Raw genomic sequence first — 72,089 nt, forward strand, 5'->3', positions numbered from 1 at the left:
GGCGTCGTCAGGCATGGAGGCGTCGTCGGGCATGGAGGCTCTGTCGGGCATGGAGGCGTCGTCGGGCATGGAGGCGTCGTCGGGCATGGAGGCGTCCTCGGGCTTGGAGTCGTCGGGCTTGGAGTCGTCGGGCTTGGAGTCGTCGGGCTTGGAGTCGTCGGGCTTGAAGTCGTCGGGCCAGCAGTCAGGCTCCGGCGGGTCGGGCCAGCAGTCAGGCTCCGGCGGGTCGGGCCAGCAGTCAGGCTCCGGCGGGTCGGGCCAGCAGTCGGGCTCCGGCGGGTCGGGCCAGCAGTCGGGCTCCGGCGGGTCGGGCCAGCAGTCAGGCTCCGGCGGGTCGGGCCAGCAGTCGGCCGGCGGGTCAGGCGTGGAGCCGAGCTCTGGCGGGTCAGGCGTGGAGCCGAGCTCTGGCGGGTCAGGCGTGCCAGTGGGAGCAGGAACGGGTCGGGGCGCAGGCGGCACCCCCCTGGGAGCCGGGAGGGGTCGGGGGACGTCCGGGACCACCACTGGACGAGATTGTGGTGCGTCCGGGACCACCACTGGACGAAGTTGTGGTGCGTCCGGGACCACCACTGGACGAAGTTGTGGTGCGTCCGGGACCACCACTGGACGAAGTTGTGGTGCGTCCGGGACCACCACTGGACGTGGACGGGGACGGTGGCGGCGACGACGACCCCCCCTCAGGGCAAGCCGGCTCCCAGTAAAGTCCAGGGAGCTCCCACTCCAGGCATATGAGGGAAACTGGGCCTGGTCAAACACCCAAAAAGACCTCGTATGCTCGGCTTCATGGTAGTAGGCCTCCAGAAGCCGCATGTCCCGCTCTGCTGGGTCCAAAAAATTTGGCTGGTCCATTCTGTCATGTGCGGGAGGCTCGAGAGCCGGTAGGACCCAGGCGCAGAGACGGGAGGCAAACGGGTTCAAGGGCAAGGGGTTTAATTATAACAAAAAGCGCTGCAGAGCAGGATGACAAAACAAAAACTCACTGTGGCGGGGCATGAAACATGGCATGAACGGACGAAGACACATGAAGACGTTAAACACACGACCAGAAGTTAGTGGACCAGCACAGGAGGAAGGCAGAGACAGAACTTATAAACAGACAGGGCAGACAAGACACAGGTGAACATAATCAGGGCAGATGGGGACCAAAGGAAGTAAAACTCAAGAAACAAGACAAGACAGGAAACCTTTCAAAATAAAACAGGAAACAGAACTTAACCATGACAGAACAAGACAGAAAGCAAAAACCAATACAAAAGAAAACTCAAACCATGACAGTACCCCCACCCTCAAGAAACCGCTCCGAGGTTCCCAAAGTCAACTGAGGGGGGGGGCCTCGGAGGTCAAACCTCGACGGGCATAAGAGTCCAAGGAGTCTGGAGGACGGCCGGGGGTCCGCGCCGTCCGTCGAGGCAGGTCCGGCGGACAGCTGGGGGGCCGAGCGGTCCGGCGAGGCAGGTCCGGCTTGGAGGCGTCGTCAGGCATGGAGGAGTCAGGCATGGAGGAGTCAGGCTTGGAGGAGTCTGGCGGGTCGGGCCAGCAGTCAGGCTCTGGCGGGTCGGGCCAGCAGTCAGGCTCTGGCGGGTCGGGCCAGCAGTCAGGCTCTGGCGGGTCGGGCCAGCAGTCAGGCTCTGGCGGGTCGGGCCAGCAGTCAGGCTTTGGCGGGTCGGGCGTGGAGCCGAGCTCAGGCGGGTCGGGCGTGGAGCCGAGCTCAGGCGGGACAGGCGTGGAGCCGAGCTCAGGCGGGTCAGGCGTGGAGCCGAGCTCAGGCGGGTCAGGCTTGCCAGTGGAAGCGGGGACTGGTTGGGGTTCAGGCGGCACCCCGCTGGGAGCTGGAACGGGTCGGGGCGCAGGCGGAACCCCCCTGGGAGCTGGAACGGGTTGGGGCGCAGGCGGCAACCCCCTGGGAGCCGTGACGGGTCGGGGTGCAGGCGGCAACCCCCTGGGAGCCGGGACGGGTCGGGGTGCAGGCGGCAACCCCCTGGGAGCCGGGACGGGTCGGGGTGCGTCCGGGACTACCACTGGACATGGCTGTGGTGCGTCCGGGACCACCACTGGGTGAGGTTGTGGTGCAACCGGGACCACCACTGAACGTGGCTGTGGTGCATCCCGGACCACCACTGAACGTGACTGTGGGGGACGGCGGCGACAACGACCCCCCCCTCAGGGCAAGCCGGCTCCCAGCAAAGTCCTGGTGGCTCCCACTCCAGGGATATGAGGCAAACTGGGCCTGGTCAAACACCCAGAATGTCCTGGTCTGCTCTGCTTCCAGGCAGTAGGCCTCTAAAAGCCGCATGTCCCGCTCTGCTGGGTCCAGGAAATAAGGCTGGTCCATTCTGTCAGGGTGCAGGGGTGGCTCGAGAGCCGGTAGGACCCAGACGCAGAGGCGGGAGGCAAACGGGTTCAGGGCTAGAGGGTTTAATTATAACAAAAGGCGCTGCAGAGCAGGATGACAACAACAAAACAAAAACTCACTGTGGCGTGGCGTGGCGAGGCATGAAACATGGAAACATGAGTGTGGCAAAAACATGGAGACATGAACACCATGACAAAAGGTAATGGACCAGCACAGATGGAAGGCAAAGACAAGACTTAAATACAGACAGGGCAGACAAGACACAGGTGGACACGATCAGGGCTGATGGGGACCAAAGGAAGTAAAACTCAAGAAACAAGACAAGACAAGACCTTTCAAAATAAAACAGGAAACAGAACCAAACCATGACAGAACAAGACAGAAAGCAAAAACCAATACAAAAGAAACTCAAACCATGACAGTACCCCCCCCTCAAGGAACCGCTCCGAGGTTCCCAAAGTCAACTGAGGGGGGGGCCCCGGAGGTCAAACCTCGACGGGCATAAGAGTCCAAGGAGTCTGGAGGACGGCCGGGGGTCCGCGCCGTCCGGCGAGGCAGGTCCGGCGGACGGCCGGGGGCCGAGCGGTCCGGCGAGGCAGGTCCGGCGGACGGCCGGGGGGCCGTGCCGTCCGGCGAGGCAGGTCCGGCGGACGGCCGGGGGGCCGTGCCGTCCGGCGAGGCAGGTCCGGCGGACGGCCGGGGGGCCGTGCCGTCCGGCGAGGCAGGTCGGGCGTGGAGGCGTCGTCGGGCGTGGAGCCGAGCTCAGAGGGCTTGGAGGCGTCGTCAGGCATGGAGGCGTCGTCAGGCATGGAGGCGTCGTCAGGCATGGAGGCGTCGTCGGGCATGGAGGCTCTGTCGGGCATGGAGGCGTCGTCGGGCATGGAGGCGTCGTCGGGCATGGAGGCGTCCTCGGGCTTGGAGTCGTCGGGCTTGGAGTCGTCGGGCTTGGAGTCGTCGGGCTTGGAGTCGTCGGGCTTGGAGTCGTCGGGCTTGAAGTCGTCGGGCCAGCAGTCAGGCTTTGGCGGGTCGGGCCAGCAGTCAGGCTTTGGCGGGTCGGGCCAGCAGTCAGGCTCCGGCGGGTCGGGCCAGCAGTCAGGCTCCGGCGGGTCGGGCCAGCAGTCAGGCTCCGGCGGGTCGGGCCAGCAGTCAGGCTCCGGCGGGTCGGGCCAGCAGTCAGGCTCCGGCGGGTCGGGCCAGCAGTCGGCCGGCGGGTCAGGCGTGGAGCCGAGCTCTGGCGGGTCAGGCGTGGAGCCGAGCTCTGGCGGGTCAGGCGTGCCAGTGGGAGCAGGAACGGGTCGGGGCGCAGGCGGCACCCCCCTGGGAGCCGGGAGGGGTCGGGGGACGTCCGGGACCACCACTGGACGAGATTGTGGTGCGTCCGGGACCACCACTGGACGAAGTTGTGGTGCGTCCGGGACCACCACTGGACGAAGTTGTGGTGCATCCGGGACCACCACTGGACGAAGTTGTGGTGCGTCCGGGACCACCACTGGACGTGGACGGGGACTGTGGCGGCGACGACGACCCCCCCTCAGGGCAAGCCGGCTCCCAGTAAAGTCCAGGGAGCTCCCACTCCAGGCATATGAGGGAAACTGGGCCTGGTCAAACACCCAAAAAGACCTCGTATGCTCGGCTTCATGGTAGTAGGCCTCCAGAAGCCGCATGTCCCGCTCTGCTGGGTCCAAAAAATTTGGCTGGTCCATTCTGTCATGTGCGGGAGGCTCGAGAGCCGGTAGGACCCAGGCGCAGAGACGGGAGGCAAACGGGTTCAAGGGCAAGGGGTTTAATTATAACAAAAAGCGCTGCAGAGCAGGATGACAAAACAAAAACTCACTGTGGCGGGGCATGAAACATGGCATGAACGGACGAAGACACATGAAGACGTTAAACACACGACCAGAAGTTAGTGGACCAGCACAGGAGGAAGGCAGAGACAGAACTTATAAACAGACAGGGCAGACAAGACACAGGTGAACATAATCAGGGCAGATGGGGACCAAAGGAAGTAAAACTCAAGAAACAAGACAAGACAGGAAACCTTTCAAAATAAAACAGGAAACAGAAACTCAAACCATGACAAAATCTTTATTAAACCTTCTAAAAGAGAATGATCCATTAGACTCATCAGGATCTGACACCATAATAATAAATAAGAGGCAAGTGTTGGAAGATGGCGAAATCACAGCCCTGCATCCATCACCTGATGGGGGACATGCAACAGGCCACAGCTCTAATTGGTAGGCTTGTTATAATGATTAACTGACCAGCGCCTGAGAGTTTAAAACTTTTGATCATTAATCAGACTTGGCAAAGTTAAAATAAAATAAAAAAATTAACAGCAGTTGGATGGCTTGTTATCCAATCAATGATCATAGTTACTTCAATTAGTAGTAATTATACAAATACAATTTTTAGTTTTACTTGTATTTTGCTAACATGTTTTGTGCCTGAAAAATCCTACATGTGTATGCTCTTAGATTTTGGGATTAAAAGTTCTAAACTCAATTAAAAATTTTACAAATTAAAGTGTCACAACACACTGTGAGCTTGTAGATCCTAAATTTCCATTATTTAAATATTTTCTGTGTTTCTTTATTTTTTGTTTTGGTCATGGTACAATTGTTTTCATTGTTATTACTGGCCATACATAAAAACAGTAGAAGTTGGTTTGGCCACTGTGGTTTATTCTAATTAGTTGGTTAGTATGTTGTTTTTTTCAGTCGATTCAGTAAGTCTTTAGTGGTTTTAATATCTATTTTGGCTAATTCTGGCTAACTGAACCCTAAATGTAATTTAGGCTTTGATGTATTTTATGACGGGTCCAACTGAGGTGCAACCACTGGTCCATAGCCCTACGGAGACCATACCCATCACCGAAAGGCCTTGGCACCTATTGTTCATCTTCCCATGGAGTCCATACACTCATCCCCTCAAAGTATGGCTTTAACACCTCCAGTCCACCCCCCTATGGAGGCTATACACCCAGTCCATCATCGTATGGGCTCAACACTTCTGGTCCACCCCCCTATGGAGACCATACACCTAGTCTATCACTTTATAGCAACACCTCTGGTCAATCTTCCTACGGAGACCATACACCCAGTCCACCATTAAATGGCCATGACACCCTAGGTCTGTCATGCTATGGCGGCCAAATACCCAGCCCATCACTAATTGACCTCAGCATGTCTGACTCTTCACCTGGTGGAGGTAATGCATCTGGTTCGCCAGCTGTTGGAGTCAATCCACCTGACAGTGGAATAGCAGCTAGCCTCCCACAGGTCAGGAGAGATGCAGGCAACTCATCTGACCAGGGCAACATCCTTTCTGGACAGCAAGCACAAAATGCATGGTCACCATGTGATGGATGTAAGGAGGAAGTTGAAAGAGAATAGGCAAGTCATTTATCCTAATTCACTGTTATTGTTTTCCTTACTTATGTAAGCAATTGGACCTTAAATACTACATTATGTATTATTTGAATTATCTTTTAAAAAATGCAGAAAGAGGGATATGGTATAACCCCACCTTACACCAGACGTGTAAGCGGCACATAACATACTAGACGTGTTTTATTCGCACCACTTTGAACCTTGTTAAGAGCCAACCATGCAAGAAGTGACTTTAGACCATTTCTTAAACTTTTGATTGGGGCACTTTCTGAACATTTCTTCACCGTTGAATGTCAAAGTGCTGTCCCTTTTGGTCACCCTGGAAATAATCCCTTTGTAAAGGAAAGAAAGCAGGTTCTTGACCGTAAAAAAGTTGATGCAATCTTAGTACGTTTCTCTCAAATTTAGGCTTTTTATGAAAGAATTCTGGGAATAATGAGCATGTACAATCAGCCCACAGTATAGCAATGATTACCATCAGAATATAAATTTAACACTGGAAATGAAGTTTTGTCCAGTATCATCTAACCTCTTTACGGGGCTCATTACGTCGATCGCGATCGACCGGTCGATCTTCAAGGACATTAGAGTAGATCGCAGGCCAGAAAGAGAAATAACCAAAAAAATAAAACTGACTAAGGAAGCAGTGTTTTCCGTGGCACGCGCTTCCCACTCTGCCAGCAGCCTTTTAGAGATGCAGCTCTCCCCCAAATACACGGTTTACAGCAGAGCATGAATTGTAGCTGCTCTGTTATTCTAATAAAACTGTTAATACTAAAAGTATCAAATAAGAATGTTATGCATTAATATTTCCTAATAGTACATTTATTAAACAGTATTTTAGTCTCAAAATACTAATGAATATATATATATATATACGTGTGTGTGTGTGTGTGTATATGTATGTGTGTGTATTCTAATTGTATTGTATTGACATCACTGCTGCAACATGAAGTTTTGTGATCTGTTGTGACCAATGATCTTCATGACACAATGAAACTATTAACTATTAAGATTGTTACAAGAAGTTCAATAGATTCTGCTCACTTTGGGAAATATGTTCTGTTAACTTTAAAAGTCATACATGGGCTTCTATTTACCATGAAGCCTTTATTTTGCCCAAACGTGGGCATAAATGGTCCTGAGAAAAACTAGATTCAATGTTGTTGTCAGGCTGTTGGTGACTTTTAGCTCGACGTTTCTTAAGCAAACTCAAATTTTTTAAATGTCTTTCATTCTGCAGTACACAAAACGATTTGCTTCTAAAGCACTAAAAGATTTTCCCAATTGGCAAGTGCCAACTAAATGTAGGCTGTCATTTACGCTTTTATTAGCTGACCATTTCCTCACACTGAAAACAAAATCATGCCTAACATGGAGTGCTTTAAAAATAGTGTTTTATGAGGGAGCTGTCATAAATGATCCCTATGGCAGTGCAGCAGTTTGGCATTATTTTCAGGAGGAGGAACATTCCTCCAAACATGAGTGCCTATTTTTTGATGGTGTAAGATGACGATGGTCCAACAAAGAAGTCTTTGTCAAAGCTGTTAGGAAAGCAGGACATGATGTGTAAGTACAACAAATGATAGGCAAATGACAAAAGTAGGGCTGTCAAATGGTTAAAATTTCTTATCAAATTAATCAGAATTTTCAGTGGATTAATCAGGATTGATCACTATTTGCAATTACACCTGAATTCTAACCATTTTTTTTCCGAAATGCATACCAAAAGATAAAAAACAGGACACGGATACATAATTTTTATACCATGTCCGTTTATTAACACAGCCAAATAATGGTGGTTTAAATCAAGATGAAACAAACTACACGCCATAATATTTGTTTTTATATGTCCCATCGCTTCCTCTTTGGCATTCCTGGCATTCCAGGATGTACAATTTACAGTATACATTGATCAGAAAGCAGTGGCCTACCACATTTTTGCACAATTTGAGTCATCTGTCGCATTTTTATGTAAAAAAAAAAAAAGTTCAATAAAACTTTTAAATCAGACCAAAGAACAATCCTTTACCTTTTCCTCAATTCTTTAATCCAGTTGCTCAAAAATCCAGTTCCTAACTACTATAACATGTTGCACTGAAACTGGTCTTTCAAATCTACTGAGCTTTATCATCTTTCAGCCAGTTGCTGAGGGAAACTAACTTTTTCACATTTTCTGAAAATAAAGCTGACCTTTTCTTGTTCACAATGTGACCTGCAACTGCAGGGAACAGTGGTTGCAGGAGTGGCTAGATATTTGTGAGCTAGTGAGGCCAGCTTCTCATGGGCTCCTGAATGAGGTGTCCACCAAGGGGCAGTCCTCCAATTTAACGGTGGGCTCTGCTCTGTACCTCTGTATGGCAGGTTGGATCTCTTCATCTTTTGATTCTGAATCTGAACCCATTTACAGAAGGCTGATTTTCTTGACATTTATTTTTAAGTATAACATGTCTGTTTCGAAAACGATTTGTCTTTGTTTTAAAAACGACTCTTCCTTGTCTTGAATACGACATTTCCCCTTTTAACTCACTGTCAAAAATAAGTCACAGGGCCACAAGCTTATATATCCAGTCAGGAAACAGAATGTTCAAATGGCACATGCTACTGAGGTTTCTTTATTAAACTAAAAGAAATTTGATCTCATAATGGAGACATTTTCTTGTTACCATAACTCTGTTGAAAAATTAAATAAGAAAGATGATAAAACTTTGATCTCTGACCGCATTTTGTTGGTGCGAGCTGATTGTGTAAACAACGCATCAGCCGATAGTTTTAGACCCAGAAGTGGTAAAAAAAACTGCCTGAAAGTGGCAGCAGGCATGGCACTCTGTTCATTAGGTGCAAAGAAAGTTGCATGTATGTCAAAATTGGTTGATATCAGGAGGATACCATAACAAAAACAGCTAACCTAACTCAGAGCTAAAGTAGGCTAACTGGCGGCTGACCTTTGCTGCAGTAAAAAAAGATTAAATTAAAACGGTCAGCCTACTTTAGCTCATGCTCTGCTGTCAGTTGACCACAAATAACCCACCAGAGAGGAAGGAACAAGACAAATCCTTTATTGATGAATGAATTTAGCGTATACAGCATTTAATGTGTAATCAAAACTTATGTGATCATGATATGGGTGCACAAGAAAGTGACGCCCTTTTTTTTTACTAAATGAAAGCTTTTCATTTATATCATTAAAGTAGTAAGTCAGTTCATTTCTGTATACGTTTCATTAACTTGCATTGAATTTTCAACAGTGTAGAAAAGGTTCAGGTTTATGAAGTCAGATCAGTAAAATAACAAATGCAACCTTAAGTGAATGGGTCCATAAGTGGTGTTTTCTGTTGAAAATGAGAAGTTTTCTGTGGTTTTCTTCAACCATGGCAGAACGTTGCCATAATCAATGACCAGTCTGTTTACAGCTGGAGGTTTCGGTCAGCTAGTGTCAAAGATTTAGAGCACAGTGACTGTTAGAATTTAGAAAAGTAGACAGACATCCTACGGGCACGCAGGGCATCTGCATACCCCATGTGTGCAGCATTTACCTTCGGTCAGAAAGGGAACAGTACATGCACCTTACTGACGACTAGAGTGTGGCGTAAGGACACCGTACAACATCCCCCAACTGTTATAAGCCTAACATTACATTACATTAGCCTCACAAATATTTCATGATACACTGTCCACACGCATGGCAACCGTACCTTTTATATATGGCTACAGAATAAATGAAAGGCAGAGTGAAAAAAGCTGCTGACTGTGACATTAGTTGTCTCTTGAAAATAAAGTTTAACTTGTGAAATGTACCTGTCATTTATTGATCAATGGTTTACTGTTATATATAAAATTATATCACAATATAAAATATTACACCCTGGTTCCACTAAGATTGTGTATGTAATAACTGTTAGTATTTCAGCTCAGTTCACACACATATCTCAAGGAGTGTATAGTGTCAGGTCGGTTAAACGTGGAAAGCTAAACCCCATGCTAGACAACTAACCATGGTCCCACCTGCGCATTGCAAAGGCATTGGAATGCAACAGTCATACGGCATAACAAATATAGAGAAAAAACATTTAAAAAAACTAACGAAAAACACTATGATTTATTGTTCCTCAAAATACAAATGCACCTTTAATTTTCCAACATCCATAACTTCTGGGCAAAATGCTTCACAGTCGCTTCTAAACTAAAATGAAAAAACGAAAGGCTCCCTCAGTTACATGACTGTCTCGTCATCTTCACTCATGAGGGAACCGTTCTGGAGCTCCTTCAGAATTTCTTTGTGTTCTCTTTCATCCATCTTCAGAACATCAGGCAGGGAATATCTTCCTTGAAAAGACTGTAATTTGCACCATTTGGCTGCCTGAATGGTGTCATGCAGTAAAGCCTCTTCTTCCTGCACAGAAAAAAGGTAATTCATAAAGTAGATACTGGAGATGGCACAAAACAGTTAGCCAAGAAGGCTACATACATTCCTTCATGTCCCACTGCTAGTCGTCATGTCACCTTCCCCTACAAAGGGAATAGAATGAAAATGAAAATATACAAATTGCACTAAAAATAGATCCTAGACATCCCCACCTCTTAAACATTTATAATAAATACAATATTATATTATATTTACCGTAAATTCCGGACTACAGCACGCACCAGATTTAAAGCCGCATATTCAAATTTAAGAGCAAAAATCAATTTTTTAATTATACGAGCCGCGCCATATTATAAGCCGCTGGCCTAACATGCAGGCACACACGCACATACACCTGCAGAAGCGCGCCGGACCAATGCGGCGCGCACGCACATACACCTGCAGAAGTGCGCCGGACCAATGCGGCGCGCACGCACATACACCTGCAGAAGCGCGCCGGACCAATGCGGCGCGCACGCACATACACCTGCAGAAGCGCGCCGGACCAATGCGGCGCGCACGCACATACACCTGCAGAAGCGCGCCGGACCAATGCGGCGCGCACGCACATACACCTGCAGAAGCGCGCCGGACCAATGCGGCGCGCACGCACATACACCTGCAGAAGCGCGCCGGACCAATGCGGCGCGCACGCACATACACCTGCAGAAGCGCGCCGGACCAATGCGGCGCGCGCGCACATACACCTGCAGAAGCGCACCGGACCACACACACACACACAAAAAGATATTAAAAGTGAAGATTTTTTTAAAAAGTTTTTATTTAATCATCTTATTTTAAACAAATAAACAAATACCTAATGCAGCTACTCTAAAATACAACATACGTTTGTATCGGAACACACAACTACTTGTACACTATGGGTTGCTGAAGCTTTTTTTACTTAACAGTGCAAGAACAGTATTCAAGTTTCTTCTAATAACGTATAATTTAATAACTTATAACTTAACCAATACCACTGAATCCTACCAGAAAACATCACTGATCACTCTCCTGCGCGCTAAAACCATCAAAGTCCTCTAACTCAGTGTCCGAATTAAACAGCCTCAGGATCTCATCACTCACAAGGCCCACAGTCTCCTCGTTTTCGGTGTCACTTGAGTGCGCGCCGTATTCATCGCGCAGCAGCCCAGCCTTTCGAAACCCGTTGGTGATGGTTGATGTTTTGACACGGCTCCACGCACTTAAGATCCACTCGCAGACTTGAGTTAAAGATGCTCTTCGCATTCGTCCTGTTTTGGTAAAGGATTTCTCGCCAGCTGTCATCCAGGGCTCCCACTCTTCGCGCAGGGCCACCTTAAATGCTCGGTTCACGCTGATATCCAGTGGCTGTAGATACTTTGTGGTACCCCCAGGAATCACAGCTGGAATTGAGTTTGTACTCTTTATGGCAGTTTTCACAGAATCTGTTATGTGGGCCCTCATGCTGTCCATAACGAGCAATGTTTTTTTTCTGCGAAAAAATCCCCCTGTTCGCTTTGAATAGCACTCTGTGAGCCAGTCCTTCATCAGGCTCTCGGACATCCAACCTTTCGGATTCACTTTTATCACAATTCCCTTTGGGAATTTTTCCTTTGGCATTGTCAGTCGTTTAAAAATAATCATCGGTGGGAGCTTTAGGCCCGATGCTGCGCAGCTCAGAACGCAGGTGAAATGTGTTCTCTCGTGACTGCTTGTTTTCAGTATGACGGAGGAGTCACCTTTTTTATTTACAGTTCGAGTGAGAGGCAGGTCAAACGTCAGAGGGACTTCGTCCATGTTTATTATTTCATCCGGGCCGATAGAATTCTCCGCTATCTTTGTCTGCGTTTTCATAACAACTGACACAAGGATGGTACACACAAGTTTGCACTGGGGTAAAAAGAATGCAAATAGTCAGGTTTTTAAAATGTTTAAAAAAAAATATTTTAAAGTACAAAAATCTAAATAAATGTATAAAAAATCTATATAAGTAAATGGGCCATACCTTGAATTAACAACTTTAAATCAACAACATTTCAGAGACCAAACTTGATGGAACCAACGAGTTGACGAGTGCCAAAAGCAATGTCTCTGACAAATGTCGATTACACTGGCAGCCTCTTAACTTGCTCAAGAACCAATGGGCTGACAATTTTAAACAAGTGCCTTAGTTTTCTTTTTTTTCTCTATCAACTACTCTTATTCCCCAGTCAGAACATTTTTTTTTTAATCAAATGTCAAATATCATCACTCTTGCACATGTGATTACATCTCAGCTCAACAGGAGATTTTTCAGAGATTGTAGTTTTGGTGGCAGTTTGTTCTGTCCCAAACAGAACAAACTTTTGAAAGTGTTGATCATGCCTTTTGGATACTTCAAATTTAAAGCATAAGACAGACCAAACAAGATGCAAATTGCCTGAGGCAGATTATGCAGATTATCCAGTACTATACCTCCCTCCACAATGACTGCAGTAGACACTCGGTCAAGGTACAGTTTATTCGGAATGAGAGGATCTTCTTCATCAATAACAGTCAGCACCCCAACGGACACTTGTGGCCAGCCATCAACATCACATGCCTGAATAAGACCAAACAATACAAATATTACAACAGGGAAACGTGAAAATCCACAGTTTTACATCATATCTATCTATCTATCTATCTATCTATCTATCTATCTATCTATCTATCTATCTATCTATCTATCTATCTATCTATCTATCTATCTATCTATCTATCTATCTATCTATCTATCTATCTATCTATCTATCTATCTATCTATCTATCTATCTATCTATCTATCTATCTATCTATCTATCTATCTATCTATCTATCTATCTATCTATCTATCTATCCATCCATCCATCGCTGTCTGTCTATATTGTTATTTATTTAAGTTTATTATAAAGTTGATGATAATTACTTTGCAATTTCCTATAATTTGTCCTTTTGTCATCATTTTATTTGATCATTTGTGCTGCAATGCTGCATGAATGCTAATTTGTCCTTCTATTTAACAGTCTTTAAACTAATTGCTGGAGGTTTGTCAATTTGTAAATGCTTTAACACCATAGACCAAGACCCACTGTGTTCTACTACTGGTCACAATTGTTACCAGACAAAAGATCAATTGTTTCATGGACTTTTCAATATTTTATTATTTTTTCTTAATTGACGTTGATTGTTTAATATCCTTACAAATACAATACACATTTAGTAACACTTACAGGTTCATTAGTTAACATTCATTAACTGCATTAGTTAACATGAACTAAAAATGAATTGCACTTATAAAGCTGCACTTTATCTTGTATGTTAAATGATAATTTCAACATTTACAAATACTTCATTAAAATCTTGTTAACATTAGTTAATGCAGTTAATGAACTTACTTTTGTATTGTATAAATGCAATGAAAATAAAGGTAAACTTTTCCTGATTTATTTTCTCTGATCACCATTCTAGCTTACACTGAATTGCCACATTTTGGAGCCTTCGTCTTTTTACTGCACTCATAGGATGTAATCAAGATTAATCTTAAGTGTTGTCTCAATAAAAGGGCAGCAAACACTACCGGTCAAAAGTTAGGAAAAAGGTAGTTTTATCAATTTTTAAACAAATGTTGTATTATTTTAATACTTTAAAAAAATTATGAAAAAGTTTTTTGGTAACTAGTAGAGTTTTTGGTCAAACAACTTTCGGAGCACAGAAGTGCAATTGATGACAATTCTTATTTTTTGGAAGAAGTAACCCTTTTAAAAAATTTTTACAATGAGAACTTACATTGCAGGTGTTGTAGAAGTTAATGGCATCAACACCAAGCAGGATAGGTAAGCCCCGGAGCACAAGAGTGCGCATTGCTGTCACGTCTGCTTCTTTCTAGAAGTAGATAAAAAAAAAGAGATCAAGTTCAAGATCATGAAACTTTAAAGCTACAGTAAAAATAAATTAGCTTACTTCACCCAAAGATTTAAATTCTGTCATTGATTATATTAATTATGTCACAGAATAATAAACAAAATTAAGGCTGCAGTAAACTCACCCATGTATTCATTTGCTGCATAAGCTCATCCAATGTCTCTCCAACGGTCCCTTTCTTTGACTTGAAGATTGTGACAAAGCGTGGCGTGTAGCGATCCACAGCACCATAAACGTTACTCTGCAGATCTGTGGTGACTAACCTGTTAAACTCTGCAAACACATACACATGCAACAAAAAAAAGAAAAAAACTGAGTGTTGGGACAGTGTGGACATTTGTTAATGTTTGGTCCAATTCTAAAGACAAACCTAAACAGAATTCAGTTTCTCATGGTCGAAAGAGTAATATGAATAAGTACTTACTTGTCTCTGGTATTGGCCGTTGCCGAGTGAAGCCTCCATGTTTTAAACGATAATGTTTTAACAAAAGTCCTCTTTTGTTTTCAGAAAAAACACAGTGCTTACAGTTCCACTGCATCTGCTAGAGATTATTTGAAGTGGACATATATTTTAAGTTGGTTTAGTCAACAAAATATTAACAAAATATAAAGTCCTCACCAGTGTATCAAGACCTGTTTGTGGAAGACCAATCAGGAGGCAGCTGCCAGAAGGACTTCCTCTAAAAAAATAACAAAATTTAATTAACAGGTTCTGCTTTGCAAAATTAAAGACACATTCCTTGATATGTGCATATTCTAAAAGCATTACAGAAAATATACCTTTAAATACGCTGTTCTATAAATATGCATGTGTGACTTCAGTACAGACCATTTTAAAACAGCGTTTCCTCTGATAACTTTCAGTAATGCTGTGCCAGTACAAAAAAAATGTTGGAAAAGAAAATTTTCATGTGATATTAAGATTTCTTAGTTTAACGTCACTTTTAACATTACTATGTATGTGTTTCGTATTTATGGCTCAGTATATCAGCAGTGATATAAAACAGTTGAGTTTGAGTAAAGAAACATTTTACAGTGCTTGTATTATATATTCTTAATTTACTGAATTTAAAAATAATAGTATAATGTTAATGTGAAATCACAAAACATATCAAAAATAACCACAAACGTCATCTCTGCATAAACTGTTACATATAACAGTAAATGTCGCCATTTCAACAGCTTTGTAACGTTAATCATTTATAAACCAAAGCCAACAGATGGGAATGCATCAGGGAAAATGGTAAAATAGAAAACCATAATTGTATTTGGAACGATTAAAACAAAATTTTAGTCAATCCAGGAACCGTTGTGGTACCTGATAGTTTTATATGTAAAAAAAAAAAAAAACAGGCCAAATCATCTTCTTCAAGATCTGAATAAATCAAAATTATATGCTAACTGTTACACATTAAGGAGCTCAGCAACAATTAGCAACAGACAGTTAAAAAAACCATTCACTCAAATGTTGCATGCTTGATTACTTACCTTATTATTATTCTTTTTCTTTCAAAAAAGTAACGAAGCTCCGGATAAAAACGTAGGTGGCCTCTCAACGTCTTTCCACATCTGGAGAATTGGCGCCAAGATACGTACAAATTACGCATGCTCTTGCAGTGCCGCTTCTTTTTCTTCGTTTTTTTCTGCACATTAGGTACGCTTTATTGCACTGCTGCCTCTCACTGGTGTAATAACGTCATTGCATCCTTTGTTGCTACTTGCTTGTTTCAAGTAAGTGTCACTCAAACAATTAAGTAAATTGTTATTTTCAACCTGCAATTGACTGTAACTCAACAAAACCTAGTAAGAAGTATGTATTTTATATTACTGAGTAAAGTTAACTAAGTATATGTGAGTCAGGAAAGCTATTACAATTTACAGTGTATAACACCACGACGGCCCACCTTTAAAATTTTCTATTTTCATCTCGGAGGCGATCGCTTTAGCCTTCAGCCTTATTTGTACAGTGGAGACACCGCGGCCACCTGCTCTTTGAACGTTCACCCAGTCCTCCAGGAAGTTTTCAAGCTCAGGCCATCTGCTATGGTTACCTCTGAAAGCTTTGGTTGTCTTTTTGCACTGGCTCAGTTTTTCTTGCTGGAGCCTCCATCTTCTCACCATGGATTCGTTTATGCCAAGATTACGGGCGGCAGCTCGATTTCCTTCTTTCACTGCCACAGCGATCGCTTTTAACTTAAAAGCTGCATCATACGCTTTTCTTCTCGTATTCTCCATGTTGATGAGGGTTAGTAACGACTGAATGTAATATTATGGAAGTGATTACCGTAATCATACAATTTCATTGGACCCCTTTGAACAACTCATTCATTATTGGTCGACTGTTACTGGGGAACATATTTTTCCCGCCGCGAAAAATTAGAACGGAAGTTGTGATTAATCATACAATTTCATTGGACCTCTGAACTACTCATTCATTTTATTGGTCGATGTTTTTCCCGCCACTGAAAAAATAAATAAAAAAGCCGCCCCATATTACAAGCCGCCGTGTTAAAAGTGTAGAAAAAAAGTAGCGGCTTGTAATCCGGAATTTACGGTATTTTAAGTGAAGGGAATATTGAATGAACTTGGTCATTTCTAATCATTGGTTTGGTTTTGAACAGCCATGGTCTTACTATTATGAAAAACACACCCCAGTTGTTTGAGCACCCTTGCTTTGCCAGACCCTGGGGGTGTGGAAAAAAAGTTTTGATTAAAGGATGGCAAGCAAATGGAAAACTTAAGCTGATGCAATGAAAAATCAAACCGGATCATCATTTCTGCCAAGTGTCAAGTGCAATGTGTACACAGTGTAACATAAAGGAAAAACAAGTGCAGCATCTCTATATATACACACAAGAACTACAATTGAAGCTAACTCAGGAAAAGGTGGGAACTTGAGTAATTTATTCAAACGGGCTCAAACAGAACAGCCCAACTCAAACGGGATCTATGGTTCTGCTTCCATTGGTTCAATGAGTAAAATGAACAGTAGGGCTACACGATATGAGGAAAACTCTCAATGCGCAATATTAGTGATGAATATTGCGAATGGCGATATAACTTGCGATACATAAACAAGACAACCAAAAAAATAATTTACATTTTACTGAAACAGTTTAAATAAGACTCAAAACAGCTTAAATTATACTCCAAATGAACCTCGTCTACATAGGAGGCATCTAACATAAAAGGACTCCATCCGATTGGTCAATGATGTAAAGAGGTCCATCCAATTGTTCAAATGCATAAATGGATTTATTTGATTTATTAAATACTTCAAGCTGTCATAGGACACAGCGATATGCGTATTACAAATCTTGTTTTCGAAATAACAATATCAATCAATTAACACAAAACCATTGATCTTAATTAAAAATAAAAAGGCAAGTTGTTTAAAACTGAACTACCACCGTCCAGATCAGACATTGCCCGGCGCTCTAGAAACCTGATTAGATGTGTTCTAATCTCATCTCTCCAACCGCTGCCACTTAGCGGATATAGATAGAAAATCTCCCTGGCCTGTGGCCTCAGCAGCTTTTAAATGTTAAAAGTATAGCAATTTCTTTGTTGTTGTTTGTTTGGATCAACAAGAAAATAAATTATGAATGTGCTTACACAGAGTGTCGGGGAACAAAAGCAGAGATGATGATCCACTGCAGACTGGCTGCATTGTCCTGTAAAAAAACAACAATAGCAAAACATGGTTTAAAAATCCTACTCAGTATTGGCTTACAAAAACATGAGTAAGTGGCAAATTACCGGAAGGTGCTCCATCGGGTTTGCTGATAATGGTGGGAACCAAGTGGGAGTGACATGGCTGTTGCAGCAAAAACATGCTCCACTCTCTGTGACGGACAAAGAGTGATTTTCATCCTCACAGCTACAATTGATGATAATTTAAATTCGTGAAAGAGCTGAATTACCCTCTCAGTTACCTTAAGACAACTGTTGAGGATCTAGCAGAGTACATAACACAAGGGTTGTAATTTAAAATAAGGGTGTTAGAAAAAAAATCGATTCAGCAATATATCGCGATAGTTCATTTGGCGATACTTGCATCGATTCAAAATTCTGTCAGGACGATATTTATTTAAATATTTCTGAGTGTCCTTCAGTGTCTGACTGTTGTTTTCCACTTCACCCTCCGACCACTAGTTGGCAGCAGAGCACACTGAGCCTCTTTAAGCAGCTCTACTCTGCACAAAACAACAGGAAGACCTCCGCCAGAGGCAGCTTTTTTTCGTTGTTATGAGATATCAAATACTTAGTTTTACTTGGGATGATACCGAACCAAATCTCTGCGCCATGTTGCTGCCAGTAACATATAAAAACGTGGATTGCTGTGTTTTTTAGTGGCTCAGATAAGAAGGAGTGAACCACTGCAGCTACACAGAGGCTAATGGTAATACACTTCTATATTTTAAGTTACCAAAATAAAAGCACTACAGGTTTGCCTGGGTAAAAGCAACTTATGTATGAGATACAATTGCAGTGCTTAACATTGTGATCATTAAATAAAGTGAATTTGACAATTTTATTCCAGGGAAAGATGTATTGAACTTCAGGTAGAGTTTTTTCGAAGTCATTTTTTCAAAAAAGAGAAAAAAAATGTGTTCCAGAACAATATACGGGATTCGTAGCGTATCGTGGGGCGCGTATCGGAATATGTATCATATTGCCAGACTCCTGCCAATACACACCCCTAATGTAAAACACTATAATATTCTTTATGAATAATTATCACAGCACATCCTCTATGCCTACCATCCCATCAACATCCTGTTCTAAACCCAGACTCCAAAAGTCAGGACAAGTCAAAATAGTGTTGTCCACCATTTCAATGTGGTCTCCTGGACTCTTGCTCTCATCCAGGACCTGGGTCAACTAGTAGAAGAAAAAAAAAAACTATTTAAAAGCCATAACCTGTGTAAGTTATAATTAGAATTGAATTTTGAAGCACTAAAAATTTCTAATTTATCACAGAATTTTAAGAAAATTTGCAAAGGCTCATATTATTTTAAAGAAAAGATAACAAATTAGAAAAGTGAAGTCCGTAAAACACTCAGGAGGGCTTTACGATAGAAAGCCTCTATTAGTCCGTGGCTATTTGTTGAAAGCTTGCAAACGTGTTTTGAGGCGTGTGTGGATGTTAACCACACTTTACCATTTGTTCCTGTTCCTCAACAAGTTTTCTGACCCCAGTATGCAATGGGAGGTAACAATCCATTGATACTAGTGACATCCGTCTGCTTGTTCATGGTGTATACTAAAAAAAAGAATGAAATGGAAATTAGTTATAAAATGTCAACTTTCTCTGTAAAATATGTAAATAGCAATGACTCAAACTCCTGAGGCTCTTGTGGTTCTTTTTCTTGGTCACTGGCAGAGGTTCCCTTTTGCGTCCCAGCGCGGGCAGGAGCTACAGATTTTTTTTTTTTTTAATTTGCATAAATTGAGATGAGGAAAAAAAAAATACATGAACATTTAATAAAATATCATACCTAAGACAACCCTCACATGGATGTCAGTTTGCATCTTCACAGTCGAAGGAACAATGTGGCTGTACTGAACCATAGCCTTTTGTTTTTTGCCATATTATAGTGGTGGAGTGTTTCTTTGAAAAAATATGTGGGTTGATGCGATGGTCATATTTAAAAAAGTAATTATTTTTCCTTTTCCTGAGAACAGCTCCACACATTGGCTGTTGACAGGTCAAGCAAGCTCAGGCACAAGCTCAAGCTTTTTTTAGAGCGTCTGTTCTGTCTTTTCTGTTGCCTTGATGTTATACATCATTTAAGGCAAAATGCTTTAAGGATCCAGTGAGTGGAGGGTGTCCGTCCTTGTCAGCTGGCATCTTTGAACTTCTCAGCCACGGCATGTTTAAAACAACCTTGCCCTCTGAGACCTGCTGGATGTTCTGTGGTGTTGGATCCTGTAACTTTCCATGAAAAGGTCCAAAGATTCCTGGCTGCCTGCAGTTAGCGTGTAATGCCAGTCCCCGCGCATTGTTGTGCACTATCACATTAGGGAAGTGCTTCTATGTCAGCAAAATATCAACAAAGTCACGTGGACTCTCCGCTCAAAGGTTGAACTTTACTGAGTACAGAACTCCACATGGACAAGTGATTTCAGCCCACCCACCTGTAAGACAACAGACCAAAAATATAATGTCTACATCAGTGGTCCAAATGAATTTCTTTAGTAGGTAAAAAAAAACCCATTCCGATTATGTACAAAAACATATTACCATCACATCGAAAGTAGTAACGGAAATTCATTTTCAAATGAGCTTTTCTTCAACGTACCAGAGGCACCCCAAACCTTCTCAAACACCTTGTTATAGTTGGACCTATTTGACATCTTCTCTCAGAGTCTAAGGACAAAATTTTGGAGCCTAAGCTGTCCACACCACACTTTTTGCAAAGTGCCCTTACTTCCTGAACCTGTGTTGATAAGAGTAATTATTGTTAAGAATGTCACGTGCGGGGTTGGCTCGAGAGCCGGTAGGACCCAGATGCAGAGGCGGAGGCACGAGGATCAGGGACTAGTGGTTTTAATAAACAAAACCGAACACAAAGCGCTGCAGAGCAGGTTTTCAGAACAAAACAAAACTTACTTGATGTGGCGAGGAACATGAAATGAGAGCGTGGCGAGGACCAAGGAACTAGACAGCATGACATGAACACCAAGACAGAGTTAATGGACCAGCACAGGAGGAAGGCAGAGACAAGACTTAAATACAGACAGGGCAGAACAGACACAGGTGAACACGATCAGGGCAGATGGGGACCAAAGGAAGTAAAACTCAATAAACAAGGATAAATAAAACAGGAAACAGAACCAAACAAGACAGAACAAGAACTAAAACGAAAAACAAGACATAACAAACTCAAACCATGACAAAGAATCTGGTAAATACATCATAATCCTTGGTGACCAGTGATGATAGCTTGGGCGCACAACAAAAGGGTTCTTCCTACAAACTTTGGGATCAAATGGGATGAGTATTAGTAGTCATTGATCCATTTGTAGCCCCAAAAATGCAGAAAACATTACACTTTGTTGTGTTTTTAAACATGGCTTACCTGGGATCAAACTGAGACTTAGCACAGCATCCCAAAAGTCCATTATGTCTACATGACCACCATAGTCATCTGGGGGGCTTTGGATTTCAGTCACTATTAAAGCAACAGTTATGTTATATATAAATTAAAAATGTAATAAGTAATAAGGACAATTAAGTCATTGACCAAAAAAAGATCACTAAATGTGTTGGTTTTGTCAGGGCCCTTAAAGTGAAGCTATGCCTGTGGTATCTTCTCCTTCTGTGGTCTAGATCAGTGTTTTTCAACCTTTTTTGAGCCACGGCACAATCAAACTTGACAAAAATCCCGCGGCACACCAGCATCCAAAAATTAAAAAAGGAGAAACTCATAGTCTGTATTGATCTACAGTCCCTCCGCAATCTCACATACATTTTTGTGATAATTGTGGCAGAAAAAGCTGGACGTTACAGCTGTTTTTTCTAAAAGATGTAATAAAAGTTAAGTTAGAACATTTAAAAATTGTTTGATGTGTTCGTTGTGGTTTCAAGACGTTTAACAACGAAGACTCATTGTGCGCTGAGATGCTGTCACTTTAACCCAATGCATCATGGGAGATATAGAGCAAACACCCGCCGAACGCAGACAGACTCGCTTCTCTGAGCTTCATGGTTTTGTTCACTTGTTCCATGGTCTGATACCGGATCCCGCAGAAAGCTACACCGCTAAAGACGAGCTTTAGCTGGTATTTTTGTTGGAACATAGCGACTTTATGAGCAGAATCGGAACAATGGAAGTGAAGACTTTAACCACTTCTGATTGGTCAGACTGATGACGTGTGATTAAGCCTCCAAGAATGATTGGTGGAGACAGTAAAAGGGGCCGGACTTTTCCGAAAACAGCTGAAGCTACGGCTAAATCGCGGTACCATCATTCTTATCAAAGTGTCTTTAATAGAATCAAATAAACACAAAGAAAAAAGTCTTTTATTCATTCATTCATTCATTTTCTGCCGTTTATCCCTTTCGGGGTCACGGGGCTGCCAGAGCCCATCTACTTGTGGGCGAAGGCAGGGGACACCCTGGACAGGTTGCCAGTCTGTCGCAGGACCACAATCACACACCCATTCACAGTCACACTCACACCTATGGACAATTTAGATTAAACAATTAACCTATGAAGCATGTTTTTGGACAGTGGGAGGAAGCCGGAGACCCCGGAGAAAAACCACGCATACATGGGGAGAACATGCAAACTCCACACAGAAAGGTCCCCCATTGATGTTGTTTTTCATGTCCCCCAGCCAGGACTTGAACCAGGGGCCTTCTTGCTGTGAGGCAAGAGCGCTAACCTCTGCGCCAAAAAAAAGTATTTTATGATCTTTCATATTCATAACTACTCAGTGTTTTATAAGGCCCTGTTTGGATGAACACAGAGCTGATATCCTTGAGATGTTAAATGTTTTTAGGTCAGTTAACTTAATGAGGGGAATTCCCCATGGCACACCTGACCATCTCCCACGGCACACTGATTGAAAAACACTGGTCTAGATGATTTCTATGACTTTACTGACAGCTGTCTGTGTCTGAAAATAATTAACAGGACAGGAGTAATGTAATTCTATTAGATTTTAGAAAATGTTATTCAATCAACATTTTTCCAAGCATGCAAATATTCACCTGTAAAAAATTTCTTATAATGAGAGACACAGGTGCAAAGACAAGATTAGATGGTTGTCAAAGTTGTGGATGTCATCCTCCCACTGCTGGTATCGATATATTATGCCACACCTGAGGCATGACTTTCTGTATGTTGATACATCTAAAAACAGAAACAACAACAATAAACTATTGTTATTGGTTATATCTAATTTCAAATTAATTAAATAATAATTTGTAAGACTCATGTACTGAAATATACCGAGGATGAGAAGGTGATGGATGGACCTGTAACGGTACTAACTTCAATTCAATTCAGTTTCATTTATATAGCCCAAAATCACAACAACAGGCGTCTCAATGGGGTTCGTACCGGTAATTGTAAAGTGAACATAAAATCATAAGGATTATGAATTCATAGAATTCAATTGGAAAATTCTAAACTGAACTAACTAAGCAGACTAAACTAAACTGAGCATCCCTGCCCTTAGACCCTCCTTCACGGGAAGGAAAATCTCCTCAAAAAAACCTTGGGGTGCCTACATGAAGGAGGGATCCTCCCCCAGGACAGACAGGCAATGCACCAGTACTCTTAGAGAGAATTTTCTTATCTAACTTCACAACTACATATTTAAATAGTCCAGCAGATGAACTTCATCCAGATGAAGTTGGGGGACGGCTGGGGGCGTGAACGAGCCAGAGACAGGATCCAGTCAAGTGTAGGAGCAGGAGTAGAGACGAGCCAGAGACGCGGTACATAGTCAGGTACAGGGGCACAGATGTGCCAGGGGTGAGGACCACAGCCAAGTGCAGGTGCACTGACGAGCCAACTGGAATCTAGAATCACTACCACTCCCCCAGAGGGGAGTAGAAAAGCGGGACAGTACATGAGTCGCACTGAACCAAACAGGGGCATGGACAACTAAATGATCAAGAATAGAGGAGAAGAAGAGAGTAGAAGTAGATGAGAATAGAGGACAGAATCCCAGTGCATCATACTTTATCCCGCTTCAAACTTCTAGTTCGTTTCAAACTTCTAGTTTGAAGCTGAAACAACCTCACAAACAACTTCAAACTTCTAGTTAAAGCCGGCCAACTAACAACTAATTGTTATTGTTGATTTTAATTTAAACATGTTAACAGTAAGTTAAATATTCTCTAATTACCAGCTATAAGCCTGTCCAAAGAGGAATATTTTAAGCTTAACTACTAACCTTAAACTACACCTGTGCTGGTCAGGATATTGGCTTTTGGGGGTTATTATTTGTTGCTCACCAAGTGGGTATTCACACTCCAAACATTTTGTTTCTGCTGGGATAAGGTATTTTGGAAAGCTGTCCTGTGTTCTCCCATCTCTAGACTGTTCAATGAGAGCCTTGTGTAGTTCTGCTGGAAACTCTTTCTATGTCAAAAAGTATTTGAGCATTTTTAAAATGGACTTGTCATTTGGTGGATAAATGAATGTGCAGCTGCTTGAATCTTCGCTGGAATCCTGGAATCCGTCAGGTAACTCTGCCTCAGTACTTTTCACCTTCTGAAACGACTCCCCATTTGTGACAAAGAGGTGCCATTTTGCAATGGCTTTATGATTTGCAGGACTATCTTGCTTTTGAGCATGAACAATGCCAGCTGTTATATTTTCTGTCAAATGCAACTATCAATCAGCCCAATATACTATAATATGTGATTTTTGGCTCAAAGACAGATTTGAATTTTCGATGATGGACCATAGTCAGCTGCACCGAAAGGGGCACACCCTCTGCATCTGCTTTTTTTTACAGTGCAACAGACTGGTCTTCCTCTCTTCCCCAAACCATTTCTAGTCTACCATCCTTTCAAATGCCTCCTCACATAGAGTGACATTTTGGTTGTCAGCTCGTGGGCGGTACGGTAGAGATTTGACATGGTGGCACTCATAGGACAGTATTCCGCTTCTGTGGGCAAAGTCCCTATTGAGCCAGACTTGGTCAACCTCACACACTATTTTATGACTCAGCCCCCAGGTTTTCGTCTAACCATGTACAGGCTTTGCTGGACCACAGAATCATTTCTCAACAGCAAACACACCAGTTCTACATCCAGACACTGACTGGATAAAAACCTTTTTTATGGGAAACTGTCTCAAAATGCTGTGTGTGTTTCTTCCTGGAATGCATTTTGAATTTTTTTTAATAAATCCCTTTTGCAGTGAGGACAAGTAATGTTTGCATCTTACGTCTTTCCTTTATTTTTTTTCCCTGAGATGGGGGCTCTGAGGGCTGCGATGGTGGTTTTGGTGGGTCAGTGGAGTCACTGTTCTGGCCTCTGCTTTCCATTTAGGTGTTTCTTCTTCATGGGGCTGTCCCAAATGCTTGAAAAACTGTGACCTATTGACCAATGTTGCCAGACGGTACCAACAGTGAAAGTGTGACATATAGCAACCTTAGCCACACTTAATGACTGTAAATTCTAAATGAGGAATGATAGGAACATATTGAAACACTTTTGTCTTACACACTTCACATTCATAAGACTTAAGGTTGTGCCGGAATTCCTTCACTACTCACTATATAGTGCACTCTTTAGTTTGTTCACCATTTTTTAGCGCTGTCCGAATCTTCAATTTAAAAACTTGAGAGCCCTAGATATTTTTGATTTTTAATGAACCATCAACGTTTTCATCTTCAGAAGACAGTAGACTCATAAATTTTTATTGCAAAACACTCACGTCAATTAGATTTTAACTTTTAAAATCCAGGGCACTACATAGTCCCGCACTATATCGTTTTTTGGTAGTTAGGGATTAGGGTGGGAATTCGGACACAGCCTAGATGTACTTTTGTGTTTCACGGATGAATAGTTTTTCATGTGGTGGGCCACAGCATGCTTTGCACCCTAGTAATGGCTAAATGGACAGTGGAAAGTGTTGTTTTGTTTTTTTGGCGTTGGTTTTTCATCGTCCAATAAAACTGTAATGTGTCTCTTTATACAAAGACACAAATTAAACAGGTGAAAAAAAAAACAAAGAAAGAAAGTTTTACAGACCTTGGAAGACACAAAATAGCTTGACATTACGAAAGTCCCAGGAGAGCCGCAAGCTAACCAGCTCCGTGTTAAACCTGAACCACGTATAGACCGATGGAAAAAAAGCACAATAGATTTGAAAATACAAATAAAACCTATATCAAAGTAACGGCAAAATTGTGGTGGAAAAGCGAGCAATAATCACAATAGAGCTTTGTTTTCATTAACTTACAGTCATTTTGTTGATGCAAAACCTCCATTTCGAAAAGATCTACATCGCATCGCTGCACATGGAAACGAAGAAGAAGATGGCAACTGCGCTGATGAAGGAGAATGGCATATAGTGGGCGGAGCTCCACGTGGGCGGGATTAAACGTTGAGCTTTGCCCTGTTCCGCAGGCTGCAGCCAGAGGCTTCTCTACACGGAGGCCCAATGAACTAGGGGTGTGTATTGGCAAGACTCTGGCGATACGATACGTATCCTGATACGCGCCCTGCGACACGATACGTATCCCGATATTTTACCTAAACATGTTTTCTTTCTGTTTTTTTAAATGTGACTTTGAAAAACTCAACCTGAATTTTAATGTCTTCCACTGTAATAAAATGGTCAAATTCGGTTTAATGATCACAATGTTAAGCACTGCAATTGTATCTCATATATAAGTTGTGTTTACCAAAGCAAATTCATAGTGCTTTTATTTTGGTAAGTTAAAATATAGAAAGGGAACAGTCAACATTGTCTGATTTAAAAAAAATTTTTTTTTCAGCATAAGAAAAAACAAAGAATGAATGAGCCTTAATCAATAAGTTTCTATTGGGGAAATAAAATGCTGTTTCTCTAATGCTTTTAAACAGATCAGGAGCCTGAATGGCGCTTTAAAAATAAAGGGTGGGGGACACACACTGATTCTTTCCAGAAACAATAAAGTGTGATAATGAGCAGCATGACTCTGCACAGGAAAGTGCAGAGTCATGTGCAACGAAGGAAAGTTGCTTTAATGTGACAAAAAGGCGCTTTGTTTACATATCTGCTCTGTTGCACCTTTGCAGCCACGCTTCTCACACACGGAAGTAAACTGGTATCGCTGATCACCACAATGTCAGCCTTTTTCAGAGCATTGTAGACATCCCTCTGATCCATCAGGTCCCTAAACTAGAATTCAGTGCTTTGAGGTTCTGCAGAACTTTAGCCCGCTTTGCTAGCATGTTAGCAGATGCTAAGCGCATTAGCCTATTAGCTGCTGTCGTGCTTCATTGTCTATCTTATTTATCTGAGCCGCTAAAAATCACAGCAATCCACGTTTTCATATCTTACTAGCAGCAACATGGCTCAAAGTTTCTGTTTGGTATCCATTCAAGTAAAAACTAAATAGTTCATGTCTCATAACAACAGAACAAGCTGCCTCTGCTCTGGCTGCAGTCTTCCTGTTGTCTTGTGCAGAGTAGAGCTGCTCAAAGAGGCTCCGTGTTCTCTGCTGCCAACTAGCGGTCGGAGGGTGAAGTGGACAAGAGTCAGACACTGAAGGACGCTCAGAAATGATTAAATAAATATCGATCTGGCAGCATTTTGAATCGATACAAGTATTGCCAAATGATGTATTGCGATATATTGCAGAATGGATTTTTTTCTTACACCCCTACTATGAACCATAAGGGAACTGCAAGACACACCTGCAGTCCCCTTTAGATGTAGCCGGTTTTGTCTACGATCCTCAATGAGGCCAGACAACCCAAAAACCCTCAGAACGCGTACGGGTCAACCCTCCATAGGGTGCATGTGACGAAAGATTATTTAGAGGAAATGTTCACACTCTAAAACAAGGCTGGCCAACCCTGGTCCTCTAGAGCATTAACCCTGCCTCTTTTTCCAGATCTCCCTGGACTGCTTGATGCTGACAACCTAAAATAAGTGTGTTCAGTCAATCAGGATGTGGAATTACTTGAGTCAGCTAATCAGCAGCAACCTGGTCAGGGACAAGTAGACAACAGGCAGGGTTATGGCTCTTAATGACCACGGTTGGCCAGCCTTGCTCTAAAACATTTGATCTTTTTTTTTCTTTTTTTTTAACCAAAATAAAGTCATTACTCTGTTGCAGGATTGTTTTATTTTCATGCAATTTTTTTAAATGATAAAATCACCCCTGAAATTAAAGTCTGATTCTTTCATTTTCAAATCAATGCTTTGGTTTGTACTGCACGTTTGTAATTCTATTGCAACAGGAATTTTCTCAGGGCAGGCGTTCCTACATGATTTTTTTAATTGGTTCTTACAGCTTGATAAGTGGAAATGCAACATTTCCCAATGGAAAACCTTTAAATGGAGACAAACTGCTTGTTTACAATATTAAGATAATTCTATTTCAAAAACACTTGGCCTTTTATTTAAGGTAAACTGAGTTTAACATTAAGCCAAAGAAAAGTGGGTGTCTGTATCGGCTAAGTTAAATGCAAAAGCTGATGTAAAACCTTGTGTACTTAGACAGATGTGCTTTATTTCTACGTAATTGAACAGGGCCCCGCTGTGATCGTCCCCTGCTGTTTATGTACGGGATCACTGACAAAGAAATGTCATTCATGTGTTTAGCTAAGACTAAGATTTAATGTTCCATTATTGTCAAAAAGCCTGATGTTATTATCCTCGGGCATATTGCTAGCTGAGGGTCACTTTGAAATAGTTACAAAACTAGACCATTAGCTTTCTGGATCAGGCTGTGTGATTGACGGCTTTGAGCAGTCAAGGATGTTTCATGTTAATCATGCCACTTCACAGGATGATAGAAAATGAGTTTTTAAAATATTTCTCCTAAGTTTGTTAAACTAGTTCTGTGCCAAAATATCTCAATTTAGCCCATGAAAAAAATAGGCAAATTATTGTCTTCTTATTTTGTTTTTTCTATAAGGCACATTTTCTATTCTGAAAAAAAGCCTTTTGGACATTTACCTTAAGTACAAAGATTTTTCAAAATACAATGTGGCATGTGCAAATGTTAACTCAACAGCAAAGGACATATTGGTCTAATTTTGAACATATTGAACTGAAACCAGAGCTAAACCAGAAAGGGTAAACAATGAAATTGAGGGTATTGATTGAATTACTGAAATTTGCCTCAGGCGATGAAGGGAAAGCAGTCAGAATGAATTTCATTGCAGGAGCTTGGCTGGGGAGGGATAGAAGTTGATCAATGTCAACATTTTAACCATGAAGGGAAATTGTGAAATGAATTGGATTTCTTTCATATTAATAATTCATTTGAATTCTGTGTACTGAAAATGTGTTGAAATATTCAAAAAAATAAATAAAAGGTTCATGTTTTTTGTACTTAACCTTTAGTCCACTCTTTCCTGATTAAATCTGATAAATCTGAGGTACAAACAACCAACCCTCCATCATATCTTAATGTTATGGCGGTTGCTGCTACGATAGAAACTTTGATCATTCCTTTAAGGTGTGTGTACTCTTTGGCACGAATTGTCAAAATAACCAAGTAACTGTTCTTTTATTGCAGGTTCATTTGAGTGCATTGCTGTAGTACAGTGATGTCCAAACTTTTTGCAAAGAAAGCTAGATTGGGTGAGGCGCTAATGTCTCAGGCTCAATGATTCTTTCAACTTTGAATGCAAATGAACTATCTAATGAACATTGTTTTGCAATAGCATCCTTTTCATTTCTTTACATAGAAACAGACACATCTTAAAATGTTCTTACCAAAATTATTGTTAATTTATACATTTTTCACACTGTTCATTACCAGTTAGCTTCTCATGGATAGCACGTCTCATCTGATAGTGCCTCTTGAAATTGATCTCCTAAAAAACAGCCAGTCTCCTCCCATGTTAGGCTGATCTTTCACAGAAAAAAATATGCCAGTTTCCACTTGTTCTGGAAGCTGTGCCGCACACTGTCAACATTTGTTTTTTATTTAAAATTAACATATTATAAATGAGCTAGAAAGTGTCACCAAAGTCCATACGACAGGTTTACAATGGTTTACAATGTAACTTGCCAACTACACACAAGGAATCATGCACGGACATTTTAGAAAATGACTGGGGTCGTAAATCCTTCATTTTATAAAAAATTAATGTTAGCTGCTTCCGCAAACAACAAGTGACGTCGTTCACCATTGAGTACTATTCTGCACATGCAGGTCACTTCTGGGCCATTTCCTGGTCACACAGGAGATTACAAAAGTACACGTTTAATTGGAAATATGAATGGCCTTGCAAAAGAATAGAATTTAAAAAAAAAAAGAATCGGAATTGAGCATTAAGCCCTGCAGTGTGAACGTAGCCATAGTGCCCCAGTTCCTGGATATTGTTTTTTTGGCAGCTAGTGACATAACTTTAAATAAATATATATCACATTCCTGGAGTGCACAACATATCTGATTACATCATTGTTTCAGGGGAAACCATGCAGCAACATGACGAGAGATTACACCAAATTCTGCAGTGACTCAAAGACAATCACTTGACAGTCAACTTAAAGAAATGTCAATTGGAATTGACATTGTCAATTGGAACAACTGGAATTCATGGGACACGTTTTATCCAAAAATGGAATTGGAGCAGCCCAGTCAAAGATCGAAGCTGTAGAAAACACACGACGAGCAACAAATGCTGCAGAAGTAAGAAGTTTCTTAGGACTTGTGAACTATTGTGGCAGATTCATTCCTGGTCTAGCAACAACTTCAAAGCCACTGAGGAAACTCACAAGACAATCTTAGAAATGGACATGGGGTTCAGAGCAGGAAAGTGCTTTTGCTGAGTTAAAAAGGCAGTTGACCAGTTCTCATGTAATGGCATATATCAGACAAGAGGCAGAAACACATGTGATTGTTGATGCTAGCCCTGTGGGATTAGGGGCAATTTTGAGTCAACAGCAAAGAGATGGAACGTTCAGGCCTGTTTACTATACAACCCGAGCTTTGTCTGACGTAGAGCGGCACTACTCCCAAACTGAAAATGAAGCTCTAGCTATTGTGTGGGCATGTGAGAAATTTCATGTGTTTCTATACAGAAAGGACTTTGTCTTGGTCACTGACCACAAACCCCTGGAAACCATTTACTCACCAAAATCCAAACCACCAGCAAGAATTGAAAGATGGGCTCTGCTGCTGCAACCCTACAGTTTTAAAGTTCTGTATAAACCAGGACCAAAGAATTCTGCTGATTCATTGTCATGGCTAAAAGTCAACCAGCCTGTACAACGTGGAACAATGGAGGATCATGTATACTGGGTGGCTCGGCATGCAGTGCTGCCGGCTTTCACTCCACCACAAATGGAGAACTTGTTAGCAGCAGACCCCACTTTGCCTAATGTGCGCAGCTGTATATAAACCAGTGAATGGAGGAAATTTGACCCTGTCTACCAAACCGTTAAAACTGCAGCATTCGAAATAAACGTGCACTTTTCAATAAAGATTATTCAAATAAAAGTGTTGAACAACAGGACCTGGCGCGACCGCTAGGGGTCTCCAAAACACGTTCAAAATAATCAGCCCATTAACAGAAGATTTAGAACACATTCATAAAACACTATTGTCTAGTCCTGCATTTGGGTCATCCTGATACACTGTGACACCATGAAGGTTTCCTGATTTGCATGAATGAGCCCATCTGCTTGTCTTTATGTGGTTTATTTCTGTGTTTTTATTGTTATTTTTCTAGGCGCTTCCCCCCTCCCGTTAGTCTCCTCAAACATTTTCAGGCAATTGCTGACTAGTTTGAGTGATCAAGCTAAATTGCCAAATAGGCCATTAATAGTTTATAAGGCCAAGGCTGACGAAAGACAGGCAGGGGGAAAACTCTGGGAAAGCTAATTAGTTTAGAGTTGGGGGGTCACTGGTGTCTTGAGATGGCACGGTGGGCAATAAAGATTACCATTATCACTTTCATTATAGTGGCTGAGTGTTTGGAGGTGCAGGAGGGGAGAGATGGGGGTGGGGGGTATATGATACCACATTGCTATATTGTTCCAGATTAAATAGGTCTGACAATTTGGGTTATCATAAAATAACAGCGCATATGGCGAGAGATTGTTTTCACACTAAAACTCGCTTCCTCCGTTTTATATCATTTCTATGGTCCATGGTAACCTGACTCAATGACATCTTATTTGGTGGAGAGGAACTCACCAGAGACGGAGCCTTTATTTCGAGTTCCATAAAATGTATAACAAGTACATACATATAAAAAAAATGTTATTAAAGTTTGGAAATAAAATCGTAGGAAATAAAAGTTGTTTGAATCCTATTGCTTACCTGCTGTTTGTCCAGCGAGGTAATAACAAGTATGACCTTGCTCCCTAAGCAATCTGTTGTTCATTTTCATTTGCTGTGGAACTTTTTCTCCTGCCCTCTCTTCCAGCCCCTGCCGCATACCAGGTAGTGCCAGCCCGGGTGGTTATATGCAGTGTGCTCACCTCTGGAGTGGGTTTATAAATATGTGCTAATTAGCTAACGACTGATTGTGCCCTGGCTTACTCTTTCCTAGAAATCACCATGGCGACCCATCTTGTGGAGGCAGGCCTGGATGCTGCGCAGCTCACATATATCAAGAGGAAAGACAGAATGTTTGAAATGAATACCTGCTAATGAGGAGAAACCAGGAGTGGCTTCACTTCTGCTGACTGTTGCAAGCAATCCCTGTTTCTGAAGAGAAGAAAACAGAGTTCTGTTAAAAAACTGAATAAAACTGTTCTATTTGCCATTCTCAAGTTATATAACATGCAACATGAGATGAAAACCAACACAAGGCATTTTAAATGAGTTGATTTGGAAATATTAATCTCTTTCTTTCATACTCCTTCCCACAGTCTCATGTCTTTTTAGAAACAAATTACCACCAGTCACCTTTGAGGCGCGTTTCTCATAAGGATGCTGTTTCACAGATGTTCTGCTGTTCCAGCTTAATAACGAATGGGACATTAGCCTCCCAAACGTGCGGTCAAGCAAAAGGAAGAGAAGTCATTTCACTTCCTTTACTGCTCCTGAAATAGAAGTTGTCAGTCATTTTAATTTTCAGGCTCAAATCGAGTCCTTTAGCTCGCTCACAATGAATTGCAGAGCTTTACAACAAATGCTCCATGAATTTGGTGTTTTGATCACTAACTGTATAAGAGAACTGGACAGAGTGAGTGTGACGTAACCCGTATAAAATGGCCTACTTTCAGCTCCTTTGAAATGAAGTCAATTCAGTTGCCATTTTTCTGCGATGTGGACATCGCCGTGTTGGAACCGGACGACATCAGTAAGCAGTAAGCCTGTCTGAGTAATCTATTCTGTGGCAACCAATCAGGAGTGAGCTTGCTCACAATTCAGTCTCTCTGGTCTCCTGTGGTTGACTCCATGACTTAGGGGGTGGGGGGCTTGGTCGTCGCTGCTCCTTGCCCTTCTGCCATGGGCCGGGGCCTCCGGTGCCTGGCGGGGGCGGTGGGGGCTCCGTTGGTCGGGGGGTCGGGTCCGGTGCCTGGGTGGGGCGGGCTGGGGCGCTGCGTGGTCCTCTGGGCTTGGGTGTGGGGGTGCGTGGTGGGGGGGTGGGGTGGTGGTCTGGCTTGGCTTGGGGGGGTGGTCCCTTTGCCTGCGCTGGGGGGGTTTGGCGGGGGGCCCTGCTCGGGGGGGGGGCCCAGTGGCGCCGGATGGGCTGCCCATCTGCACCTGGGGCTGGGATCGGTCCTTCCCTGGCTCTGGGACGGGACGGGACAACCCTCTCCGGGCCCCCGGTTGCTCTGGGTGTCATCCGCTTCGGCTGCGGGGTCTGGGGTGGTGTGGGGTGGGGGGCTTGTCGGCCCTGTCCTGGGGGGGCATTCTGGGGGGGAAGGGGGGGCATTATTGGTACGGGTCGGGGGGGCTAACGGGTCGGGGTCTCCGATGAGGCAATAACCCTGGGCTTGCTCCGGGGGGGGGGGGCGACGCTTTCTGGCTCCTCTCTCTCTGTGTGGGGGGGGTGGTGCCGGGCTTGGGGTGTCGGCGCCTCCGGGGTTGGGGCCCCTGGGCTGGGTGGCCCTGGCCCCTTTGCTGGGGGGGGGCTGGGGGACAGCTGTTTGACCACCGGGGCACAGTGGACCAGCTGTCCCCAACTTACCCCCTTCCTCATATAACCTCATATTAGGGTGAGGGGGTGGGGGGTCTAGCCTGCGATGCGCCTTGGGGGGGGTTACTTGGCAGTGGCCCCCCTCTTATGGTTGCCGTATGGAGTGGGCCCCCCCTCTTTTGGTTTTATTTGCACCTTAGACATGTAGGGTCCTTGGTAGGGGGGGTGCTTGGACATCACTGCAAGCAAGCAGCAGATGTCCTCCTGGCACCCTACCCGCCAATTTTATCCGCACCTTAGACATTTAGGGCCCCTTGGTGGGGAAGGTGGGGGGACATAACTGTGAGTAATCAGGAGATGTCCCCTTAGTGCCCTACTCGCCAATTTTAACTGCACCCCCCTTAGTACACACACCCCTCCCCCTTCAATATATACATTCCAACATAAACACACACACACCCTCTCAAACACACATACACGCACACACATTTTGCAAGGAAGGGGGGGACCTGGGTCCATCTGTCCCCTACCCCTTCCCTGGTGGGGGGTGCGGGCCCCTTGGCGATGGCGGCCGTGTCCCTTGGGTGCCGGCTCCCTGGGCCCGGCGGTGCTCTCTCCGCACGGTGGGGGGGGTTCATATTACACCTGAGCCGGGGGTGTTCGTGTCCCTGGGGGGTGGGTCCTGGTCCTTGCCCCTGAGCGCTGGCCCCGCCAAACTTCCAACATGGCCGAGCCTGGTCGGGCCATATTTATGGCTGGGCGGAGGCGGCGGGCCCCTGCCTTGCTCCTCCCTGGACCAACCGTGGGCCTGGTGGGTGGCTGCCTGGAGTGCGGAGCGGGTCTCCCCTGGGGGGTCCTGGCTCGTACCTGGGGTTGGGGCGGGGGAATGCCCGGAACTCCTGGGTGGTGGTGGGGTGCTCGTCTGGGGCTGTGGGCGTCCTTCTCCGGTGGGGCCCTGCGTTGGGCTCTTCCGGCGCGGCGGGGGGGCTGCTTTCCTGGCTGGGCTGGGGCGGCGCTCTCTTTCCCTCTGCGCCTCCCTGCTCTCTGGCTCTGGGGGCGTCGCGGAGGTCCTGCTGGCCCTGGCCTGGGTGGAGGTATTGGTCGCCCGGGGGGCGGTTGTTCCCTGCCTGTTCCCGTGTGGCGTTGGGGGAATTCCGGCTGCCGCTGCTGCTGCGGCGGGGGTCTGGGTGTGGGGGTGGCTGGGCGCTCCTCCTCCTTCTTTTCACATTCCACCATCCATTTTAGAAGAACATAAACACTCACCTGAGCACAGGTGTTAGCTCACCTTTGCACTTATAGTTTGCATGATTGAATGAATGAAAGATTTCACACTAGTTGGTTTAAAGGCATAAGTATGCGTGTGTGAACACTATCTGTTTTGTGTGCATGTTGACATGTGAACATTTCTTGCAGCTAGCAGGTGTGTTGATAATATTTGAGTGTGTGTGAACAGGCCCCGCCCTTTTTGTACTACATTTGAACTGTACTGTAACGATAGACAACCAGTAAACCTGTCTGCTCTCCCACTTGAAAGTATCTAATTCTCTAGTTTATAACTTGAATAACTTGCAATAAAGGAAAAAATAGTAACACGTTAAAAAATGTAGGAGAGCAAAAATTGTTATTTTGACAAATTTATTGACTGATTAATAGCTGTTTAAGTCTAAATTTAAGTCTATAGGATTTTAGCTTGTTGGAGCCAGAGGGTACTTCCGGTTTGCAATGCGAGGGGGAGGGGTCACTCAGTCCAGTTATAGTCATTTATAGTCAATGGTTTTAACCCTGTTAAGGCCACTATATCAAAGAACTGACAAGAAATCATTATTTCTTTTTAAATGTATGTTTTTTAAACCCTTTTTAATGAAATCCACATGGACGCACGCACACACACAGAAAATAATAACAATGAGATATAGCTGTCAATTTCATCGGTTGCGTCATTTGTCAATTAGTTACTTACAGCAATTATAATATTATATTATTATTATGCAAAAATATCGAAAAATTATTTAACCACCCACTCAGATTTGGTCCACACATTTTAACCATGTGTGACAGTTTGAGAAGTATTAAGTGCAAGCAGACACGTTACTCGCCCGGTGCTGCATCCCACAAGGATAAAATCCCTGTTCCATTGTTCGTATCACTACCGTGATGCCCCGTTCTTCTCGACATTGTGACTCACCGGGATGTCGAAAGTCAGCGACGACTTGTCCATGTTGGTGATGTGTCTGGGCTTGAGTTGTTTCTCTGCGATTTTTTACTGCAGTAGGAGCGGAAGATGAACAGCTCTTCATTGTAATCCCCTGGAAGCCGGTGAGGCACCATATTCCTCGTCCAGTTAGATAGACGACGGCATTTTAGAAAGCAAAAACAAACTGACCCTCAGTCAAATGGTGACTGCAGAGAAGCTTCTCCAAGCTGTTCGTTAATCCATCTCTTGAGTCGCCTTTTTTCCGCGGAAACTCAGCTGCGTCTTCTTCACTTGTCGGAGTTCATTTTCCAGTTTCCTCTACTTGCGAACCATGGATTCATTTATTTTGAATTCCCTCGCAGCTGCTACCATGTTCTTCTGCGTAGCTGATAGCTTGCAGTTTAAACTGTGCTTCAGCCATGCTGTAAACAATGTGTCATGGTGCCTCTTTCAGATATCCTCCGCTTACCTTCTCTGCTCTGCTCCTGACTGCACCAGCTGTGACCACTCCACCCATCAAGCCTCTGTTCTACATAAGGAGACCCAGCTCCAGTATTCAACGCCAGTTCGTTGCCCCTTATGGTGACGAAGCCTGGTCTAGTCTGCTTTAGTTTAAGATAATCTTGTCATTGTGCTTTGCTAATCTCGCTCTGCTGCTTCAGGATTCATTACCCACGAGTGTCACCTGTGTTGGATGTCATCACGAGCAGTTCCAGTGGAAGAACCAGTTACGCTTACCGCGCTACTACCTCCAGCCACGCCACGTCAGAATCTCGAGCCGTGCAGTACCAGTTCAAGCCAAGATCTTCGAGCCCGGTTCAACTTCGGACCAGCCTCCCGACATCATCTTCTCGACTAACCGGAAAATAAATTCCATACTTACCACTCCACTTACCTGTGTCGTCCTTCCGGGTTCCAGCATCTGGGTGTGTCTCGTATTCAGAACATGACACAATTTTTTTCTTGTTCACGCCCACACTTTCATCCCCCGTTCACATGCTGTCTACTTCTATGTCCCACAACAACACAGTAGGCGCACCGCCTCGTAGGGCACCTGGCTACATTTTGGAGAAAATGTAAGACTTTTAAGTGCACCTTATGGTCGTGAAAATACGGCATATACAATGGGTTTTTAAGTAAAGTTTGGTTCATGCTAATGAGACAGGGGTCTGCATGTATCAAATATGATAATTCAAATCAGCGTGTATTCTTTGAAGAACCTTTTGAAAAAACTTTATTTGAAATTTACAGGAAAAGTGTTGATTGTTGTATTCACTTTGTCTGGCAACATTTTTAGAGTAAGCTTTAAAACATGTAAAAAAAAATCATGTTGCTGCATAACATTACTACAGTAAGCTTGTTATATGAATGACTTTACATCAGGGGTGGCGAACAAGTTTGACACCAAGAGCTGAAATTTTTAACTGTGAGAGTCAAAGAGCCACAACACACATTGACCTGCCAAGACGTACAAACACGCAATTAAAGCCATATTATTGTCCATAACACACTCCTCTCCCTACAACACAACAGCAAGTATTGTACTTGTGTTTATTTCAAGGAAAGTGTCCACCCTCAATACACACATCAAAAGCAGCATAGCCAGTTAACCTAGCGACTACCCTGGAGGTCAGATACCCCTCCACAGGCACCTCTCTCTCATCTCATACACACACACACACTCTATCTCACTCTTTTCTCTGCCTCTCTGTGACACACACAACTACTCAGTGACGTGCGATGAGGTTAATGGCTGGTGAGGCACTGACTACTCTGAAGTCAGATTTACGATGATAAAAACGGAATATTTCCCTATTCATCCAACAGTATTTAACTGGTAATTCTTTTGTATCTCAACATTCCTCTTTCAATGACACTTACACCAACAACTACACAAACATCTGGACAGAGCATCCTTCTTGTGTCAAAGTGATTCATATTCACAATAAACACATTAAATACATTACATTTCAGATGTGTGTAGCATACATTAAATTTCGACCTTCAGTAAAAATATTTTACTTACTGTACGGGAAGGTAATACGTGAACATACCCAGCAATTACTACTGAAAGTACCATGTAGTTGAGTGGAAATAGGGCTGACTTTCTTTTACAGTCCAGTTTCATTGTACTTAAGGGTAGTTTCTGTGGTAAATTCATGTTAAATACCATAAAACATACGAGTGCAGACTTAAATTCAAGGTACTTTATTTGTACCCACCTTGTTCTTACATGTGGTAAGTACCACAAAAACGCCTTTGCACAACATGTAAATACCCAGTAAGTATATTATAAATACCCAGTATGCACCACATATGTATGAAGTATGAACCAAATAGTACCACATAAATACACAGCAAGTACCATGTAAGTACCGAGTAGACACAATAAAGTACCGTGTAAGTACCCAGTAAGTCCCATAAAAAATACTGTGTAAATACCCTGTAAGTACCCAGTAGTTACACAATAAGTACCATGTAAATACCACTTAAGTACACTGTATTGCCAGTACAGTGGCCTGTACCTGTAAAAGAAAGTGTTTACCTATAGAAAATATGATGAGACGCAAAGAGCCGCATGCTTATTGGCCGAGAGCCGCGTGTTCGCCACTCCTGCTCTACATGACTAGATATATGATTTTATTCGTGTTTATTTATGTGCATTTAAATTTAGCATTAGAACTCTGAAAGGTTCAAGTTCAGATACATTTGTCTGAATAGAAAGAAGTTTGACAAAATTGTAACATAATCTGTTTCAAATTTAGAGTTCTACTTGTTGTTTCGATCATTTTTGGTGCTCTGATTGATCACAGTTGTAGTAAAGAAGGAGCTGAAATGGTTTTTATAAACCACAACGCTCTGCTGTGTCAACAAAGAACTGTTGCAGTTCCTCCAGTGTTATCCCTCTGATCGGGTGCAGTTACTTTAATCAAAGTTGTATAGGCCAACACCTCATATTCTGCTGGAACATCACTTTTCGAGTGCACGTGATCTGTGTGGATTTAATTTGATGAACTCAGCCATCAGTCCTGCCTCCAGCTCCTGCTAATGCTTCTGCTTGTGTTCCATTGTTCTGCTGCCAGGCTCTGTAATGGAAAAACAGAGCGTCCAGGCCCTGGGATGTCTAAGTCCTCCGTGTGTGTGTGTGTCAACATGCGTGCTGGCTGCTGTGACGTGGCTGGGAGTTTATGTAGGCATTTGTCAAGTTTTGTGAGGTTGTGCACTCCACATTGAATTTGTCTCAGCCCAAGACAAATTTTCCTCATGGGACAATAAAGTATTAATTGATGGATTGATATTGATGTTCAGGTGCAGCATTGGTTTGTTGTGGATGTGTTCCTACAAGCACATTGTATGTATGCTTTTGTCGGCTGACTTTAATCCGCAGCCCCGATTAAATTGGAAGTTGCATGCAAGTGTGCTCACCCATCTCTTTAAAAACATGCTTCTGCAGGCGCGAAAAAAAACAGCACATGGGGGGTGGTTAGGTGACTTTGCCTCATCTGCAGACGCTCTCCCACATTGAGGGAATTCCTTAAGAAATGTACACTATTCATCTGGGCTTATCTGTGCTGTGGGGGGGGCTCTGGCTGAGTCTCTGCTCCAGATCGTGTGTATGTTTTTCCACTGATACACTGCAGAGGAAATGAGTTTGAGACAAGAGCGACAGGGATTTGGGAGGCGGGGGGGCTGCTGGGCTGGTTTTCATTTAGCCCTATTTATGAGTCAGGACAAAGCTAGTCGAGTCAGAGAAAAGCTGCATGCAAAGAGAGGAGGGAGTTCACTTGTCTGGTTGATGTATGACAAACGCTCGTAGGAGATGCAGGCAGAGGGGGAATTGGATTCTTCAGACAAAAGGCAATGACCCCCCCCCCCCCCCCCTGCCCCTCCTTCCTTCCTCCCTCCAGGCAGTGAGGTTATAGATTTGGACAGGTGTGAATACTGATGATGAATAGTAATGTTTACCAGCTTCCATGGGGTCCTAAGATGGATCGAGCAAGCACTGACTTTAGATTATAGAAGTTCGACTGTCTCTGTAGGAGTTTATGGTACCCTATCTATGGTAAAGGAAATAAATGGCAAACAGAACCCTGGAGTGATATCAGAGAAATTTTACATAACTTTCCTGCTGTGGAAAACTGTAAACACAGAGATACACTCCTGAATTGAATGATTGTAGGTCAAAATGTTTTTATCCTGTGGGCTTGCTCTCCTCCAGTACCTGAGACACACCTGCACCTCATCCTGATCACACACCTGATTCTCATCAGCCACTCTATATATTCTTCAGATGGACCTCCAGCCGATGCCAGACTATTGTTCACCTCTGATTCTGCCTGGCTCCGTAGCTGCCGACGGTGGTTTTCATGGAAATGTTGACTCAGACTGACTCAGACTAATCACTACTTGGTGCAGCCTGGTAGGCTTTGAGGTGGAAGTCATTTTGCAATGTTATGATTTCAATCTCAATCTTTCTGTTTGTAGCAGCAGGTCACCATAGTCAGCAGACATCTCCTCCAACAGTCACTTCCACCAGCTTTTCCAATGGTACCTTTTTCTGCACGAAAAGCTCCTTCACCGTGTTATAAATGTCAACTCCTCTTGTAGTTGTCTCTAAGGGCAGTTGTGTTAGGAGTTCTTCTCTTGTGAAAAAACCTTCAAACACCATCCGGATAAGAACGAACAGCTGTGCTGTACTGCTGCTGTCCACAGACTTGTTGCACTTGATGCTAAACCACCTGGACTTTGCCAGATCCCGGTCCAGCTGATTGGCCAAGTAACTTGACATAGTTGACACACGTCTAGCCATCCCAGTTGGAGGTCGAAGAGAGTGGAAATTACACCTGTTCAATTTTTTCCATGTTTAAGTACAGTGTTAGCAATTATCATCATTGCTTCTTTGACAACTTCTCCACCTGAAAAAGCCTTCTTCTTCTTGATTAGAAAATGGGCAGCTCTAAATGAGGCTTTAGTTGATTTTTGTGACTTTTTTGCCGGCCTCGTGAAAAAAGACTGTTGCTTACCCAAAGCTACCTTTAGCTCACGGGTTTTTTCTGCCCGTAGTGCGCTTTCCGGTGGGTAGTGGGCATGGTAGCTTTTATGAAACGTAGCGAAGTGTCTCTCCACATTGTGCCATTTTGACGTAGCTGCAAATGAGACACAAACAAGTTTCTTTCACAGTTGTAAAAAAGAACTCCTCCTCCCATTCGTTGTGGAAGTGATGTTTCCTCTCTTTTGCCTGCCATGTTTTTGGGGTAAGAAACTGCATTCAGCGTCCATCTGCGTTTGCTAGCTTACTCTCCACTGGCACTGGTTTTGTCACGCGCTGCGTATTTGTGGGGATTAAGGACCAGAGACACCCGCAAATACAGAGAACCACTAACACAGCTGAAGAATGTCCGTAACCTATCCTTACTCATCAAAAACACTTTTGAAACATTTCTGATGCTTTGTAAAACATTTTATTCTTCGACATAAAGAGTTTTATTTATTTATTCAGAACAATTGACTGAACTGTAGTAGGAGTGTCACTCTGTGCCTTAAAACCATGACCCTGAGTTTCCTCTTTCATCAGTTAAGTCCAAGAGATCCTGCAGCACGATTTAAGGATCAGTCCAGCAGCAACAGCGTGTTTTGAGCATCGCTTCTTCCAGAAAACGCCAGTTTCATCATTCATTCATCCGGATGATAATTATTGTCCGGGGGTATCTTCTTCAGCCTATCAGGATATTTTCCGGAGGTGCCCCCCCCTGAGATGCGGGGAGGCATCTCAGGGGGGGCACAAGTCACCCAGTGGGACAAGGCTGGGAGAGGAGGAGGGGGACTAATGTTTGGATGTCGGAATTTTTTTCATGGTGGGACATAAACAAACCACGCTTAAGTGACACAAGTCTTATGGGACTTACATTGACCTAATCCTAACTGTGACATTTGAAGATGTAATTATTGTTGTTAACAACTATTTCAACGTCTTAAAAGAACGGTAATGTCGCCTGGACGTTGACGCATTTCGCACATGTGACTGGTACGGAGTGGATACCTACACCTGCCTCTCTTTGCAGCTGTGATCAGATTTGTTGAAGAGTGGAGATTGGCTTGTACAACGACTGTAATGCCTACGCTCCCCCCAAGGAGGCGCCCCACAGTTTGAGAACTGTGGAGACACAGTGAATGATCTTTTTTTTTAAATGTGTTTATACTTTGTATAAAGCAGGGGTCCCCAAAACCAGGCCTCGAGGGCCGGGGTCCTGTTGGTTTTCCAGAAACCCTGCCTTGTTTGCTGCTGATCAGGTGTGTTTAGCCAATAAGGAGCTTTAATAGCAGGTTGGTTTGAAAACATGTTGGACCTGGATTTGGGGGACCCCTGGTATATAGGATCATTCACTTTGTACATGTCTTCCCTGCGAGGATTTTTTCTCAAATAATTCCCAGACAACAGTGCTCAATACGTCTGGCTGAGAGATCCATTTAACGCAGCAGCACCTGCTGATTTTAACTGTGCTGAGGAGAATCAGTTTATTGAAATCACGTCAGAATCCCCGCTGTGGATGAGGTTTACAGCACAGACACTCACTGACTTCTGCCTGGGTGTGGAGAGGGAGCATCCACGCATAGGGCTAAAGGCTGTGAGCTTTCTGTTTCTATGTCCTATCTTTGTGAGATTGGCTTTACTGCTGTTGCCACTTTGTAAACAAAGAACAGAGCTAGGTTCGATATTGAGCATGACTTGAGGGTTGCAGGAAAGAAAAGATGTGTGGCACAAAGCAGGCAGGTTTCTTTTTGCACAGACGTTCAATGTTATTGTTCTTACAAAGTGAAGAATGATTCCTTATTCAAATGTTCTCTAGTCTCTAGCAGCAGGAATGGTAAAGATTTTGATATGGTATTGAAGTTTAACATATTTGTCTTCTTTTGTTTTGTCTCCAGCGGTGGGGGGGATGAACATTTTTCCTCCTCCAAAGGGGGTAACAAAAGAAAATTTTAGAACCACTTGTATAAAAAACATATTTTTAAGTTATTGTCATTTTAAATCTATATAAATGCAGGTGTGACTTAAAAAGAATAGCAACGTAATAAAAATAAACTTCAGATGCAGCTCGCTGGTGAGTTGGGCTATTTTTAGAACAGGGCGACTTATGTGGCCCTTGGGGGCGACCTGGTGCCCATGAGCACCGTGTTGGTGACCCCTGTGTTAGACTGTTGCGCCTTGTAATTGAAAATGTTACTTTTTGAAATTAAAATTATTTATTTTTCCTTAACCAGAGAGCCACAATGGAAGAGTTGTGATGTGACTCCAGATCCTTTGGATGCAGACCCCTTTTTAATGGTCAATGGTAAAAACCACATGTCCTTTGTATGTATACAGACCGGCACACCGCACCAAACCTCATCAGATTAACGCGTTTCACCAAATCTAATTACAGATCTCATTTGTCTGATTTTATGTAATTTTCAAGCAAAGATAAAAACACCAAAAACTTGATTCAAAGTCCAGTTTCATTCATGGTCTCTGGTCTAAACTAGTGCCATGTTCTTGGTGTTTTAGCACACATTGTAATTTGACCATAACCAGATTATGAGCTCACGTCTGGGAAGATATCTAAGATAAACCCCTAAAAACAAAGACATTTTACAAATTACCCTCCGAAAAATATCAGACACCTGTCATTTATTAGTTGTGCTGGGGATCAATTATCAGACCTCCGTCATGGCGGGCCTAATTCAAACCACACTGAGTGTGTCTGTGTGTGTGGGGGGGTCGGTCTGCTTATTACCACTTTATGAAGAACTGTGAGATCTGCTTCAGCTGCCATTACTTTGTTTTTGCCACTAAAACCCTACAGACTTTACTTCAACATCTGGTTGGAGCCCTCCTCCCATCTCCTCTGCTGCCTGTGAGGTAGAGGAGGGAGGAGGGTGTCTGATGTTGGCCCGTATAATTCACACCTCAACAAACAAAGATTGGCTTTGAAACTCGGATTCAAAGAGCCTGGGTTGTTTGTCTGCGCTGGGTGTTGGCCGGTCAGGGAGGGTCAGGAGCTCCTATAATATCACAACCATGTTTGGAGTTAAAACGCAAGTAGGGGAAGAACAACACATTTTATGGAGGTCAGTCTTGACAAAGAGCATGTAATGGGCATGTTTGTGTGGTGGTCGCCTTGCAGTCCCAAAGCGGCCGTTTCCACCATGAAGCAAAAAAAGGGAAAGCGCTATTGGAAAGAAACGGTTTCAAGATGGGCTTTCAGGCCGATTTACCCATCATCCTTTCTTCATTTGGTTTCTGATTAAACCAACATCGTTCAGCTGGAATATAAGCAAACATTAGGACAAAGAAGGAGAAATAAGATGAGATTTTCTATCAGACTTCTAAGTTTTTTGGCCTTTTACCTTCATGACGGTGATTCATTTTGTCTTTTGCACTTGGAAATAAAAAGTGGAGCTGTGGTTGCGTGGTGATCTCTGGGCTGCTTGAGTCGGGTGCCGGGGCTGGCTTGTGGAGACGAGGCTCCGGTTGGGTGGGGGGCGGCTCATGGGTCCTCTGGGCCCTTGCTTCGTCCTTGGCCCGCACTTCGGTCTCCGGCGCCCCTCATTCAAATCAGTGCTTGTATCCCCCACATTCTCCCCCTCTCTCCCTTTATTCTGTTCTACCCCCTCACACTTTTCCCCTCTCCCTCCCCACACACTAAATGTAACACATAAATAAAAAAAAACAAAAAGGGTTTTATGCAAATTTACACTTTGGTTTTCGAAGATTCATAACCTCTTTCTGTAAAAGTAAAACCTGTCCAACACAAAAGTCCTTCAGCGCTCATCTGTTTGATCAATTGTTGGACAGAACAATTAAAAAAAAGCAGGAAAATTACACGTGTTTACAGTTTAAAGTGTAAAATAAATGTTTATGTTTTCTTGTAAGTTATTTTTTCCTCTAACCCTGTATTTGTATAATCATTGCTTAGTCATATCCCTTCTAACACCTTAATTATGACAGGAAAAATACAAACGATCTAATTTTATAACAGCCGATAATTGTTTGACTGTATAAAAAAAGAAAAAATATATGTAGGATTAGAGTTTCTGTACTGACTAAATGTAGACAGTAAGGTAGGCTGTCAGTGTGCCTTAAAGCAGTGGTTTCTAAACCTTTTCAGGCCACGGACCACTTTAATGTCAGACAATATTTTGATTGGCTGCATGGAAAAAGGCTGAAGTTGGTGTCTGATTTTATTTTTTTATATTCCAGTTTATCTTAATATTTATAGATTGCGTTTGTCCTCATCCTCTATAAAATATCAGCAGCTGTTTTAAAGTTTATTAATCACTCGATTTCATAGGAACCATTAAAATGTGATATAGATTTTTCCTTAGGACCCATAACTGTCAAAGTGGATGCTAAAAAACACACAAATCAGACCGCAACTTCAGCACTTCAACTTTTGTTTGTTTACCTTTGCTAGCTTGGGGGTTTCAATTTAGGAGTTTAGCAGCTGCTTTAAGAAAGTGGAAAATCCTAGCTGGTTGGCTTTCTCGGTCACGTCGAGGTCAGACCAGAGGTCAGACCAGAGCTCTACCAGGGGCGGGAGCCTGTGCTTGCTCCTGGGGGGGGGGGCGCTTTCTTGCTCCTCTCTCTCTGTGTGGGGTGGGCATTGTGGGGCCTGGGGGGTCTGCACTTTAGGGGATGGGGCCCCTGGGCTGAGCGGACCTGGGCCCTATGCTGGGGTGGGGGGCTGGGGGACGGCTGTTTGACCACCTGGAGAAAGTCTACCAGCTGTCCCTGACTTACCCCCTTCCTCATATAATCTCATATTAGGGTGAGGGGGTGGGGGGTTTAGCCTGCGTTGAACCTTTGGGGGGGGTACTTGGCAGTGGTCCCCCTGCCATGGTTGCCGTATGGAATGGGCTCCCCCCTTTCTCGGTTTTATTTGCACCTTAGACATGTAGAATCCTTGGTAGGGGGGGTGGCTTGGACATCACTGCCGACAAGCAGCAGATGTCCGCTTAGCGCCCTACCCGCCAATTTTAACTGCACCCCCTTAGTACACACACCCTTTACTCTTCAAAATATACACTCCAACAGACATACATGCACACACTCACCCTCACAAACACACACACATTTCACAAGGAAGGTGGGACCTTTGACCATCTGTCCCCCACCACATCCCTGGTAGGGGGTACTGGGCCCTTGGCAACAGCGGCCGTGTTCCCTGGGTGCCAGCCTCCTGGGCCCGGCGGTGCTCTCTCCACGCAGGGAGAGGGATCCTTGAGCTTCCTGGCAAGGCAAAAAGGCGGGGATCACATCACATCTGTGTCCGTGTCCCTGTGGTGTGGGTTCTGGTCCTTGCCCCTAATCGCTGGGCCTTGCCAAATTTCCAACTGTGGCCGAGCCTGGTCGGGCCATGTTTACAACACCCCTTGTGGACCCCCCCTTCTCCTGGGTGTCCTCCCGGAGCGGGTCTCCCTTGGGGGGTCCCGGCTCGTACCTGGGGTTGGGGCGGGGGGATGCCCAGAACTCCTGGGTGGTGATGGAGTGCTCGTCTGGGGTTGTGGGCGCTTCTCTGGGGCGGGGTCTTGCGTTGGGCCCTCCCAGGGCGGCTCTGGGGGCCTCGCGGCGGTCCTGCTGGCCCTGGCCTGGGTGGCGGATGTGGTCGCTGCTGTGTGGGCGTTGGGGGGTTCTGGCTGCCACTACTGCTGCGGCAGGGGTCTTGGAATGTCTTATATTTCATCTGAACCTCACTGTAATGAGTATAACCATCCAGAAACTTTTTGCTTTATGCTGCTTCATGGTTTTACCCCCCCCCCCCCCCCCTATAATCACCATCCTATCCCCCCTCTCTAACATCCCTCTCTCTTCCTCCATCCTTTCCTTTTCCGTCCGGTCCAACACAAAAGATTTTCAAATATGATTGAAATTAATAAAGTTTGGCCTCAATTACAAAAGGGGTTTATTCAGACATACCTCTGGTTTGTCAGAAGATTCATAACCCCTGTTGTTAAAATAAAACATGTCCAACACAAGAGACCTTTAGCCCTCATCTGTTTGCTCAGCTGTTGGACAGGACAAGTAAAAAAAAAGAAAGAAAAGAATCTGGAAAATCTCTTTTCTATGTTTTTTCCTTTATTGTCAATGTTCAAGTGTACGATAAAAAAAATCAAGCAAGCAAACATTAATGCCAGGACAAAAAGTAACAAGTGCAACAAAACTTCAAAGCATCAAAAGTCTTGATAGCTATTTGAGGTATGAAGATATTTTTGTGGATGGATTTTTGATATGTGACCGAGCGACTCGATATGCGTCAAGACTGAGTCAGATGTGTCGGGGAGAATCTGATAGTTTTAGATAATAAAACCTCCTACATGAATCGGATTAGAAATAAAACGGAAAAATAGGTAGAATGTGTTTCTTTTCTCTCCACCTTGGTACCAACTGTCACACGGACTGGTACTGGTCCACAAAGCGGTTTCCCTCAATTTTTAAGGGTTACAAGTTCAAATTCTTACCGCAGCCAATCTGTCCACAAGTATGGCTGAGTGAGATGGGCTCCTCCCTGAGTCGCTGTGGATAAGATAGCCATTCAAACACCTTGGATGTTCGATTCAGTGTCTTGCTCGCAGACAGTTTAACGATGGCATTTGTCTCCACCAGTTCATCAGCCTCCTCCAAATAAACCACGCTCTTTTAGCAGTAGCAGCTTGGGCTTTTCTTCATCCCAACTCAGAACTGTTACTGTGCTGTTTTCACATAAGAAAACACAAATGCACACAAAAAAAAGAATGTTCTGTGGACAAACTGCAACCTGTGACTGCTCTCACATACTTCACATTCCACTGTTATTACACTTTGCAATGATAACTGGAAGAAAGTTGAGTGTTGCAGCAAGATTTGTAGAGTGACACCCAATGAATCCCTTCGATCTCCCCACCCTGGACAGGTTGCCAGTCATTTGGAGGACCACACTCTCACATGCACACCTAGGGACAGCTTACAATCATCAGTCAACATAAGTGGCATGTTTTTTGACTGTTGGAGGAAGCTGGGGTGCCTGGAGAAAACTCCAAAATGCACAATGAGATCATGGAAACTCCACACAGAAAAGACCCAGCTGGGATTTGAAGCAGGGCCTTCGTAACCCTTGTGGTATCTTAGATGACCCCACCCTTGCATTGACGTGTTCTCCCTACCATGACAAAGGTGGATAAAGGTAGAAAGATTTCATGTAATCCATGGACACCAGTGAAGATCACAAATCATTGAAGAAAAAAGGTTCAGTGCACTGTCTAGTGGGTCTAGATGACCCAACTCCCAATGTTAAAATGCCTAGGATAGCACAAGGGTTAACCTGAGGCGAGAGTTCTAACAACTTCACTTTTGTGCACCCTTCTGCGAGACAAATATTGCAAAAAAAAGTGGATTTAAAAGTATTGCTGGAAAAAATCAACCAATTTCCATTAACTCGTCCCAAATGTATTGACTGGATTCTACACTGAGATGCATTTTTAGAAATTTCTAAACCATTGTCATTCAGTGTGAAAAGTTCCTGCAAAAAATGTGAAAATGCATGTAAAATATCTGCAGTCTGACATGTAGTGGCTGGCAGATGCAGCTCACAGATTGTTTTTTTTTTTTAACCCTGAGGTTTTGGATGGGGTTCAACAATTTGCTAACACCTGTGGCAAAACGCCGGCTTTCCCAACAAAAAGTGACTTATTAAAAATCCTCCTCAGAGGACAAACAATAAAAGCAGCTTTGATTCAAATCATTTGTGAATCTTTTTGGAGCAAACTCCAATGATGAGTCTTGCCACGGCACATACCATGGAAATTTTCCATCGGAGCAAACATTTTTGGCAGATGCTGTGCCAGGAAACATGCACCAGTTACAACGTCATTTGAAGCGTAGTGGGGAGGATCGGAGACAAGTTTGTGCTGTATGTGTGCGACTGGAGCTCAGCCAAAAAATAGCATATCTCCATCTCTCTGTGGCGCTCTAACCTGCTTGAGATTTACTGTGGGAGAGGACATGAGTGGTCCCCACAAACATCACACAAATGCGTGCTCATTTGACCCGGGCGCTGTCTAAAAGAAAACCTCTCAATTTATGCCTGCTGTCTTTGGGGAGCAGCTTAGAGGCGAGAGCAATCTGCCTGTGCAATTGTGCAGAAGAAGAAGAGAAAACGGAGAGAGGCGTGGGGGTTCTCAGGTTGTTTGCTTGTGGCTTTTTTAAAAAGCTGATCAGATTATATTTTCTGCTGTGATGTTGAAATAACCTGGCAGGTGAACAATGTATGGCAAAGAGCCTTGGTACAGCCGCCAGCATGCACAATCCTGAGTCACATTTACAGACTCAATGAAGGTTTGTTAAAGCGCAAACTGGAATCAAATCCTACATCTGTTCAATAATATGAAAATAAGATGTGTTTCACCACCACGGTGCCTTCTTGGAAGCAGGGGGAGTCATATCCTGCATCAGCGAACTGCATTGAGTTAGCCTATTGAACTGGAAGTTAATTGAAAACCAGATTTCTTATATTTTAATTTAAACTTCCATTGATCTTAAAAAAGGACAAATTTCTTCCTTTTTTCCTTAGAGCCTTTTTGCTTTCTGTCTGTGTTACTGTAGGAAGCAAGCTAGGGATTCAAATTCCTGCTGACTGTCTTGTTTAATTGGTAAGTGGTCTCTATTGTTCAGTGTTTAGGGGGCTTTTGTATGTCAAACATTTGATAGTAGGTAAACAGAAACTAGAAACTTCTTGTATAACTACTGGGTGCTTACAGGGTATTTACATGGTACTTTTTGTGGGACTTACTGGGTACTAACATGGTACTTCTGCTACGACAGATAGTAGACAGTGAAAACTGAAAATATACTGTGTCCATCGGTTTCTTTTTTTGTTTTATTTTTAAAACTGAATACTCCACTACGCCACTCCGCCAACCTGGGATTCGGCTAGTTTGGAGTTACGTGCTTCAGTCTGCATTCCCTGGGCCTTGTCCTGTCAGCTCTGCTCACGTGCAAACTGTACATCTGGTCGGCTCTAACTGGATCCTTCTCTGGCATTTACACCGCCCCATGGCCGGGCTCATCCACTACTCAGCGTCGAAACTCCTTCGTCTCCGCTGTCTGCCTGCAGCTCCTCCGCCTCTGCTACACTTCCGCATGGACTCCTTGCTCCTGCCTCGCCGGAGGCATATCCACCGTGGCATGCGCCGGCATTACCAAGACAAGTCCAACTTCGTCCGCTTCCTCTCCTCCACTACCCGCCGTCCTCCACGTAACACCGGACGTTCTGTGGACCACAGAGTGCTCTCCAGCCTCCCCGGATCTTCGAACTCGACTGCTTCAGCTCCGCGCCAAGTCATCACAACCGTCAACTTTGGCCTCAACATCCGCTCCCTCTAAAACAAGGGTCAGCTGATCCAGGATTTAATTGTGGATCGTAAGTTTGACTTTCTCCTCGTTACAGAAACTTGGCAGCAACAGAATTACTTTTCCTCACCCAATGACTCCACCCCCCCTGCTTTATTTACCTCTGTAAGCCTCGTTGCTATGGCCGCGGAGGCGGTCTCGTGGTGATATTTCGCGAGAAGTGGAAAGTCCTCCGGGTTCCGCTCCCCTCATTCAGCTCCATAGAGTGCACTGCCTTCATGCTTCCTGGACCCACACAAACTGTAACAGCAGTGGTTTACAGCCCCCCCAAGCCAAACAGTGACTTTCTGGAGCAATATGGAACTCTGCTCACCCACCTGTCATCTCTTTCTCCTAATATTATGGTTCTGGGTGATTTTAACATTCATTTTGACAATGGCCGCCTTCCCCCTCACCAGAGACTTCTGCTCATGCCTGGACAGTCTTGGTTTTAATCAACATGTTCAGCTCCCTACCCACGCTAAGGGACACACTCTGGACCTGGTGTGCTGCTCTGGGTTACCCCCTTCTAACTGTTCCACAGATTAACTTCATGTGACTGATCACCTTCTTGTTTCGTTTAACATCTCCCTCTCCCTATCTGACATTAAACCCACTTGCCTCATGTCCGTCAGAAACATTAGGAATGTAAATGTGGAGATGTTTTCCTCTCATTTTCCCGAACTCTTCCAACCCTGATGAACTGGTTTCTTTTTATAATAACGGCCTTTTAGACGTTCTTAACAATTTACTTACCATATGTATGAAGAAGGTAGATACAAATTAAGTACCTTGTCTGCAATCATTGTATGTTTCATGGTATTTACCATGTGTAACTAGATAGTAGGTAAACAGAAAATACATTGGAAATACTGTGAAATAGGCCCAGAATTTACTTTCTACTTACTTAGCAAGTTTATTTTTTTGTTTCATGGTACTCATCATATGTAAGAGGATGGGTGAATAACATAGTACTTATGTAGTACCTTGTTGTGTTTTTCATGGTACTTACTATTAATGAGAACAGAGTATGTACACAGGAAGTACTATTTATTGTATGTGTCTGCAGACTCTTACTCATCTAGGGCACATGTCTCAAACTCAAGGCCCGCGGGCCAAATGTTGCCCGCCATGTCATTTTATGTGGCCCGCGAGCATGAAAGTTTTGTGCATATTTGAACGGGGATCTCATGTCACCCAAAGTAATCTAACAGAGAATGAAAGCATACAAGGAAAAACTATTTATGTGTGTGTGTACAACAGCTTCAATAGTACCTGATGAGTTGGATTTGGAACGCATCTTTTTCAGTGAAGCATCTTCTTCATCCTGACAGGGGCAGAGGGATTAACAATAGCCGTCAAAGAAGTGCTAAAATACGTACCTAATTAATATAATTACCTCCTCTCATCTGTAGTTTAGTCATCCCAACGCCTTTTTCTGGCCTGCATTCTGTCTTCTTTATACTTTGGTGAATCAATCACAATGAATGTTCACCATTAAAATTTAATTAAAAGTCAATCCATAGAGTTTTCACTAAAACATGTAGTAAAATAAAATAAAAACGATTTTAAATTGATTGATTTATTTATTTAAGTGTCATGCACTAATGTGCCCAGCCCACACGGGCTTATATGACACTAAAAAAACAAAACAAAATACACAATACATAAAGATACATCCCCATCACAAAAAGAATCCCATAACCAATAACCCCCCTACTCAGAGTCTAACAGAATACATAGAGTCCATTCTTATTGTCCATGCTTTTGACACAAAATTTGCCAAACAAAAGATTTCATTTTCAAAAAGCCAACGTAAAATTTTGTCTTCAGATAACCAAAACAAATCAGGACATTTCTTTTCTATAACGTCATACATACAAAGTCTCTGTTTCTCATACAAAGGACAATAAAACAAAAAATGAAATTCATCTTCCACTTAAAAGTGTAATCATATAAAGAGCACTCAATGCATTGGAAAAAGTTACCAGAAGAAGACACCACCATCTTCTTATTTGTTGCACGTTTTCCTTTAAAGAAATAAATACACAGTAGGTCAGTTTGTGCCAGCATCCAAAAGTGCCTAGTGAATACAAGGCACTTTTGAACTGATCGCATATTACACACACCTCACGGAAATCGCATTTGGCCCCCATGACAATGTACAGAGTGCACTGAAAGTCAAAAAGTACATGTTAATATATTTACCACACATCCCTATTATACATTTCATATTTCTTAATTTTTTTTTTTACATAAAGTAGTATATATATATTTAAATTGATCAAACCTTACAAAGAAGCCCATTGAAAAGTGACATTAAAAGCATGTCTACTACTTTAAACTGCAATTAAAGTAGCCTAAATGATGAAGTCTGTTGTTCACTGCACATTTCAGCGTGCTTCTTTAACATTAAATGATGATTTACGTCTTTTTACCGCTTTAGAGCAGCTTCGGAAGACATCCGAAGAATCTGTGAAGCCACAGGATCCAAAGTGTGTCCACTAACGAAAAGTTAGTGGACATATTTACATGAATTTTTTTCTCTTTTTATTTTTAGAAATGCCGTAGACTCGTCGTGCTAACAAGTCATGTACAGTCTGATGGAGAAAATACCACCCAACATTAAAGGTAACTGTTTGTAAGTTTAAAACATCTTTTTGTAAGTAACTGTGTTGAAATTGCTTCTTTATTTCTTTTTTTCCTTTTCTTTTTACAGTTCCATGCTTTTTCAAGCTAATGCATATTGTAGGTGCAAATAATATTTATAAAGAAGAAATACATACAGCAATAAGATACTAGCAATTGAAACATTTCTTTTGTAATTCTTTGTCTATGCAAATTTTCTTTTTTACTTGATTTTCTATTTTTATGTGTGTGGTCTCATATTACCATTGAGTTACTTATAGGTGATTTACAAAAATTACTTATTTTACCTTTTTTTCCAAATAATTTTCCTTTGAAAAACTGACTTTTTAACAAGGAATATAAGAGCTATTTTATTTAATTAATATTGCATTTGAGGCTTATTTGAACAATTCTATTTATTTCAATATTGTAACATTATTTATTGTTAAGGATCAGGACGTCTTAAGATGTCATCAAAGTGTTCGTTTCTTCATTTGGGTTATAATTAGAAATTGTATGTTTAACATTTATTTTAATAATTTTGTTTTGTTTTTTGTTCATTCATTTTTAGTGGAACAACTATAGGAAATTGCTCTGACCATGGATACAGCTGGTGAGCAATTAAAAATTACAACGTAGAAAAATTGGCTGCTAAGACAAGAGAACCAGCTTTTGAGGGAAAATTGGGATTTCTTTAAACAAAAAGCTGAAAATTCAGGGCAAACTGCCCCTAAAAGTTCCAAGGGTAATGCAAAAATATTACTCTTCAGATGAAAATACTGAACTGTGTACTTTAGTTTGTCAGCAGTTTGTTCAAAGTCATTCATTTCTGAAAAAGACAAAAAGCAATAAGAAATTCAACCTTTATTTGCTTTGTCTTAGGATCTCACAAAATGAAAATCCCAGACAGCTCTGATACATTTTCCATCACTGAACCTGATTCTTCTTCCGTCCTCCTCTTCTCAAGAATAGCAGAAGAAAAAGAAGAAGAAGAACCTGCATTTGGGAAACAAGGTTACTTAGCTTTTTTACTGTAATTTAGAAAAAGAAAACTGTATAACTTTTAAAAGCTATAAATTCCTGCTCCAACTATGATGCTACTATTGTGAAGTTGTGCCTAGTGATCTTTCATTTAAAATTATGCAGATTTTCGTCATAATAAAAAAAATGCCTGTTCTGTTTTTAAAGGACCTGTATCATGCTTATTATAAGTCTTTCAGAGTAAACTATATCCATATATATGATATACTTACTAATTAATGACTGCCAACAGCCATTGATTGCACTGCATTGCATTTAGTGTGTAATTTTTTCTAATGTAGTGTAGGGGGCTGATTACATGCACACCACTTTTCACATTTGTATTTGCTAAACATTTGGAGAGTCACTGAATAGCTCCATTTCAAATCACACTTGTGCTTCTTTGTGTTGGTTTATCACATAAAATCTTAGCAAAAGGTGTGGCTGAAGCAAGCACTGGCAGGTTGGCTCCAGGCCATACAACACTGCTTGTGACTTCAATTCAAAATTGTGTTTGTAGAAAAGAGATTACAAGTCTGAAATTACTTCAAAATTATTTACATTGACAGATGAATATTTGTGCAATGATAGGATGACCTTAATTTAGACAGTAGTATGCTGTACCTTTGTGTAGTTTAATGTAATTAAAATATACTTTGTGCTTCATCAAAGTCGTAATGCTTTTTGTGTTAGTTTGTGCTTGTATTGTAATTTTTCGTGTAGTTACAAACCCTGAAGAAGTTCTGCACTGATACCTAACTCTGCTGGAGGAATTTTGACGGAAAAAACCACGATCCTCACATGTTACCAGTGTAATGTAGACAAAAATACAATAGATTTGACTGCAATTATTGCAGAAATGACTTTGGCTGGAGAAGGTGAGGATCTGGGGCCATTCCCTGTTTTCACAGTGGGTGACAAACTCATGAGCTATGCAAAGGAGTGTGAGTCACTCCTGGAACAACACAAAATTCTGCAAGAAAAGATAAATAATATGAAAATTTTTTGCAGCTCCTTCCAATAAGATCTAAATTGAGGAAGTGAGCTCCATCACAAGAAAAAAAAGTTGTTATTTTGAAATGTTCTTTGGAATGCTCCTTTTTACTGTTTTGCACTTAAAACAAATTTATGATGACACTTTGTGTGCTGCAGAAGTGTATCATATTCAAGATTGTTGTTTTCACTGCTGTCTTGTTTCTCTTTAAATTTGCCACATGTTACAAGAAGTAATCAGGCCAGAATATGCTTTTACAATGTAGTTACCGTAATTTCCGGATTATAAGCCACTACTTTTGTCACACGCCTTCAACCCTGGGGCTTATTCAAGGATGCAGCTAATTTATGCATTTTTTCTTTTCTTTTTTTTTTAATGCCTTTTTTCCAACGGCCGCTAGGAGCGCTCGAGCATAAAGGGTATAAGTGAGAAAGGGGAATACGGTGTATGTGTCGAGGAAGATTTAAGTTTAATGTATATTCCTGCTTTGTGTATGAATAGCACGAACAGACCTTCATCATGGAAAATGCAAGAAGAAATGCATATGATGCAGCTTTCAGGTTAAAAGCAATCGTTAAAACCAGTGTAAAAAAATCCACCATCACCAACGGGTTTGGAAAAGCCGCTCTGCTGTGTTACGGAGAGAACAGCGCAAGCTCAGAAGAGAATTTGCCTCAGAGTGACACTGACAATGACGAAGGAGAGACTGAGAGAGTGTGTTGTGAAGAATATCTGATGCTTGTCCTATCCAACAATGAGGAGGAAGACTTCCATGGTTTCAGTGCACAGGAGGAAGATGAAGAAAGCTTTCAGTGACTTTTACGTTCATGTTCTTTTAACCAGCCCTGTTACTGCTGCGTCATAGGCACTGTTTGGGAAAAAAAAAGCTCAGGTATATTATTAAAACTTTGAAAACTCTTTCTGTGTACCGTCCTTCTTTGTAAATATATCATGTGTTGAACATTTCCTGCAATTAATTTTTTTCTTTCTGATGGTGGTCGGAAAATGCAGGGGAGATTCTCTCTGCTGAAGGCGGATCTTCCTTCGGGCTTCACTTCCTCGTTCTGACCCTCAGAGCCTCCAGAGCGGGTTAATAAAGAATTATTCACCGTTCTTCTGGGGGAAACCTTCATTTATTACAGTTCTCCTTCACTCTGTATATCAAACATAAACGTGCACCCCCAACACACTTCCACTGCGCGCTCTCGCTCCCTCCTCTTCACGTGCAGGGTTTCAGCACATACACATCCTCATTCCACAACATGTTTCAATGTGCGCACATGCAGCTTATAGACACATGCGGCTTATGAATGTACAAAATGGTTTATCCTTTAAAAATGTAATGGGTGCCGCTTATAATCAGGTGCGCTCTATAGTCAGGAAAATACGGTAATTCACCCTTACCAAAAAGCTTTCATTGTGTTATTTGATAAGGTCAGAAGAATATGTGTGTATGTACACTGCACAGGAAGGTAATACGTACCCAGCATTTATTACTGAAAGTACCATGTAGTGGAAATAAGGATGACTTCCTTTTACAGTCCAGTTTCATTGTACTTAAGGTAGTTTCTATGTAACTACTATCTCCTTTTCAATGGTAAGTGCCACAAAACACTCTATAACTTAACATGTAAAATTCACATACAATAAATAGTACTTCCTTATGTACAGACTTTGTTCTCATTTATAGTATTAAGTCCCATGAAAAACACAACAAGGTATCACATAAGTGGGGCGGCTGTGGACCAGCAGTAGGGCGGTCGACCCATGATCGTAATTTTGCAGGTTTGATTCCCGCCCATGCGTCGAAGTGTCCTTGGGCAAGACACTGAACCCCACTTTGCCTCTGGTGGGAGGTTGGCGCCAGTTTTCAGCAGCGAAGCCACCATCAGTGTGTTAATGTGTGTGTGCATGGGTGAATGGGACTGTGACTGTAAAGCGCTTTGGGCCTTCGAAAGAGGGTAGAAAAGCGCTATGTAAGTATATGCCATTTACCAAGTGCTATGTAATTACCCATCCTCTTACATACGGTGAGTACCATGGAACACACATAAACTTGCTAAGTAAGTAGAAGGTAAATTCTGGGCCTTTTTCACAGTACTTCTAATGTACTTTCTCTTTACCTACTATCTTGTTACATATGGTAAATACCTTGAAACATACGAGTGCAGACATAAATTCAAGGTACTTTATTCGTACCTAACCTTTTCTTACATGTGGAAAGTACTACAAAAGACACCTTTACACAATATGTAAATACCCAATAGGTATATTATAAATGCCCAGTAGGTATACCACATAAGTATGAACCAAACAGTACCACATAAATACACAGCAAGTACCATGTAAGTAAAGAGTAGACACAAAAACGTACCGTGTCAATACCCAGTTAGTCCCATAAAAAGTACCATGTAAATACCCTGTAAGTACCCATTGGTTATACAATAAGTACCACGTAAATACCACTTAACTACGCTGTTAGTACTGTACTGTACAAGAAAGCGTTACCCAACATTGTTGACCTGCACCAGGCTGGGAAGACTGAATGTGAAATAGGTAAGCAGCTTGGTATGAATAAATCAACAGTGGGAGCAATTATTAGTAAACAGAAGACATAAATGGATAACCTCCCTCGATATGGGGCTCCCTACGAGATCACACACTGTGGGGTCATAATGATCACAAAAGCAAAAATCCCAGAACCACATGGGGAGACACAATTAATGACCTGCTGAGAGCCAAAGTAACAAAGACTACCATCACACTAAGCCACCAGAGGCTCAAATCATGCAGTACCAGACCTGTCTCCCTGCTAAAGCCAGTACATGTGCAGCCCGTCTAAAGTTTGCTAGACAGCATTTGGATTATCCAGAAGAGTATTGGGAGAATGTTAGAATGTCAGATGAAACCAAAATAGAACTTTTTGGTAAGAACTCTGCTTGCATTTTTGGAGGTGAAAGAACGCATCCAAAGAACACCATACCTACTGTAATGCATAGATGTGGAAACATCCTGCTTCAGGGATGGTTTTCAGCAAAGGAACCAGGACGACAGATCAGTGTAAAGCAAAGAATGAACAGGGCCATATATCATCAGATTTTGATTGAAAACTTCCTTCCATTGAAGAGGACATCGAAGATGAAAGGCTGGGTCTTTCAGCACGACAACGATCCCAAACACACTGCCTGGATAATGAAGGAGTGGCTTCAAAAGAAGTTTTTCAAGGTCCTTGAGTGGCCTAGCCAGTCTCCAGATCCTAACCCCATTGTAGGAGCCCTATTGAGAAACATGTCCTGTGGGTGTCGCGGTTTTCATTATAAATTGATTGATTACCTGACCTCAGACAGGTGTGCATCAGCTAGATGTAGAAATGGTTTTTGACCGCTGATGCGGGAAATGAAGCGAAAGGGAAGTCAAATACGTTCAGTAATATAAATAAAAAAAAAAAACAAATTGATTGCAAAGTTGATCGGAGTGAAAAACTTATTTTCTTCGTCGTACAGGGAAACGACAGCCCGCTTGGCGCGTCAGTCAAGTCTGGCGTCGCACATCTCAGTGGCTCAAAGGAGCTAGAACTTTGCTAAACAGTCTCTAAGCGTTTAGTTCCTACACGCATAGAAAATCTTTGGAGGGAGTCAAAAGTCTATGTTGCTCAGCAACATCCCCAAACATTACTGCTCTAAAGGAGATCTGGATGGAGGAATGGACCAATATACCAGCAACAGTTTGTGAAAACCTTGTGAAGACTTACAGATAACATTTGACTGCTGTCATTGCCAACAACAGGTGTAGTTTTGAGTTGAAGTATTGAGTTGCAGTTTTGATATTGACAGCTACGTCATTGCTGGCTCCCTGGCTGCTTTTTAACTGAAAATGCACATTGTGCGGCTGATCTGTGTCAACCATGTGAACAGGTATGTGCTCCGGGTGCTTGCACTCTGATAACACCTTTGCTGATGAAGGATTTCTTTGTACCACCCTTTTTTTTTTTTTGTTTTTGTTTTTTTTAACTTGTCCTGTCCAACAGCTAGGCAAACAGATGAGAGCTGAGGGCCTCTTGTGTTGGACATATTTTATTTTAACAAGAGGGGTTATTCATCTTCAGACAAACCAAAGGTATGTCTGAATAAACCCCTTTTGTAATTGAGGCCAAACTTTATTAATTTCAATCATGTTTGAAAATCTTTGGTGTTGGACCGGACGGAAAAGGAAAGAAGGGAAGAAGAGAGAGGGACGTTAGAGAGAGGGGGGGGGTAGGAGGGTGATAATCGGAGGGGAAAGGGGGTAAGACCATGAAGCAGCATAGAGCAGACAGGCTTACTGGTTGTTTATCGTTACGGTACGGTTCAAATGTAGTACAAAAAGAGCGGGGCCTGTTCACACACACTCAAATATTATCAACACACCTGCTAGCCGCAAAAATGTCCACATGTCAACATGCACACAAAACAGATAGTGTTCACGAACGCATACCTATGCCTTTAAACCAACTAGTGTGAAATCTTTCATTCATTCAATCATGCAAACTATTAGTGCAAAGGTGAGCTAACACCTGTGCTCAGGTGAGTGTTTATGTTCTTCTAAAATGGATGGTGGAATGTGAAAAGAAGGAGGAGGAGCGCCCAGCCACCCCCACACCCATACCCCCGCCGCAGCAGCAGCGGCAGCGGCAGCCGGAATTCCCCCAACACCACACGGGAACAGGCAGGGAACAACCGCCCCCCGGGCGACCAAGACCGCCACCCAGGCCAGGGCCAGCAGGACCGCCGCGAGGCCCCCAGAGCCAGAGAGCAGGGAGGCGCAGAGGGAAAGAGAGCGCCTTCCCAGCCCAGCCAGGAAAGCAGCCACCCGCCGCGCCGGAAGAGCCCAACGCAGGGCCCCACTGGAGAGGGACGCCCACAGCCCCAGACGAGCACCCCACCACCACCCAGGAGTTCCGGGCATCCCCCCGCCCCGACCCCAGGTACGAGCCAGGACCCCCCAAGGGAGACCCGCTCCGCACTCCAGGCAGCCACCCACCCGGCCCACGGTTGGTCCAGGTAGGAGCAAGGCAGGGGCCCGCCGCCCCCGCCCAGGAGGGGGGAACCCCGGGGATAAAAGGGCGGCCCACAAGGGGTGTTATAAATATGGCCCGACCAGGCTCGGCCATGTTGGAAGTTTGGCTGGGCCCAGCGCCCAGGGGCAAGGACCAGGACCCACCCCCCAGGGACACGAACACCCCCGGCTCAGGTGTAATATGAACCCCCCCACCGCGCGGAGAGAGCACCGCCGGGCCCAGGGAGCCGGCACCCAAGGGACACGGCCGCCATCGCCAAGGGGCCCACACCCCCCACCAGGGAAGGGGTAGGGGACAGATGGACCCAGGTCCCACCTTCCTTGTAAAATGTGTGTGCGTGTATGGGTGCTTGAGAGGGTGTTTGTGTGCATGTGTGTGTGTTTATGTTTGAATGTATATATTGAAGGGGGAGGGGTGTGTGTACTAAGGGGGGTGCAGTTAAAATTGGCGAGTAGGGCACTAAGGGGACATCTCCTGATTACTCACAGTGATGTCCCCTCACCCTCCACACCAAGGGGCCCTAAATGTCTAAGGTGCGGTTAAAATTGGCGGGTAGGGTGCCAGGAGGACATCTGCTGCTTGCTTGCAGTGATGTCCAAGCACCCCCCCTACCAAGGACCCTACATGTCTAAGGTGCAAATAAAACCGAAAGAGGGGGGGCCCACTCCATACGGCAACCATAGGAGGGGGGCCACTCCCAAGTAGCCCCCCCCCAAGGCGCATCGCAGGCTAGACCCCCCACCCCCTCACCCTAATATGAGGTTATATAAGGAAGGGGGTAAGTTGGGGACAGCTGGTAGACTGTCCCCCGGTGGTCAAACAGCCGTCCCCCAGCCCACCCCCAGCAAAGGGGCCAGGGCCACCCAGCCCAGGGGCCCACCCCCGGAGGCGCCAACACCCTAGGCCCAGCACCACCCACCCCACACAGAGAGAGAGGAGCCAGAAAGCGTCGCCCCCCTTCGGAGCAAGCCCAGGCCCCCACCCCCAGACGCCGGCCCTAGAACAGCTCTGGTCAGGCCTCGACGGGACCGAGGAGGCCAACCGGCCGAGGCAACCACTGATTGCCTCAGCGGAGACCCCGACCCGCTAACCCTCCCGACCCGTACTAATAATGGGCCCCCCCTCCCCCCCAGAACGCCCCCCCACAGGACAGGGCCGACAAGCCCCCCACCCCACCCCACCCCAGACCCCGCAGCCGAAGCGGGTGACACCCAGAGCGACCGGGGGCCCCGAGAGGGTTGTCCCGTCCCGTCCCAGAGCCAGGGAAGGGCCGATCCCAGCCCCAGGTGCAGATGGGCAGCCCATCCGGCGCCGCTGGGCCCCCCCCACCCGAGCAGGGCCCCCCGCCAACCCCCCCCAGCACAGGCAAAGGGACCACCCCCCCAAGCCAAGCCAGACCACCACCCCACCCCCCCACCACGCACCCCCACACCCAAGCCCAGAAGACCACGCAGCGCCCCAGCCCGCCCCACCCAGGCACCGGACCCGACCCCCGACCAACGGAGCCCCCCACCGCCCCCGCCAGGCACCGGAAGCCCCGACCCCCACCCCAAACCACGGCAGAAGGGCAAGGAGCAGCGACGACCAAGCCCTCCACCCCCTAAGTCATGGAGTCAACCACAGGAGACCAGAGAGACTGAATTCTTTCAAAGTTACTTGAGCTTTGGGCTGACATTTTTTCCAAGCTGATATGATCAAACAGCAGATTTCTGTGTTGACTTATGTTTATATTTTTCTTGTTTTTCCAATTTATTAAAATAGTTTTTTTGGCAATACAAAGAGTTATGAAAATGATAGATGCTAATCCTTCTTCTATATCGATGGCACTCATGTCACCAAGCACACAAAGTGACGGTGAGGCAGTGATTGAAACCTTAAGCCAGACTGATAAATCGGCACATACCTGCTGCCAGAGAGCCTGGGCAGGAGTGCAGAACCACAGTGCGTGCATGTAGCTGTCGGGTAGATTATTATCACAGTGCTCGCAAATGTCTGAGTTACTGAGACCCATCTTGAACATCCTCTGTCCAGTGTAGTAAATTCTGTGAAGAGTTTTGAGATGGATTAGCTGCAGATTTGGACTTTTTGTCAGTTTAAAGGTGTTTAGACAGAGTTCTGACCAGAAGCTTTCATCTGTGCTGATGCTCAAATCTGCATCCCATTTTTTTGTTGGAAGGGCAATATTGTTATCTAAATTACATAAAAGTTTGTATATTTTGGAGAGAGTTCTATTCATTGAAAAATTAATCAGAGTGGTAACTACATCTGGTAGCTTTAAATCGTCGTCTTTAATTTTATACTTTTTAGTAATACTTGATTTAAGTTGCTGATATTCCAAGAAGTTATTTATTCCATGTTTGTCTTGAAGTTCCTGGGGGGTTATGAATCTTCTATCAATAATTACGTGCTCTAGTTGTTTTATGCCCCCTGCTTGCCAAGCTGGGAAGTGAATCATTTTTTTGTTAATAAGGATGTCCGGGTTGTTCCAGATGGGTGTCATTTTGCACGGTTGAATTGATGATTTTGATATTTTGAGAAATTCCCACCAGGCTGTTAAGGTGGCATTTATATTAATGCTTTTGAAACAATCCTGTTTTTTAACTGTTTGGCTAATAAATGGTAGCTGTGACAGGTTGATCTTTCCACATAACACCTGTTCCAAGTCTAACCATGAGTTGGTTTCTGGATTATTTTTTAACCATTTTAAGATATATTGTAATCTATTTGCAAGAAAGTATTTGTGGAAATTAGGTAGTTCTAATCCTCCACAGCTTTTTGCAGATTTTAAAGTTTTTAGACTAATTCTTGCAGGTTTGTTGTTCCATAGAAAGCTTGATATGGATGAGCCTAATGTTTTGAACCATTTTAATGGCGGTTGTGTGGGAATCATTGAGAAGAGATAATTAACTTTGGGTAAGATTTTCATTTTAACCGTGGCTACCTTGCCCATAAGGGACAGAGGCAGGTTGGTCCAGCGTGTTAGATCGTCCTGTATGCTTTTCAGTAATGGGGTGTGGTTTAGCTGCACCAGTTCTGATAGTTTGGGGGAAAAGTAGATACCCAGATATTTGATATTTCCTGTTTTAACTGGAATTGTGAGTCTTTGTTCCATATTCCTGTTGAGTGGTAATAAAACAGACTTATTCCAATTAATGGAATAGTCTAATATGGAGGAGAATTCATTTATGATCATTGCTATTTCATTTACAGAATGTAAATTCCTTAAAAACAGTAATATGTCATCCGCATAAAGACTAATTTTATGATGGCTGTGTTTGGTTTTTATTCCTATAATGCTCTCATTCTGTCTTATTGCTGCAGCTAAAGGCTCAATGAATATAGCAAAAAGAGAAGGAGAGAGTGGGCAGCCCTGTCTGGTTCCTCTTCCAAGAAAAAACCTGTTTGAAGTCTGTTTATTAGTTCTAACTGATGCATTGGGGTTGTGATATAATATTTTGATCCAATTGATGAATGCTTCTCCAAAACCAAACTTATGGAGGGCAGCAATAAGGAACTTCCAATTAACTCTGTCAAAGGCTTTTTCAGCATCCAGTGATAGTACCGTCATTTCCTGGTTTTCAATGGTGGCAAAGTCTATTATATTAACTAGTCTACGGACATTATCATCCGAGTGTCTGCCTTTGATGAATCCAGTCTGGTCGAAGTGAATTATGTGAGGAGTGATTTTTTCTATTCTCTGTGCTAGTGCTTTGCAGATAATTTTTACATCTGCATTGATTAAAAAAATAGGGCGATAGCTTGAAGGGCTAGTGGGATCTTTGTCTGGTTTTAGAAGAAGAATTATGTTGGCTGAGTTCATGTTAGGTGGCATTGATTGGCTCTCATTAATAGATGTGACAGTTTTATAAAATGTTGGTGCCAGTTGTTCCCAGAATTCTTTATAAAACTCAGCAGGAAAGCCATCAGGCCCTGGTGCTTTACCATTGGGCATAAGTAACAGAGCTTCATGAAGTTCAGACGGCGAGAGCGGAGAATCTAAGTTTGTGATTTGATCCTCATTTAGCCTGGGTAGGTTTACATTATTAAGAAATGAGTCAATACTTTGCTCTGACGGATTGATCTGCGGTGTGTACAGGTTTTTATAAAAGTTTTCAAATGCGTTATTAATTTTGACCGGGTCATGGGTGACATTTCCTGTTTGGTCCATAATAGAGGTGATTGATGATTTTTCTCTGTTAATTTTAAGCTGATTAGCCAGAAATTTGCCAGATTTATTAGAGTTTTCAAATCTTTCAAGTCGTAGCCTTTGTATTTGAAATTGTGTTTGTTTATTAATGATGTCATTTAACTGCAGCTTTAAATTTTTCAGATCTCCCAGAATGTGCTCCTGTGCAGAAGCAGCATAAGCAGTCTCCAGGGTTTTGATTTTATTTTCTAATTCTAATAAATCTGCTTTCTCTTTGCATTTTTTGTGCGTTGAATAAGAAATGATTTTCCCTCTCATGACTGCCTTTGCTGTTTCCCAAAGAACGCACGGTGGGATGTCTGGAGTATTGTTGAAGTCTAAGAAGGTTGCCCACTCTTTTTTAAAGAATTCAAGAAATTCCTGGTCCTTTAACAGAGACGTATTAAACCTCCAGGTTGTACCAGAGGGTGTGGATTTTTCCCTAGAAATGTTTACAGAGACTGGTGCATGATCACTGATAATAATTGGATGGATATTGGAGCTTTGAATATTTTTTAAAAGAGAGTTACTGATTAATAAATAGTCTAAACGGGAGTGTGAATAGTGAACTGGAGAAAAAAAGGTGAACCCTTTAGTGCTTGGGTGACATGAGCGCCACGCGTCGCAGAGACCCAGATCATTCATATACTGCTTTAGAATACTTGCAGATCGCCATGTACGCTGATTTGCTGCTGTGCTGAGTCTGTCAAGTTCAGGGTCCAAAACAAGGTTGAAGTCTCCTCCTATAATGATTGTGGAGTCAGAGTGAACTGAGAGTGAGGTGAAGAATCTGTGAAAGAAGGAAGAGTCGTCAACATTAGGGCCATATACACTCACTATACAAAAGTCCTTATTCTGAATGGATATATTAATGATTACAAATCTGCCTTCTGGGTCAGTAACTGTATCCTTATGAGTAAAATTAAGATTTTTATTAATTAAAACAGCAACTCCTCGTTGTTTGGAGTTGTAACTGGCAGAGTATATAACTGGAAATTGTAAGCAGCACATAAGGTGATTCAAAGAATTCGATAAATGGGTCTCCTGCAGTAGAGCTATATCTGCTTTTAGACCATCCAGGTGATTTAACACTTTCAGTCTCTTTGGCTCAGAGCCAAGTCCACGCACATTCCAGCTAACGATGTTAAGACTGTTCATAACTGCTCTGACTGAAAAGGTGTAAAGCTAAGTAGTGCTTGTGTACCAGTCCGTGTGCGCGTGCCCGCATTGAGAAGCGCTGTGCGCGTGAACGTTTTCTGGCTATGTGAGCTGCGTGTCGCGTGCGTCCTATGAGAGCCTGTGTGAGGTGATTGCAGTATGTCGGCGTGTGTGTGCGGGATCGCATGTGCACGCCCCTGTGTGCGCTTGTGTGCGCGCGCGCCCGTTCCGTGCATAAATAAATACTTACCGAGGATGAGTTGCTTCCAGGTGATTTACATATAATGAGGGGGGAGAGGGGGGGGGGAGAGTAAAGGAAAGAAAAAAAGAGATAGAAGGGAAAACGAAAACAACAACAAAACAACAATAGAAACATCAGTGGGACTGAGGTGACGAAGAAAAAAAAAAGACTGTTTTCCTGCGATCGAGGTGTGGATTATTGATGATCCGGTTTTCCATTCATTGAAGTAAGTTTAGCGGGTTTCTTCTGGGCAGCGCAGATGTTCTCAGCGCGGATCTGAAAGCCTTCAGCACAGCCAGGGGGGTGATCTCCGGGTCCCGGAACAGCCGGCCGTCCACGTAAAGTTTGTCAACGGCCACAATCGCTCTCGAACCAGCAGCAAGATGCTTCCTCCTCAGCGGGAACAGGATCTTCCTTCTGCGGAGGATTTCTGCCGGGAACTGGTCATTCACGCTGTAATGCGTGCCTCTCAGTTCCCGTCCGCGGCCCTTCACCAACTCCTTCTGTTTGAAATGTTCGAATTTAGCCACAATAGGGCGCGGGCGCTGGTGGTCGGACCTTCTTCCTCCGAGGCGGTGAACCCTGTGGAAAGAGATCTTCTGCACCTCCTCCTTGGGTAGCTTCAGGTGGACCTGTAAAAAGGATCTAACGGTGGCCTCGGGGTCTTCTCCTGCCTCCTCTGGAACCCCCGCGACCACTAGATTGTCCCTCATGCTCCTCGACTGAAGATCCAGGAGGGTTTCCTTGATGGATCGGTTCTCCTCGGAGAGACGGGCGGTGTCATTGCCCAGGATCTTGACGGTCTCTCTGAGGGCCTGGTTCTCCGCTGCGAGCTCCCGCACCTGCTGCTGGCTGAATTCCAGAGACTCCCGCAGACCTTGAAATTCTCTATGGAGGATCTCCAGCAAATTGAGGCGGCCATCAAAGCTGGAGAGCTTTTTATCAATCGAATCCAGGATATCGCTCATTCCGCTGCCTGGAGAGGACACAGCCCCGGGAGAGTCCTCAGGCCGTTCACGCTTGGCGGAGGGGGTGGTGGTGGCGGTTCTGGGCTTCACCATGTTGCAGGTATTAAAACACTCGTCAATGAAATTCTCCAGGTCCTCCAGGCTGACAGAAGCTTAATACTCTTAACAGGTTATGTTAGTTAGCAGGAAATATTTTAATATGGCGGAAAAATGAAACAAGATAGAAAATGTTTGTTCAAATGCTTACGCGCCGCCAAGTCGACTCACCACACTCGTCTCGCTGGGTCTCGCGATACTACAGCATCACCTCTCCGATACTACAGCATCACCTCATCTAAATCATCTATTGATTTAGAAAACTCTAAGATTTGGGAAGCTCCTGGAGTAACTGGGCTACGACACAACAATGACACAAAAAAGACTCAAAACAACGAGAAGAACTGCCGGCCTCTCCTACAACAGTAAAGGTCAGAGTTTATTTTTATCGATTAAAAAAAAGAGACAAATGGATCCAAGGAGAGTTTATAACACAAACTTTACGAACAATTTGTGGGCTAATGAGACAAAAGAGGACATTTCTGGAAGTTGTGTGTCTTAATACATTGGAGTCAAACTAACTACTGACCTGTAAAAAGCAACTGTCAAACATGGTGGTGGTCAGTGTGATGGTGTGGGACTTTAAAATATAACAAAAACAAAAAAACACTGATCTTCCATCCATTGTAATAACCTGCTGAATCCTTTTTTGGGGTCATATGGTAACTGGAACCAACCCAGATACTGCTGGGTAAGGGCAGGGTACACCCTGAACAGGTTGCTAGTCTGTAGCAGGGCCACACACTCACACATGCTCACAGTCACACCCAGAGACAATTTGGAATCACCATTCAGCCCATGCAGAATGTTTTTGGACTGTGGGAGGACACTGGAGTGCCTAAAGAAAACCCATGCAAGCTCGTGGACAACATGCAAACTCCACACATAAAAGTTCCAGTTGGGATTTGAAACAGGGGCGTCTTGCAGTGAGGTAAGGGTGCTAACCACTGTGTCACCACAATATTTTGATCAATTCAGAAAAAAAAGTTGAACGCAGCAAACATTTGGGATTAACAGTGGGGCAAAAAAACATTGTGGAGCGGCAACAGCTCTCTGTACCTGTCCATCTCCCAGCTTGATGGCGCGGGGGACGATAGCAGCGATTTATCTCTGACAGAAAGCGGCTCCATGTCCCAGTCTTCACTTGCAGTCACAGAAGGGTGGTACAAAGAAGACGACGATTTAAAACTACCAGATGTAGTTACCACTCTGATTAATTTTTCAATGAATAGAACTCTCTCCAAAATATACAAACTTTTATGTAATTTAGATAACAATATTGCCCTTCCAACAAAAAAATGGGATGCAGATTTGAGCATCAGCACAGATGAAAGCTTCTGGTCAGAACTCTGTCTAAACACCTTTAAACTGACAAAAAGTCCAAATCTGCAGCTAATCCATCTCAAAACTCTTCACAGAATTTACTACACTGGACAGAGGATGTTCAAGATGGGTCTCAGTAACTCAGACATTTGCGAGCACTGTGATAATAATCTACCCGACAGCTACATGCACGCACTGTGGTTCTGCACTCCTGTCCAGGCTCTCTGGCAGCAGGTATGTGCCGATTTATCAGTCTGGCTTAAGGTTTCAATCACTGCCTCACCGTCACTTTGTGTGCTTGGTGACATGAGTGCCATCGATATAGAAGAAGGATTAGCATCTATCATTTTCATAACTCTTTGTATTGCCAAAAAAACTATTTTAATAAATTGGAAAAACAAGAAAAATATAAACATAAGTCAACACAGAAATCTGCTGTTTGATCATATCAGCTTGGAAAAAATGTCAGCCCAAAGCTCAAGTAACTTTGAAAGAATTCAGTCTCTCTGGTCTCCTGTGGTTGACTCCATGACTTAGGGGGTGGAGGGCTTGGTCGTCGCTGCTCCTTGCCCTTCTGCCGTGGTTTGGGGTGGGGGTCGGGGCTTCCGGTGCCTGGCGGGGGCGGTGGGGGGCTCCGTTGGTCGGGGGGTCGGGTCCGGTGCCTGGGTGGGGCGGGCTGGGGCGCTGCGTGGTCCTCTGGGCTTGGGTGTGGGGGTGCGTGGTGGGGGGGTGGGGTGGTGGTCTGGCTTGGCTTGGGGGGGGTGGTCCCTTTGCCTGTGCTGGGGGGGGTTTGCGGGGGGCCCTGCTCGGGTGGGGGGGGCCCAGCGGCGCCGGATGGGCTGCCCATCTGCACCTGGGGCTGGGATCGGCCCTTCCCTGGCTCTGGGACGGGACGGGACAACCCTCTCGGGGCCCCCGGTCGCTCTGGGTGTCACCCGCTTCGGCTGCGGGGTCTGGGGTGGGGTGGGGTGGGGGGCTTGTCGGCCCTGTCCTGTGGGGGGGCGTTCTGGGGGGGAGGGGGGGCCCATTATTAGTACGGGTCGGGAGGGCTAGCGGGTCGGGGTCTCCGCTGAGGCAATCAGTGGTTGCCTCGGCCGGTTGGCCTCCTCGGTCCCGTCGAGGCCTGACCAGAGCTCTTCTAGGGCCGGCGTCTGGGGGTGGGGGCCTGGGCTTGCTCCGGGGGGGGGCGACGCTTTCTGGCTCCTCTCTCTCTGTGTGGGATGGGTGGTGCCGGGCCTGGGGTGTCGGCGCCTCCGGGGGTGGGCCCCTGGGCTGGGTGGCCCTGGCCCTTTTGCTGGGGGTGGGCTGGGGGACGGCTGTTTGACCACCGGGGGACAGTCTACCAGCTGTCCCCAACTTACCCCCTTCCTTATATAACCTCATATTAGGGTGAGGGGGTGGGGGGTCTAGCCTGTGATGCGCCTTGGGGGGGGGCTACTTGGGAGTGGCCCCCCTCCTATGGTTGCCGTATGGAGTGGGCCCCCCCTCTTTCGGTTTTATTTGCACCTTAGACATGTAGGGTCCTTGGTAGGGGGGGTGCTTGGACATCACTGCAAGCAAGCAGCAGATGTCCTTCTGGCACCCTACCCGCCAATTTTAACCGCACCTTAGACATTTAGGGCCCCTTGGTGTGGAGGGTGAGGGGACATCACTGTGAGTAATCAGGAGATGTCCCCTTAGTGCCCTACTCGCCAATTTTAACTGCACCCCCCTTAGTACACACACCCCTCCCCCTTCAATATATACATTCAAACAAACACACACACATGCACACAAACACCCTCTCAAACACCCATACACGCACACACATTTTACAAGGAAGGTGGGACCTGGGTCCATCTGTCCCCTACCCCTTCCCTGGTGGGGGGTGCGGGCCCCTTTGCGATGGCGGCCGTGTCCCTTGGGTGCCGGCTCCCTGGGCCCGGCGGTGCTCTCTCCGCACGGTGGGGGGGTTCATATTACACCTGAGCCGGGGGTGTTCGTGTCCCTGGGGGGTGGGTCCTGGTCCTTGCCCCTGGGCGCTGGGCCCCGCCAAACTTCCAACATGGCCGAGCCTGGTCGGGCCATATTTATAACATCCCTTGTGGGCCGCCCTTTTTTCCCCGGGGTTCCCCCCTCCTGGGCGGGGGCGGCGGGCCCCTGCCTTGCTCCTACCTGGACCAATCGTGGGCCGGGTGGGTGGCTGCCTGGAGTGCGGAGCGGGTCTCCCTTGGGGGGTGCTGGCTCGTACCTGGGGTCGGGGCGGGGGGATGCCCGGAACTCCTGGGTGGTGGTGGGGTGCTCGTCTGGGGCTGTGGGCGTCCCTCTCCGGTGGGGCCCTGCGTTGGGCTCTTCCGGCGCGGCGGGGGGCTGCTTTCCTGTCTGGGCTGGGGCGGCGCTCTCTTTCCCTCTGCGCCTCCCTGCTCTCTGGCTCTGGGGGCCTCGCGGCGGTCCTGCTGGCCCTGGCCTGGGTGGCGGTCTTGGTCGCCCGGGGGGCGGTTGTTCTCTGCCTGTTCCCGTGTGGCGTTGGGGGAATTCCGGCTGCCGCTGCTGCTGCGGCGGGGGTATGGGTGTGGGGGTGGCTGGGCGCTATTCCTCCTTCTTTTCACATTCCACCATCCATTTTAGAAGAACATAAACACTCACCTGAGCACAGGTGTTAGCTCACCTTTGCACTTATAGTTTGCATGATTGAATGAATGAAAGATTTCACACTAGTTGGTTTAAAGGCATAGGTATGCGTTCGTGAACACTATCTGTTTTGTGTGCATGTTGACATGTGGACATTTTTGCGGCTAGCAGGTGTGTTGATAATATTTGAGTGTGTGTGAACGGGCCCCGCCCTTTTTGTACTACATTTGAACCGTACCGTAACGATAAACAACCAGTAAACCTGTCTGCTCTATGCTGCTTCATGGTCTTACCCCCCTTCCCCTCCTATTATCACCCTCCTCCCCCCCCCTCTCTCTAACGTCCCTCTCTCTTCTTCCCCTCTTTCCTTTTCCGTCCGGTCCAACACCAAAGATTTTCAAACATGATTGAAATTAATAAAGTTTGGCCTCAATTACAAAAGGGGTTTATTCAGACATACCTTTGGTTTGTCTGAAGATGAATAACCCCTCTTGTTAAAATAAAATATGTCCAACACAAGAGGCCCTCAGCTCTCATCTGTTTGCCTAGCTGCTTGACAGGACAAGTTAAAAAAAAAATAAAAAAAAATAAATAAATAAACAAATCAATAGATGATGGCTCGTTGAAATCTCAGACTGATGCATGTAACTAATTTGGTTTATTCTTTTTCATTCATTCATTCCTTTTCTAACATTTTATCCCTTTCGGGGTCACAGGGCTGCCGGAGCCTATCCCGGCCACTTGTGGGCGAAGGCAGGGGACACCCTGGACTGTTCGCCCATCTGTCGCAGGGCCACATTCACACCTATGGACAATTTAGATTAACCAATTAACCTATAAAGCATGTTTTTGGACAGTGGGAGGAAGCCGGAGACCCCGGAGAGAACCCACGCATGCACGGGGAGAACATGCAAACTCCACACAGAAAGGTCATTGATGTTCTGTTTCAGGTCCCCCAGACTTGAACCGGAGGCCTTCTTGCTGTGAGGCAAGAGCGCTAACCACTGCACCACCTAATTTCTTTAGTCTTGTGTTTCATATCATGGTAGCACAATGTTCTGCTGTATTTTTCTCACTATAAGTTGCATGTTTTTTTTTATTAAAAAGGAATAAAGTGTTTAATTTATGATATTTTTTGGCAGTGTCAAATTCGTAAACATGTTTGTAAAAAAATAAGCAACTCTTTACTCTTCTTTCCAAAAAATTGTGGTCAATAACATTTATTATTTTAGCATGGCACAGTTATTTTTACAGATTTTTTATTTATTTTTATTTTTGTTTTTGCCTTGTGCTAAACATTATTCCTTTAATAAAGTCATTGTCAAAAAACTGCATGTTGTTCATATATGGATTAACTCTGTGCAAAAATCATTCCCTAAAAATCCATGTACGTGAGAATTTTTGATGATCCAAAATA

General features: G+C 44.1%; 1 protein-coding gene and 1 long non-coding RNA gene across 2 annotated transcripts; both read right to left on the reverse strand.

Moving 5' to 3' along the window:
* Nucleotides 1–12,308: 12,308 nt before the first annotated feature.
* On the reverse strand, nt 12,309–16,568 carry LOC111949096. Its single transcript, XM_023965443.1, has 6 exons — nt 15,542–16,568; nt 14,673–14,733; nt 14,478–14,595; nt 14,178–14,326; nt 13,919–14,014; nt 12,309–12,713 (listed from the first exon to the last, which is right to left on the reverse strand). Exons 1-6 carry the CDS (start codon nt 15,658–15,660, stop codon nt 12,405–12,407), a joined length of 852 nt encoding a protein of 283 aa, XP_023821211.1. The 5' UTR covers nt 15,661–16,568; the 3' UTR covers nt 12,309–12,404.
* Nucleotides 16,569–24,990: 8,422 nt separating this feature from the next.
* Nucleotides 24,991–26,251, reverse strand: LOC111949139. Its single transcript, XR_002875207.1, has 2 exons — nt 25,990–26,251; nt 24,991–25,852 (listed from the first exon to the last, which is right to left on the reverse strand). It is a non-coding gene; the product is annotated as an uncharacterized LOC111949139 (long non-coding RNA).
* Nucleotides 26,252–72,089: the final 45,838 nt, after the last annotated feature.

Source organism: Oryzias latipes, chromosome 17 (genome assembly GCF_002234675.1).
Source record: "Oryzias latipes chromosome 17, ASM223467v1".
Taxonomy (NCBI): domain Eukaryota; kingdom Metazoa; phylum Chordata; class Actinopteri; order Beloniformes; family Adrianichthyidae; genus Oryzias; species Oryzias latipes.

Coding starts and splice junctions, on each gene's coding strand:
- LOC111949096 (XM_023965443.1), bottom strand. CDS start 15,660: ATGCGTAATTTGTACGTATCTTGGCGCCAATTCTCCAGATGTGGAAAG. Junction 14,734..15,541: donor AGAAAAAGAATAATAATAAG/GTAAGTAATCAA, acceptor TTATTTTTTTAG/AGGAAGTCCTTCTGGCAGCT. Junction 14,596..14,672: donor AAACAGGTCTTGATACACTG/GTGAGGACTTTA, acceptor AATAATCTCTAG/CAGATGCAGTGGAACTGTAA.